The 72,089-nt window shown below is 38.5% G+C and overlaps 1 long non-coding RNA gene across 1 annotated transcript; it reads left to right on the forward strand.

The window, feature by feature from the left end:
* Positions 1 to 6,287: 6,287 nt before the first annotated feature.
* Positions 6,288 to 33,478, forward strand: LOC105860228 (uncharacterized). The gene is made up of 5 exons (XR_012920494.1): positions 6,288 to 6,395; positions 6,531 to 6,643; positions 12,313 to 12,401; positions 17,336 to 17,507; positions 33,005 to 33,478. It is a non-coding gene; the product is annotated as an uncharacterized LOC105860228 (long non-coding RNA).
* Positions 33,479 to 72,089: the final 38,611 nt, after the last annotated feature.

The following is a 72,089-nucleotide window of genomic DNA, read 5'->3' on the forward strand; positions in this document are numbered from 1 at the left end:
CCCTCACAATATTTTATCAGGAGCTTGATACTCATTTTACTAATTGCTAATTAACCAAGACCAATCCCTTAAGAATCCTTGACAATGTAAGTACAAAAAAAAAAAAAAACCCCAAAAAGCCCTCACTTCCTCTTCTTATATGAAGTATGGGACAAATGCCTCACTCCAATGTTGAGCTGAAGGTTATACATAAGAAAGTGTATATAACTCAGATGTCATGATGGCTCTCAAGCACTAAGGGAGCAATTAAGATTCCCTATTAAGAGTCCATGGTCTACTGAAAACTTTAGAACCTCTCTCTGGCATACAAAACTGCTAACAATAGCTGAATTAAAGGTTACATACCACCTAACCACAAGCTTTCAACAAATCATTGCAGAAGCAATGGCAGTTAAGATGTAAAACCTAAATAAATAAAGCAGATACTCAGTTTCTCTAGCAAGTGGGTCAGTGAACATTATGAAAATGTTACCATTTCTAGGAGATTTGTGGGGGCAGGGAATAAGATTTATGCAGTATACTCAAAATATCCAATTCACAGTAGAGCTCAGTTATTGGTAACATGCATGGTAATCAGCAGTTAGGAAATAAAAATTGAATTAAATTAAACAAACCCCTCTATCATGGCAGAAACATTTTGGGGCAGAGCGTGGCTGGTCTAGGAATGAGATAAACTGAACCACACAATTTCAGTGTTATTTAGGGCAGAAATCTGATTAAATTAGATTGTTTCGGGGGGGGGCGGCCAGGAGGAAACCAACATGGTAAACATTTTTTCCTAAAAGATACAATTCTAGACATTTTATATCATCATTTAAATATATCCCCTCAACGAAACCCCTGTATATGTGTGATTGTTTCTTTCTCTTATTATTAGCAGGTGAACATAGTAATGTGGAGAAAGCTACTTTATCCAAAATTATTTTGTTAATCAGGTTCCAGAAGGCCTCACTAGGTTATGGCCTCATCTTCTGGGCAGTCTCCTGGCATGGAACCAAGGGCCAATGTTTTGGCAAAGCTTTATCGTAATTTATAAGGTGAATATAAAACTTTATTTTCCAGATGATACAACAAAATTTTAAAGCTCAAGTCAGTATCAACCAAAGTATGCTTATGAGTATTTTATATTAGTATTACCCATTTTCAATTTTTTTTAAAAAAAGGAGGGATTGAATCTCATCAATATTAATAACCTTCCTAGGAAGAAGTAAAAAAAAAAAAAAGAAAGAAAGAAGGGCAGTTATCTGGATCCCCATTATGCCAAAAATAAGGACACAGAGAATGCAGTGTGTGTGTCTTCCAAAAGAATGCCAGTCATCTTTTTATTACAATCTCTAAAACTTTGAGATCAGGTAAATCAATGTGTACATAGTCTACCTATTCTGCCTACTAGCTCAAGACACAGAAACGTGTTATTGGAAATAACCCCAAAAGGAAAGACATCTTGCTCTCATGAAGCCTCCAGTAAATTGAGTTTGCCAGCAAAACTAACCCAGATTTTCCTTGTTTGTCTTTGGAATGAACCCCAAAGGCTAGGACTATTTATTTCACCGCATTATAAGGGAGTAAGTCTATGAATCGGGTAAGTCAGTTTCTTATAATACTTCAAACTTTCTTGAAATACTTTAACAACTGTGCTATGTTCTAAATCAAATCAAAATCTCTCACAGAGGAAAATATACTAGCCAAGACTTTAGTTGTTTTATATTAATGGCCTTCTATCTAACCAGTTCCTGAAAGAAAAAAAAAAAAAAAAGAAAAGAGAAGAGGAACCATTTCTATAATCATGGACTCTAGCAAGCAAACACCATGAACTTGCATGCCAGGGAGAAGACATGATGAACTCCAGCTCAGAATCATATTGAATCAGGTTCAATTCAGGACATAAAATGAAATGAAAAGCCCAAACTAATTAGATTGTAATGAGCAGTTCATATGCCTTATGTCGTTTTATCACGTGCAGTAGGTGCTGTATCCCTACAGTGAATGACTTCAAGCAAGTCATCAGTTTGTACTGTGTTCAAGAATGCTAATCAGAAGGAAAAGGGTCTTTTTATGACATGCTTGAAGAAAACAAGATTGATTGTAGCTTCTTGATCATAGCAGTGCCAGTGGAATGGCTTTATCTCTATTAAACTTCACTTGCATTTCTGGAAAGCATGGAGTGTCCTAATGAGACAGGCAGAAATAAAGGAGTTCATTAGTATGAAATTGCTAAAGTTGAAATGTCATGTATCAAGTTGGGAGCTGATATTCTGAAGAACACTCAGAGTCTGGGTCTGAGACTCCAATGTGAGCAACAGGTACCATGTTGGTTTCCTTGGCCTCTGCCTCCCCCTGCTGCCCTCCCCTCCCCCATCCAGCCACTACATAGTGTTCAGTGAATTTCCAATTCTGAGGTCCTCAGAGATTTTAATTGCATCATTAAATATCTCATAGCAAAGCCATAAAAAAAAAAAAGTCACACTTTTCATAAGGTTCCAAAGTGATTTTCAGTGTGCCACGGCCTTGAGGAAATAAGATCAAACTACATGAAGACAAACACTAACAAAAGCAGTTTCATGTTGTGTGTGCAAGTTATTTGCCAGTTTTGCTTTCTATTCATAACCCACCCTCTGCCTGTTCTGCTCTGTATCTTTGGAAACTACATTTCCCAGGATTCCCTGCTCACTGGATTTTGGTGGGTTGGTCAATGAAAGATACTGGCAGAATCCTGGAAGGATTAAAAAGGGATTATTCAGCCTATTTTTTTCTGCTCTTTCTGTATCCCTGGCAATGACTCTGTCTTCTCAGTGATTGTAGCTCCCATTGGAGAAACCCCTAGCTCAGTGGTCAGGGCACCAGCAGGGAAGTCTCCACGAGGACCCTAGTTCCCCAAGGGTGGTCATCTCACAAGCTCATTTCACAAGTTCCTCCTCGTGTCCCTGTTGGGGGAACGGGATAGCAGCTTCCTACTGTTTCTAATTTATGGGTTACCACACTGTCACCTTTCTGCCATTCTATCATGTATGTAAACAACTCCCTGTATTAAATTGTCTCTGTTTGAAAAACCTAGAGAGGTTTCTAGTTTCCTGCCTGGACCTTGGCCGATACAATGATCTTATATAATAACATTGTTCTCAGGAATAGCATTCCCTTTGAAAATATCCTCATAAGAAAATGACCATACGAAGAAGAAAGAGGAAAGAAAAGAACTCCTGAAAGAAAAAGCTTTACATAAAGCTCTCTATGTGACAATTCTCCCACGACACAGCTATTTATTTGTAAGCCTGCTGCAAGAGTCTCTTAAAATAATGACAATTAGGAGTCCTTGAACATTTTAATATCAGCACACTCCTAACCTTCTGGAGATTTTCTCTAAGTAATTTGTTTGCATTCCATTAAACTGCTCCTTAATTTGAAGCTAAAATTATATTTTTCATATTCATATTCAACTGCATCTCTTTGATATTTTTGATGCAACACATACTAAATTTCATTAGCAGTGTCTTGGCAAAATAAAATAATTGTGGAATAAATTTTAAGGTAAAAAATGAAAGGGGACTATATTTCATGACCCTATGAGTTATAAGATATATTTTGATTAGGAAAAAAAAAAAAAAAAACCATCAGCCTTCCCATTTTTTTCTAGCCCGTCTCTTATTAGAAAACTTGAACCAACCAGAGTTGTCTTATTTGTGATTTAAAAAGAAGAGAACTGGGTAAATATTTAGCCTATCCTTAATTATCCTTTCTAATACTGAATATTTACATTTCCACATAGTTGGAATTCTCTCGCAGCGACTTGGCAAGTATAAATTATCCTTGCCCTCAAGACTACCAGGTTCCACAGCGGCACATCAACAGTTGTGTTGAAAGACTCCAGCTTTGTTATTAACAATTAATACTGGTTTTAAACATGAATACCCGGACTTGCTGGTACTGCAGTTTCTTTTCATTTCCATTAAAAAATGCTAATGCAGGAGGCCCTTTGTTGCTTGCCGAGGCCAAAGTTTTCATAGCCCCCAAAGCCTATTTTGAAATTCTCTCACCAAAATTCATTTAATACGTCAGAAGTGCCCAACAGAGGGACATCATGGCAAATTGCCCATGGTTTTAAGTAGTGAAGACACAGGCACCTCATTTTTAACGTGGAGGGTTGGCCAACCAACCATGGCTTCCACCAAATAATGAGTCACTGACTTCATCTCAATAATAAGGCTGGTTAGCACCACTGTTAGTGTTTCCCGGCTTAATTTTTCTTACAAAATCAACCCGGAGTTGAAGGGCCTGATCCATAGGGATTTTCCCTGGCACTAGAAAGATCCAAGAAAGATTAGAATCACTTTAAATTAAAAAAAAAAACAAAAAACAAAGAAACCTCAGCTTCAAAGAAGCTGAGGGATCTAACTAGTAGTTTTGACATCTTCCCTCTTAAAAAAAATGGTGAGCGTTTTGGTTTGCTAGGGCTCCTGTAACAAAATACCACAGACTCAGTGGCTTAAACAACAGAAATGTATTTGTTCACAGTTTTGAAGGCTGGGAAATCCTGTCCAAGCACCAGCAGGGTTGGTTTCTCTCTCTCGGCCGCTCTACCTGGCGTACAGATAGGTGGCTGTCTTCTCCTCATGGCACGTGGTCACCCATCAATATGTGTTGTCTGTGTCCTAATCTTCTCATAAGAACATCAGTTAGGCCTACCCTAACGACCCTATTTTTACTTAATTCTCGCTTTAAGAACCCTTTCTCCAAAAATAGTCACATTCTGCGGTACTAAGAGTTAGAGCTTCAACATGAATTTTAAGGGGACACAACTCAGCCCGTAACAGTGAGGATGCAGAAATCTATCGTTGCTGGCCCCATGCTTTCCTGCCTGCCAAGTTTTCCTCCCTTACTGGTTCCCTCACGCAATGTCTTCTACTCTTCAGTGTCTTCTATTCTTCAATTCCAGAACTCCTCAAGATAAGATGTGAAAAGCTTATGTTACATTATGATTTAAATGACAACTGAATTTTATGTATCAACTTTTTCAAGTGCATTTGCTTTGAAATAGGAGGCTGAGTATTAATTCTTTTTTTTACAATGGCATTCGTGAAATTGCAGGCACCAGTAAAGCAAACCAAGCTTGTACTTTGTGCTCTTCCATTGCCTTTGAAATTACACCATATAGGAAACCATCTCAGACACCTACCTATAACATCAGCTTTGGTTTTTGTTCTCATATACTAACCTTCATCCTTATCATTCAAGCCTACCTGACATTTTCTTTATTATTGTGCATTTATTGAATGCCAGTAGGATGCTACATCCAAAGAAGCTTCTAAAAGTTGGTAAGTAATGCTCATACACAAATCTCCAACCTAGAGCTGCTAGTAATTATGTTTATGATTCAATAAATGGGTTTTTTTTTTTACTATTTGCCCAAACTGTGCCCCAGCATGACCCGGGTGGACTAATCCTGCTAGGGGTACTATTTTTGGATGCCATAAATCTAAGCTTCTGGCTATTTCTAGTCATTAAACATCCCATGGAACTTTTCATAACACTTAAGAGTTTTTAATCCCCAGCTTCTGGCCAAATTCCAACTGGAATAATTATGTTCTGCTTACTGTACCTAAATTCTCACATGGCAGCATGAGGGGTTCTTTTATTGTAGCATCTCCACTGCAACCTATAGAGTATGCCGTGTAGTTTTCAACATGGTAGAATGCAAGTTCATATAATTCTATAGGTTGCATTGCTGATCAAACTCAATTCAGCCATTACATTTCTTCAGGGTCTTTGAAATCATTTGTGTGCTAACACGCAGTCGTTAAGTGCTAAATGTTACGTCATCTTAAATCACATGGAGCAGAGCCCGGGAGTTCACCATAAGATGCTCTTTTCTGACAATAGGACAAGAGAGCCTTCTCTGCCTGAATTTCATTATTGCTCTCATGGATGCTTGGGAATTTGGTTTCAACTCAGAAACACACAAAATGTTACAGGCAACTTGAATTCATTACTCTCTTTTGATTATACGGGAAGTTAAGAAGAATGAAAGCCTGGTCTTCCAATACCCTGTACCCACATGAGTGAAGTTTACAGTTTATAGTTATAGGGAGGAAAGAATATCAATTTTTCAAAGGTCTGGTCACCTAACATTCAAAAGATAAGCAAAATGATCTCACTGAGAAGTTCCTAACGCCTAAAAGGCCTTGAAAAGGGCCAAAAGTAACAGCTGCTTTTGCCAGAGAAGGGATCTGGCAGGCATCTAGTGTCAGGGTCAAGGGCTGGGACGGGGAAACAGAAACACTGGCAGCAGACAAGGGAAGAATGGCGGGCACTGCTGGCTTCTGCCAGTCTCGGCTTCATAGATGAAAAGGATTCGACTCGTCCACATAAATCAGCCATGGAGGGGCAGTGGGCCCACACAGGTAGGCTTGTGCTCTCGTTACCCTCCTAGTGCCCTGACGTCTCTTGGGCGGTATGGATCCTTTTTCAGCTGAGGCACAGGGAATGTTCTTTACGAAACACCTAGACTTATTCTCCCGTTTCGGTTCCTATTTAAGTAATTTCAGAAGGTTCCTGTGGTCCACCCAGCTGCAGAGGTGAGGCCTGTATCCAAGTGATTTCACAAGGACAGAGCAGCCAGATCAGCAGAAATTCTCCTCCGGGACAAAAGGTAATGGTGTCTCTTTGTAACCCTTTTTTAACTCTTCCATCAAGAGTACAGAATTCACATATCCAACCTCCATCCCTCACCACGTTTGGAACCCTGTTTCTCTTGTTCCGTGGGGAACAGTAATTCTGCAGCTTTAACATTCAATTCATTTGCTAAGTTATTTTTCTCCTATTTAATTTAGTTTTGTTACTATCAAAAGAAACATTTTTACATGACTGATCAGAACTCCAAATGGAGTAGATCTTCAAGTATTAGATTTCTTTCCAGCCAATAGGACAGTGAATAGCACATCTCACCCAATTCACATGTAGGAGAGAGACTTGATCTAAACTAAGGTAGCTTAGAAAAATAGAGATAACAAACAAAACCTTAAAGAATCAGTATCTATTTGGTATTTTATTGTACAGGTAAATCCAAGAATTTTTACCCTGTTCTCAAGAAGATCTAACAAACTGGAAAACTACAAAAATGTATTTGGTGAAAGCCTAGGAGTTATAGGCTCATTTAAGCTGTTTCCACTTTTTTCCCTCTTCAAATTTTGAAGCACTGTCTTTAAAACTGTTACATACCCAGAAGGGTTGGCAGAATTGGGACTGGAATAAAATAGGATACGATTTGTAAAATCATCTTCATATATTTGAATAAGGTATGCTTCCCCCTCTCAAACTTACTCTGTAAAATGGCTCTTATAGCAGTTGTTAACACCATAGTGTGAATATGAGGCAATGTGCTATCTCTCTGAGTAATATTTGCATTTTGGATCTCATTTCTAATTGTGGAATGAAATAATCTGTTCCAGATAAAAGAATTTTAAGTTTAAGCCCAGAAATTATTTTTAAGCTCTACTTGATCACCTTTTTTTGGTAGCTTGAAGAGAAGACTCACAGAAAGTATTTTTTTTTTTCTTGAGAGAATATTCTCTTCCTGCCAATTTTGCTTTACAAAACTACATTGTTTTACATTATGTATGTTAATCGATGCACTTGGAGACTGCAGGGAGCTGGAAGGACTTAGAGCTGGAAGGACTTTAAAGTTTATTGAATCCAATACCCTCACCCAGCATTTTTAATATAATAAATCTACAGCTGTCTTTAAACTAACCTTTGAGCCAAACAGCTCGCTATTTCCTAACGGTCTTTCCCCAGGTGAATCTCTATCACTAATGTGATTAGTAACTGTCTCTGATGTGTGTGTTTTTACACCTAGATATTCCCATTTAGCCCAAGCCCATAGATGCAGTCCTTGAGGTGATGCTATAGAACAACCAACCCACCATGAATGTTGTGCTGTGAGTCATTTTCTTCAGTACGGTGATGCATTGGCTTTAAACAATGCATAGTCTCTAGTCACATCTCCTTACTGACCCATAGTAAACAAATGCAGTGGCAGGTTGGGGTCAGGGATGAAACCCATTGCTCATGAAAAAGAGATGTTGGTTGACAGGACCACATGAGGAAAAAGCACCTAATATGAGCGTCATTAGCACAGTGTTCTAACCGAGGAGCTAACCGACGGTAAATACATACAAATAGGTGCATACCCATTTTAGGATGAAATTTCTTAGCCATCTTCAGCCTACTTTTCAGCAAATGCATCTAATGCATTATCAATTTTCCAAGCAATTATTAAAATCATTAGAGTGTACTAGATTTCTCTTTTTTGATTACTAAAGGTTGTGTTGAGTTGCTGACTGATGATGTGAATGAATGGTGTAAGAAGTAGGGTAGAATTTATTCTTGTTATTAATAACAGGCATCACATGGGCCCTGGTGTGCTCTATAAGGCTTAACATTCCAAAACTGGATATCACGTGTTACCCATATTATGGTGGAATTTGTTTTTTTAATGAGTGTATTTCATTTTAACTCATGTTGTCATGTGAAACCATATCACCTAAATGTAATTAAGTCATAAAAGGTACCATATTAATACTAAGATATATCAGCATTTTACTAGACTCTTGTATCCTACATATGAAGCAAAGAAGGAATCTAAATATCTACATTTATTTTCTCTATGATAGAAGTGAACTGAGCATGTTTTCAAGAAAAGACTATCATTGTATGATTATATAATGAAGGCAATATTGTTCAGAATTTAGAATGAAGGAATTTAGAAGATAAAATGCAAACAATATATAAATAGCTGAATCTCCAAGAGTCTAAAATTAATCTAATTTGTGTGTAAATCACATGTATTGGGTAATAGTGTATCTTGAGGAAGTACATGTAAGGGCATCCCCAACTCTTAGCTAGGAACACTGATGTCTCAACCTTTTTATTGTTGTTTTCAATTGCAGCAATTTGCCTAAGGGGATATATTATGCAATATTGCACATAACACAGAAGGAAGATGCCAGTAGTTTGTCAGAGGTCCAGAAGCCCACAGCCATCTCATGAGGTCTGATCCCAAACAACCAGGAACAGAGCACGGTGTCATTGAGGGGGCTAGGATTGGTCTAAGACCTTCAGCAAGCTTCAAACTCACAGAAAAATGACCCAGATCTTCACTACGGCATATCTTTCCAGAGGGAATCTGATGTCAACTAACCATTCTGGAGGATAATTTCTGTGCTCCAGAAATTCCACTGTGCCCCAAGTCACCTGTGACAGCAGGCATCACGATGTAGGACTGCGTGTTTACCCCAGGGTCTAGGACATGACCTTAAATGTAGTAGGAGCTTGACAAAACTTGTTTATTTAAGACTATTGTGTGTTTGACAACTTTTTTGACATTATCACCATCTTCATTCACTTTTATTCCAAATGCAGCCAAGAGCTCAGCAGGAGCTGGAAGGGAGGGGGGACACTTTGCAACAAAGTGCTTAATTAGTTCCTTTGGTTAAGAAATGGAGTGAGTCATATAGCAACATTAGAGAAGAGAATGCAGATCTATTTGGGCCAGAAAGCTAAATCTAGCTAATGGTTAATTTAGTCCATTCTCAGTGTGAAATGGGGAAAAGAAATAAGTTGAACAGGATGACAATGATGGATCAGGGACACTCAACAGCTTTTGAGGTCTGTTGAATTCATTTCTACCAAGGCAGTTTTATTATTTATAACTATTTGATAGAAGATACTCTTCAGATCCAAAAGGAGCAATTTTTAGAGGAAAGAGAACAATACTAACACTCACTAATCCAAATAACTAAAATCTAACCACTATGAAAACTATGCTGATTAATTTATTCGCCTTGTCAAATTTTGTTAAAATTGTCCTGTCCATAGTACCCTGCACGGGAAATAGCACCAGGCTGGTTTGTGCATAAAGACGTCCCCTGATTCAACCCGTAACAAAGACCATTGGCCCACCAGGAACCAGGAATGTTCTTTCTGAGAGAGGCTTTCCGATGGCAGTAGTTGCTAGTCCTCGTGGGTTGTAAATAGAGTGAGGATCAGAGACCATATTGGGTCATGCTCAGAATAGCTAAGCTGAGACAGCCTCTCAAGTAAGAACCTGCCCTACTTTGAGTGGATGTTTTCATGACATCAAAATGCCTGGATGAGTAGAGCATGCTCCAAAGCTTCCAATTTGCGATCCTAGAAAGACCCAAACGTTTTTTAAAAAAAGAAAAATTTTCAGGCTCATGAAATGGTAGAAGGCCTTATGGAGTGATAAAGATGAATTGTGAAATTCAGAAACAAATCTAAAAAATCAAATTTATTTAGTGTTTCCCTAAATAAACACATGAATAAGTATAATCTGATGAACACAGTGCAAGTACTTCACAATAGCAATAGCACCAAAGAGAATTAACATCCAATTTTGTAAAAGTTATTTGGGGATTTAAGTAAACACCGTCTATTGGTACACTTCATCCTGAACTGTATAGTTTATTGGGCAACTAAAACTTTGGTACCAAGATACTAGCCAAGAGGATCTACAGTAGAAGTACTCGTGGACCCCTTTGGCTAAATTGGAGACAGTTGCAATGCCATTGAAATGATGTGAACATGATTTTGCAGAAGTAGCATCAGCACCAGGCATTTGCAAATGTGCTAAATTCTCCAAAACTTTGATGCAGGCAAAATGTTTAAGGATAGAAATAGAAAACTATGCTATAAACTAAAAGCAGCCTTGCAAGTAATTACATGCCCACTTCTCAGGGTGATAAATTACACTTGCTCATGCTTTTATACTTTTTCTGAGACTTATGAGAAGATTATAGGTAATCTTTTTCTTTCCATTGATACTTGTAAAGTTGCATCAAGGCCATACATGTCAGACTGGGATAAAACAATTTTGAGAATGATCTGAAGTCAAAACCAGGTGGTAAGAGAATGTAGCAGCTAAGATGTTAGACCGAAAAATAAGGGGCTGGTGGGTGGAGGAGAGAATCACTGAAGACCAGTTTATGCCACTGGTGGTGCAGCTGTGAGAAATAAACCTCACCTGTGATCAAAATCGCAATTGACAACCTGAAGACAAATGGAGGGCAGGAGACAGACAGCTGCTTGACATGACTTGGCACCCCCAGTTTAGCCAGAGCACAGTGCAAGGAAAATAGAATGCAGATGGGGAGAGAGGGAGCTGAGGCATGGTAAGGGAAAAGACTGCAGACAAGTCCATCAGGTGAACCTCAAGGCCAGGTGGTGAGCATGGGCCGTGTCTGTTGTACATGCTCAGAAATAGTCTCCTGGGAATTGAGTGAGGTTCCCACCATCCTCAGTATGGACATGACTTTCTCCTATAGCCACACAGTTCAAATGCCTGAGATCCTCTTTTAACTACCTTTCCAGGTGACTTGTGGTTTGCTCTAAAACAACTGTCTAAGCCAGTCATCCCAATCTATAGGATTTTTTGTGGTTATGTGCTCTTTCCTAGTGACCATGCCACTGTGAACCTTCCAAGCAAAGGATCATTGCTGACAAATCACCAAAATATGAATTCTATTGATATTTTTCACAGAATCACAATTTTGGAGGAGGCATGTCTTTCCATTGCTAGGACTGGTACCTTAGTCTGTATCTTGAGTTTGTCTAGCCCAGGATTGGCAAAGTCATATGCACCGTGTCTATTGTTTTAACGTAAAGTTATTCCAATGACTTCTCAAGAGCTTTTTTTAATTTTAGGATCTTAAATTGTAAAGACTTGTTTGTGGACACCTAGTCCAACCTCCCTTTCCTGTAGAAAACCTTTCTAAAGCAATCTTAATCACTCAGACTCAATCTGACTATCCTCTGTGGGAGAGGCCTTGCTAGAAAGTTCTTTTATAATATGGATTCACAAATATTTCTGTTTGCCCTACTTCTATGTATTGACTGAACACTCATAGCACCTCTTCTTTATGATAGGCTTATGTACATGTAAAGACTGGTTATTTCTCTAATTAATCTTCTCCCCAATAGGTTAAATTATCCTGGCTCCTTCTCTCATATGACTCCTAAGATAATTTCTGTACTTTCACCATTCTGGCCACCCTCTTCTGCACATACTCCACTCTGCCAATGCTCCTCTTCAAATGTGACACCAAGACACGATATCCTGAGATTGTTCAAGCAATACTGAGAACCAAGGCATAGTAATTTCCCACAAAATAGATAATTTTGATCTAGGCAGCCTAAGATCTTGCTAGATTTTTAATACCTACATTATACTTTTGGCTTATATTGAATATGTCATCAACAAAAAACGTCCTAACTCCTTTATCTTTTCTATATGATCAATAGTTTCATTTTCCATCTTCTGAAGATATTCATGTGGATGAAGGATTATGACAATGTTCTAGTATGATCTCCAAAAAAGCAATGCAAAACCAGTAAGTGGACCAGTGCTAAACTTAATAATTTAATTATTGACAGTTGTCCTTTACCAAAGAATTCTAGATATTGTTTGTTCACCTTACTTCCATCTCATTGGGTCAAAAAGAGTCCAGGGTAGAGAGGGGTAGAATATAGAATGGCATGAACATGAGTTCAGGTGACTGAAGAAATTGGATGTGTCCAAAAAATGGCAAGGCTTTTTGTTGGATAGAATGTAATCCACTGGGATTAGTAGAAAATAAATCAGGAAAGACAAATTTGGAAAATATTACAGAGGATCTTAAAAACCAGACAGTGACATTTGCCTTTATTCAGTAGGCACTGGGAGAATTTAAGGATATTTGACCAAATCAGTGACAGAATAAGACAAACAATATTAATATAGCAACCAGATATTATAAAATAATTCCTGCAGCTATTATCTCATAAATCAGAACCCAGCCTTAGAAATGCTGGTCCAATTGTGACATGAAGGATGGAATCAAAGTGAGTGCAGGAAGAGCCCAGACCCAGGAGGGGCCATGTTAGCAAACGCGGTTTTCAACTAAGAGATTGTGAAGGCTTTAACTAGAATGGTGGTGGCTGGAATAAAGGAATGGAAATCCAAGATACAATTCTGGATGTGGTAACTGACTGGATGGGGTAACTGATTGGATGTGGGAAGCAACAAAGTAAAAGAAATCAATCATGATCACAAAATTTTAATTTTAACCAGTAGAATGACAGTTCTCTTTATAATAGTACGAAAAAGTAGCAAAAGAAGCTGGTATTTTTTTTTATGGTTCTGGAAAACAAGGGATAGTGGTTGGATGAATTAATATACCTGTGTCTCTTGGACATCTATATAAAAAGGTTCTAGAACACAGAGTTGTAAATATTTGTGTCGCCATTGGGAATCATATTGACATTAGAGGTATTGAAGATATGAAATATCTAATTGATGTTATAAAAATAAACAAGTATCCCAAATGAGAGAGAGTAAAATGAGAAGATGTCAAGTAGAATAAGCAAAAGAACGATAGCCATCAGCAAGAAAGGAAGGGAACTCACACAGTTGTCACTAAAGGCTTGAAGGAGAGAAGGTAGGGGCAGAGTATGTGAGTAGGCTGGAAGATTCAATGCTACAGCATCTGCAAATGATACAGCTCATGATAGGCCCAGGCATGGACCAGTTAGCCACGTTGGCACAGCCCTTTAACTGGCATCTAGAATTTGACCTCTCCCTGGCACGAGGGGGACAGATGTATTCGTATTGGGAGGAAGTTCATTGGAGCAACAGAGCAGTGATGTAGTTCAGAGAGGCAATTGGCACTCTTCCAAATTAAGTGTCCTGCTAGAGCAAGCAATACTGAGAGATCAAAAAGGTGGAGATGTTGGAGCCACAAACTGGAGTTGTTAATCTCCCAGGGATTAACACAATCCAAGTCCTTAGGATGGAATGCAGAGATGGGATTCTACTCCCCAGTAGACAGTGGTGGCACTAAGGCAGAGTCCAAATACCAGAGGACGTGGGATTCCAGGAAGAACACAGATTCTTAGTACAGGAAGTAAAATGAGGAGACAGAAATTGGGCAGCTATTGGAATTTAGAAGAAAGTCAAGGCTAAAAGAGCAGCAAGGATGACTAAATGCATAGTCTCAGAGCACTGGGCTAGAGACCCCAAAATTTCTGTCTAAGGCCAGGGTGGTCTCTGGAATCCAAGACAAGTCTAAACCTGCAGGGCTTCCAGTGGCCATAGCTATGAAGACTTTGGGGACTGCTGAGACTGAATTTAACAACGAGAATATCTCTTTATGAAGAAGAGCCTCAAGCAGGATGTATGGGAGCTGGTTGAAAGTCAAATTGCAAGGCATAAAGGAATGAGTGAGTGAAAAAGAATGTGTGCATGGGAACATCTAACTCTGATGGAATGTTGCACAGACAGAGAGAAAAAGAGAGAGGAGGACAGAAGTTGAGGAAAAGTAGCAAGGTCCAGAGGAAGTTTTCTGTTTGTATCTCTTGGTAAAGGAAATAAAGAACCCGTAAACAGAGGGAAGGAGCCAATGGAAAGAGGAATCATTTATGAAATTATGGAATCCCAGGGTGGAAGGAAGGTAAAGGGTAAAGGAGTACGCAGGAGGTATCTCAGCCAGGAGCCCATTTGAAGCTGCAGCCTCTCAGAAAAGGCCCAGGGCAATAAGAATACTAGACCCAGAGAACAAGGGCATATGTTTTTGTCCCCATTCAGCTCCTAGTTCACGCAAGCATGGACAAGTGCGTCTTCTTTCTGGGCCTTCTATTTGCTCAGAAATAAGAAAGATGTTCTAGATCCTTCTAGCGTATAACTAATCAGAAACAGGTAGATCGCAGACATGTGGAAGGGAAGAAGAAGGATGATTGGAAAGGAAGATTTGGGCAGCTTTGATGTTCTCAGTAAAGTAGGAAGCAGCATAACCTGATGATGGTGGCGGGTGAGGGGTGTCGCATGGGGTACTGAAATCAAATGCCAATCAGCCCAAGAGATGCCCACATGTGGAGAGGCCAGGAGGGACTGCAGGGCACAGTGGCTGAAATCTTTGCAGTCAGGCCAGCTCTGAATTCTGACTCAGCCACTCACACAAGTTATAGGACCTTGGACAAACCACTTAAGCTCTCAAAACCTGTTTCCTCACCTGTAAAATGGGAGTAATGTTTCCCTTGTAGTTTTCATCAGAAAGTAAAGGATTAATAAAGAAATCCAATAGGATATTGCCAGGCCTATTAGTGTGCTCACACAAGCTCATAGTTGTAATAAAGAAGGACAAAGCTGAGGGTAAATAATAAAAATTCATAGTGACTTCCAACCATTAAGAGTTTCATGACTTTCACTTATCCTGTCATCAACTTGATGATGTTTAAAGTTAAAGCGTTTCTGGAGGGCAGAAGGACTGAGCAGCCAGGCAGAGAAGGAACATGGAAGGGGCTTTGCCTGGGAGACCAAAGGAGATAACAGCTCAAGGGCGAAGGCCCGGGGAGTATGAATCTCCAGGAATCTCCAGGTCAAAAGAGATTGAGCAAAGCAGAAGGTTTGGATGATGTGCTCAGAGTAAGGAAACATAGGTTTGAAAAATTGAAAGAAATCATAGAGAATCATCTAAAAGAAAAGGAAAAGGCAAGGTGCAAAGAAAATTTCTGGAATGATAGCCAAATGCTGTGTTTTCTGGCAAAGAAGGAATTGGGGTTAGGGACAGACTTGATGTCGTTGTCCCAAAAATCTCAATACAAAGGAAAAATTCTGTAATGAATATTTTGTAAATAAAGGTGCATTTGGCTACAAGTTCCCATTTTTCGCTATGTATGGTGACTTTTGGGACACTCTATGTAATATTTTATACATGTTTACTATTTTGCCACCTGTACCTCTTATTAGTTAAATCAAAACTTTAACTAAAGATGAAGTAGTAACAAAATGAACACGAACAGAGGCATTGGAAGGGATGTGGCTCTGAGCATGGCTTGGCCCTCAATTACCTCAATTGTCATAACTTACAGGGCACTTGCTCAAGTGCCAAGCACCATGCAACATGACCTCATTTAATCCTCACTGTAAGACACTATGACAAAAAGACTGTGATTTTTCCCATTCTACAGATGAACCAAAGCACAGAGATGTGATGTCACTTGCTCAAGGTCACTGAGGTGGGTAGTGTCACGGCCAGTATTTGACTTTTCAAGCACATGTGTTTAACTGTCACATAATAGATAAATTTCAAAGTGGAGGTAAATTGTCAAAAATTAGTTTTATATTCTTCATTCAAAAGAAGACACAGGAATCACAATTATTTTTCTCTTAATATTTCACTTGTGTTCAATTCTATAGCCCATTCTTCCTACATTAGCCTGAAGGTTGAGAATCTTCTCTGGAAGAAAATGTTCTCGTGTCCAAGGTGGAAAAATGAAAATAAGATGATAGCTTCAAAGTATGGCACAAAAGTTGTACAGAATCTCAGTTTTTTTTTTTTTAAGCATAACGAGTATTGAAAAACTTAGTGATAAAGTCCTAAAATATGTAATTGTAGCTTGGTAGCACTATTAAATAAGTATTCTGTGGTCTTTTTGACAATTGTATTAATCCCTTTACAAAGCCTTCAGAAGTTCTATCACAGAAGCATGGATGCTGTTTTGATCTATTTATTACTCTTAAGTGTTCAGAGAACTGTCCCTATTTTCTAATTAACACTTTTAGAGATAAAAAGCCATGTATTAAATCAATCTGAATGATGGTTGTTTGTGAATCCCACAAGATAAGGCAATTTGCATGTTCACTTTGTACTTCCAAACTAAATCTGCACATCTCCAAAGCAGCCCCTTATAATGTAAACCTTTTGTGAGTATTTGTAACTTAAAAGAAAGTTTGGCCTACTACAGAAGCAGTGCCAATTATCTAAAGGGCTTCGTTACCAAACATGATTAAGATACAAAGATATTGAGTTGTTATTTTATATTGTTTGCTGTGGAGTTTGAGGAAACGACTTTTAAAGTATCCAGGATTATAGATTATTACCTTTTTATAGGGGACTGACACAACTCATTTCCCCCAACAGTTAACAGCTTTCCAAAGTAGCCAGTTGCCACTCACTTGGGGTAAAACTCCTTTGATATGAATTAAATTGCTTGCTGATGAAATGCACCTTTCAGCGACCTGTTTGAGTTTCCGCTGATGCCGTGGCACGCTTCGTGATGTGGATTCCAGCATTAGTGCTAAATCACAGTGGTGATTTATTATTGGATTTCCAGTCCTGATGAGTCAGCACTGGAAGATGTTTACCAAATTAGACTTTCAAGAACAATGGCACTTCCCTCATTAAATGGAAGCCTTTGTTGCCGGCACTGGCTATTGTTTCCACATGGTCACCGTGTGATATGTTCACACTTGGGGCTCTCATCAGATAGGGTTTCTTTGCTTTTGCAGAATCTGTCTTCATCGGACTTTACGTGCTCAATCAACTTGGAAACCATGTGGAAAAGCCCCAGTCTTCAAAATCCAAGAAAGGATCCTTTATCTTTTCTAAACAGTTCAACCTGTACTTTCCCTTTGGCAAACAGTTCGAGAAACCGGAAATATCCTGTTGGCTAGTGAAAAGGTATCGGATTTTTCTTTTTCTCTAATGCAAATAAGCAATGCCTTACATAAATGATTTCCTGTGAATGGCTCTTTAAAAAGTATGTAAAAGCTATTGGGACAGTGAGTAAGACGGTGGGAATGTCATGCTGACTTTTCTTGGGGAAAAGCAGAGAGAGGTTTTCGTTTTTTTACTTTATTCAACAAATATTTATTGACCTTCTGATGAGTAACAAGTGCTGCTGTAGGTGCTGCTAATATGTATGTAGACATGAAATCCTTGTCTTCATGGGGCTTACATTCTAGAAAAGAGGATGGACATAAAACAAACTCAAAAAAAAAAAAAAAAGTCAGCCCATAATTTCTGTAAGTGTTAACTATGCCTACTACAATTGAAGTACTTTAAGCTTCAGCAAAAGCAAGCAAACTGAGACCTGCTTATCCCCAACCTGATTTTGAGCTTATTTTAATAAGAAGCAGCTTCCTTTGTAACAGAGCTTTCATACAGCAACTGCTTCTTAGGAGCCCGTGCACAGTTTTCATATTTTAGGTTCAGTTATAAATTCAACCTAATCATCACAGCGCTTTCTAGCACTTTATATTCTGAATCTAAACTGAAATGATCAGAGAGTGCATCATCGCTGGCTATTCTGGGCATGTTTGGCGTGATCCATAGAAAGAGCAACTAGACAATCTTTTTAAGGCCTCGCCTATCGCTGTTATTAGATAATTAACAAAATTGTAATTTTTTTCTTTATTGTATTTTGATTATAATGAGACTACGTATGGACAAATGAAACGTAGCAGCAACTCGAATCCTAACGCAATGGATTTCAGAAAATCTGGCTTTTGTTCCTGCTGCAAAACACATGGCGAATGACATTCACACGAGGGACAGAGTTCCATGGACCTTTAAGGGTTTGCACAGTCCCTGGGACATTAGCTATATGTTCACCCCCTTCTCATTCGCTCAAGAACGCAAATGGGAATATCAGTGATTCGGGATGAAATTATTATAGGAATAACCTTGAATCCTCTGCTCTAATTTAATTTTAAGTAAATCAGTTGAAAGCAATTATTAATCACAAATGACTTGTGAACCACCTCCCAAAGAATCAACAACTAACGTATACACCACAACAATGCATTGAGAACCACTGACCCAAATAGACTAAATTCCTCTAAAATTAGATAATCATATGTGCTCTGAATTTTTTGAAAATCATTATGTAGTTAAATACCAATAACCAAAGCCAACCAGTGCCATAATTTAAGCACTTAATTTGCTTTATGGCTACAGACTTCTCCTCTCTTGTTTCAATACTAAAGATTTGATGGCAGAAGGGGAAGAGAGCTGGTTAAGGCTTCCTAAGGCAGGTACTGCCTTCTCTCTCTGCCGCCTCTGAGTGCTTTCCGAGCTCCACTGACAAGGTGTTGATATGTGGAAGTAGTTCTCTCAGGTCGAATGCTCTTGCAGCCAGGCTGCGAGCAGTCACTTCAATGGAAAGCTCTGTGGTCCCTGCCAGCTCCTCTGGCCCACAGATGTCTCAGGGTGCAGCCCCACCCTTTTCTTAGTCACAGCAGTGAGATTTGCAAATGATCAGCACAACAGAGTTGTAACCAACCTTAAGGTGGACTTCAACAAAAGGTAGGTAACTCGTTGGTTTCAGAGAAGTACTTTCTAACGTTTGGTATACTTCAAAAACATTTTTTTTCCCCAAGAATTCCTTCATTTTCAATTCAGGTGGGACATTTTGTTCTTTCTGTGAATGAGTCCTTTGCTTATTTTTGGGTAAATGTGGTTTTACATATCCTAAGTTTAACCATAAATCCTTCTGAAAATGCAAACTGAAAGCACACTTTCCTTCTCATTAAATTCCATTATACCAAAAGAAAGATCTAAGTATAACTGTAACAGGATCTAAGCAGAGCTGTAAACCAGAAGTACAGGAATGCCTTGTAAACAGTACAACATAAGAAACTTGGGAAGGTCTGCCTCTCTGTTCCGACTCGCAGGCAATTGCTGTGTGAAGGCAGATTTATGCATTAGGCTGGTTGCTTAAACCCAAATGACATGTATGCATAGCCATATAGGAGTTTTTTTTATTGTTGTTAATATTGTGAAACAGTTAACATGTTTGATGGAAAATGAAATCATCAAATGCTGTTTCTGTCGAATAATGTGACTGCTCTTTAAAAGGCAGCATCCCTGGAGCTTTGCTTTTCTGCATTTTAGTAAGTGAAAACTTTGTCAGATGTGGGACTTCTATGGGCATTATGAAAAACTACGGCATCAAGGCGGATTTTAAAAATTCAACAAGGAGAAGGAAAGTATGAGAGAAAGAAGGAAAAATAATGGAAAAGGAGGGAGGATAAAGACATAGAACAGAAGAAACAAAAACAGAACAAGGAGAGAAAGAAGGAAGGAAGGAAAGAAAGCAAGAAATGAAAGAAGAAAGGAAGCAAGGGAGATGAAGAGAAGGATAAAATAAAATACAGAAGTTAAGTACACTAACAATACAGTTATTTAAACACGCTGCATTTTCAGAGTAGATCAGCAAAAAGTTAGAAAGCACAGGTGTCTCTGTAATTGTGATACATTGGGAAAATTCACACTGTTAAATGAGCCTCAAATTCTCACTTCTACCTGCATGATACAGAAATACACTGTGAGTACGCTGGGCTATGATCCAAAAGATGCCAAAATCAGAGCAGGGGATGGAAGACTTGCAAGATTCTTCTGTCTTGTGCTCCTCTAGTATCGAATTATAGAATTTGTGCATTTATATTTTATATGCTGTTAGTAGGGCACATTCGTTGCATGTTTGGATTGAATAATTTTAAGAACACACCACTATTTTTACAAGAAAAAATATTCTGAAAACATGATAAAGATTCAGTGTTAATTTTTTTCATAGAGAAATGGTTTAAAGATTAAATATTTAAATCCAGTCCACAATCCTAGGGATTGAAAGTCAGCAAAATGCTGAGAAAATGATGCAGAACTAGAAAAAGGGAATTGATTTGCATGAAGGCTAGGATACTGGTCTTGGAAAAACATCCTAGGATACTGAAGAAGAAGACCCGAAATTACGAAGGGTATTTGATCTTCCTTTTATAACATAGATGTAAAACAACAAACCTAATGCCCCAGACTTTAGATTAACTAGATTATAAGAGCATTTACTTTACAAAATTACTATTTACAAAAAGACATGCCATATCTGAATGTGCAAATCATCCTATTAATTACAAACCTATTTTGTACTGAAAATGTTTAATTCTACTGTAAATGTTTTTTTTGTTAATGGAGGCAACACTGGAGGAAACTTTTCCATCTTCAAAATATTAATTTATATTGACCACATGGTTAGAAATTAAGATTTCTAAGATCTTTATGTAATACATATAAAAATTTATATTTCTACAAGTATAAAGTCTTTATTCTTTTGGTTCTCCATTCATCAATCTCTAAATGAAGAAAATATAGAAAATGTATGTATTACGGCTTGGCTTGTCTGCACTTTATTATGGAGCAATCCTTGCCCACATTGAAAGATTTATTTAAAGGGAATTTAAATTTAAACAGATTCATATGCACACGTGCATACATAATGGAAGAAAGGCAATGCTATGGAATTTCCTTTCTATTTTTTTCTACAAAACACCACTTCTTACATGTATAGTTTGGGGGTTGTCCTTAAGTAGATACTCTTTCTTGCCTCTTGATCAGTATAGGGCACTGAGAGCAAATAATTGCTGTATTTATAATATTTGGGAATTTTTTTCTTAGTGTTTATTCCTACTTAGCCACAGATACTACTGTAGCAACCTGTTGCCTACCCACATTGTCCAAAGTAGTTGTCTAAGTTCCCAAAGGAAACATAAATTCAGGACACAAGTGGATGCTGTTGGGTGAGGGGCACCTAGTCTGGGCTTCTCGAGTGGTAGGGAGGACAAAAGGGAAATGATACTTTGCTTCTTTTAACCTGGTTTGTTAATGTTTCTTTGCACAATCAATTCATGTCTAATATTTAAATGTATTCGTAAATCCTTTGAGGATTAAGTAATGTCAGTACTGTTCTGTGGTACATTATTGTTATGCACATATACCAGTTTTGCCCCAAATTCCTCATTACACTCCCCTTTATTAAATAACAACAAACTATGAGGGTTAGTTGCATTAATACGTAGCACTCTAGTTCCATCATGAAACATTAGCCTTCTTTTCTTTTGCTCTGTGAGCTCCCATGCCAATATCACTCATGTCTTGTTATATAATAAATGGAAATGAAGGCAACTTTAGTGGTAATCTGGCTTCACTTGCTAACTCTGGATGCCACTTTGATCTATACAATGTAGACGATGGGCATTGTTTCCTTGTGTCCCTATAGACGGCACAACAAGGCAACTGAATATGCCACTCTCCTAGTTCTAGCTCTTTGCCAAATCCGCTCTGAGATTTAGCCAGATATCCTCACCAGTTTATAGAATGACATATTTTCTTGCTAAGAAAATTCTTACTGTTCCATTCTCTTTAAAACCTGTACACAAATCACAACCGACCAGTGGACATAGTTCAGAGTTTTTCTGTACGTGTCAAAGATTGCTGGGTTGCCGTTGCTTCTTTGAATGGCACCAGTGCACTGGCATCCCCAGGTACTTCCCTGGGGAGAGTTACAGAAGTCTGGCTACGCTCAGCACCGTGTCCTAATCCTGCATACGAGGGTCACATCTCTCGAACAGGTGCTGGAACCAAAGACCGAGACCGGCTGTAACTCTAGCAGCATTTTTCATGGGACAATAATAAGATTTTCGGCGGGTTTGATGAAAATGTTGAGACTCACTGAATTGATAAGTGTCAAATAAACGCGGAAAGTCACTGAGTGGTTTACGTGTTGATCTGTCATCGATAGAGCTGCAGATCAGATGGCGATGGGATCGTTTTTTAGCCAGCTCTTCCCATCCTCTGCTCAAATGCACCAAATGAAGCGCCCATTTGCTGACTAGAAATTCACAGTTGAGGTCGACTGGTGATGCAGTGCGAAGAAGCCTGTTCTGTTCCTCTGCTCATGAAAAAGCCATGCCAACCTTCACCTTTAAATAGCTACATATTTAATTATGCGATATTTAGAAATAAAGTTCAGTCACAGTTCACTAATAACTTGTACCCGCCTGAGAGAGAGAGAGAGAGAGAGAGATTGATTTACAAATCACCAACTGAAAAAAAAAAAAAAAGACAGCTCAGTGCCAGGTTGCAATATAAAAATAAAGCATTTATTTAAGGGCAAATTATAATAAATTAAACTAGACTATAACAAAAATACACTAACTATTTTAAAAGGGTGATATTATTTTTCTATTTCACCATAAAACCTTAGGAAGTTATGGATTAACTTAAGCAAACGGAACAAAAACTGAACCCAAAGAAGGTACAGTAGCTACTTTTCTTGAAAACAAAACAATCTTTTCGTTCCTGCCATTTGTCTGAATTCTTCCTCCGGGCAAGCTGGACAGCTGCACTAGTAGGTTTTTTAGTCATGGGTTGTAAGCCCCACCTGGCTAGATTTGTTTAGCAGACAGCTGGCAGAATTAAATAAAAAGAATGGGACACAAAATGCTTCCAAAAAAAAAAAAAAAAAAAAGCTGAGAGAATACTTTTTGGATGTTTTAGCCTTTTGGAGGTTTATGGTTTTCTCTCTACTTTTTCTTGCCTACATCCACATACTACTATATGTGAACATATCTTGTGGATATTTTCTCTCAATTATAATTCCGTAGCTGAGGTAAGAATGCAGCATAAATGAAAACATCAAGTAAGCATGTCTTAAATGACTTTTTTTTTTTAGTTAGAAATACCAATTTGCAGTTTATAAGTCCCCAAGAATGACATCAGTTTTAAATTACCATTTTTTATTTCTGCATTTTCTTTGCTATTTTTTAAAGCCAATAAAATAGATTTTCTTCATCTGGAATGTTCTTTCTAGCTTAAAGATAAGAAGGAGTCTAAATTGTGGGAATGGCATCCTTCTGCATCTGTTTCTCTCACAAACCTATCAAATATCTAATTTTTGGCATGACTGCTGACTCCGACAGGGGGATGACATAAACCAGCTTTGTGGTTACATGTTTCACTTTTAATCTCATGGAAATAAAAATCAGCACTGAAGTGTCCCTTTACATGTGACAATTTGGGACTCTTTTCCAAAAGCCCAGGCAGAGGGGCGTTAACCTGGTTAAATTTAACACACAGCATATGCAGAAGTGTCATGCATTTTTATGCTAAAGGCACAAGGCAAACCTGGCTTTGTAGAGCTTTGTTCCCTTCTAAAGCAGGAACTCCAAACAATGGAAACCATGTAACTCACTGGCAGCAAGATGGAATGGTCGAAAATGCATGCAAGAATGGGGAGATGAAGTAGCCCGCTTAATAGCCACACATTTTCTGTGTATTTTATCTCTTTCCATAAATGCGACAGGACTAGTGGAATATTTCCACCATCGTTGGTTCACTACTTAGCGCGGGGAGAATCCAGGCTTTTCATTAAACATAGTAAATATAGTACGGAAGGTTCAGAAAAACCAAAATGGTCTGGATATGATCCTGATTGGAGGAACTCCATGAAAATAGATTCTAACTGCTTGTAAACGAGCGAGGGGGAGGGGCATGCTTATTTTAAAGATAGCTTGGCAGAGAAACATTAATGCTGATAGCCCAGCTAGCATCTTTGCGATGACAATGAATGGACAGGACACTACAGCAAGTACAAAAACTACTGAAAAGTTCAAATCTAATTCCACAGCCCGTGGAAGTGTCTCCAAAAATTAAGGACCAGGCCGGGAAACTCAGTCTTCAATTCATTACCTAATACTTGCTTTCCAGAGCAAAAGCCCGACTTGGCCCTTCTCCACCATCCTATACATCTCTCGGTGCAATGTAGACTTCACGGAGCCAGGCATGATCTGTTTGCTGCAGAGGCCCGATTCCCTCTAAGCACTGATATCAATATCATACATTTCAAATACAAGGGAGGCCTGGGCAGCCTTAATCCCCCGAGCCCAAGTAAACTAAGCATGGTCCCCAGGGAGGCTGTTGGCATAGAGCAAAAGACAGTGTTCCTGTGTATGCTTTCACACGGTTAGCAAAATGGGTCCCCATCAAAGACTAAGAAAACAGACATGGTGAGAAGGCAGGAGTGAGGTCACTCTAGGTTTCTGTCTGACCCTTAAAGACAATCTAATCTTGGCTGTCATCTGACAGTGTTCTATTTAGTTTGATAGATACAATTACATCTATCCAGCCAGATAATTACAGTACTGTACATCTTCCATGTCTTGGTGGCTTAGCAGAATTAAAAGCTATAAAATCCTTTTGTGTATGCTGTGGGGCTGGTCCTTTTCTTCCCTGATACAGATTTCCTCTCCTTTACCCTGCCCAAGGAAAAGAAAAGGGAAAGAATTAACTATCAATGGCATATTCTGATTCTGAATTATTTTGTAAACGTTTCATATGAATCCATCAAGTCTATCCTAGATCAACTTGTGTCTCAGCCAACTTCTTTACTAAAGAAAATTGATTCTTGTTTACTTCTTTCAGGAAGAAGAATCATGATGAATTTTAATAGGATAACCCCCTACTGTTAAAAAATCTCCCTCTGTTGGCTACGGGAGCTTTGAAATTTGTAAATCAGAAGTAAGCCTGCATTTTTTAAAAAATAATTTTTAGACCAAAAAAAAAAAAAAACACCTCTACAAGTTTCAAGCTCAACCTTAATAATTGTTCAACAGCCATATTTTTTCTTGTTTTCATCACCCCAATGAGCAGCACGTTATTCTGATACTTTGTTAACAGACCCTTTAATTGCAAATTGACCTTCAATTTTTAACAGAATCGCCCACCACCAAGCAGTATTTTATTTCTGGATGAAAACTAATATCATTCCTTTCTATTTTAGCACACATAAGCATTTAATTGGGGATAGTGTAGACTACTTAGCAAAGTAAATATTCCTAGGAGGAAGAAAAAAAAAGAAGTTCTCTAAATGTTAGTTCTGTTCATTGAAATCTATGAGAGGAAGAGTTGATTATTTTGGATAGAGATAAACATATTGCTATAGGAATATTGTAGTATAAACCCCATAGGTGTCATTCAAGATATCATCATAGTATCTCATATTTAGCAATAGAAAACATACTATATTATTTGTTGGGTCAAAAGATATTACATATTCTTGGGAAGATATTTTTTTAACTTCTAGAGTTCAATATATAGCATAACAGAAAATTACTAACTTCTTTCACTACCTAGAGTTTCAAGCCACTAATTTTACTAATCCATTAAATGTATGTTTTCTAGCCTTAAGGAACCAAAGGAACCTGCAGACTCTGTATATTTACCCAGGGATCACTTTCCCGGTGATGAAATGTAACCAGTTCTTTTGTGGAATGGAGCAATCACTGGGTGCCAGTAACACTATGCTATGATGTGTAGAGAGGGAAATGAAGGCTAGCTCATCCGAAAGAAACTACAGGGGAATTTCAGATCGGCAGAATGCAATTATCCAAGTTGGAATTGTTCCAGGACACCAAAGCGAACTCTAAAGGTGGATAAATTGAATAGCATTTCTCCTCAATTGCAGGACAAGCAACCACATCTCTGACAAAACTGGTGCTTGTTCTACTTATTTGTCTGTATTTTGTGAATACTACCGGCCAAGTGCTGGCCACTGTCATAGGAAATGAACAGCACAGACCATTCGATCAGAACTGGGGGCGTTAGATCTACTAATAGGAGGTGTATACTTTTCAACTATCCAAAAAGTGAAAGAAGACACTTTCAGAATCTCTTATTTCAAGACACAATTCATTTGTTGACTGGGTACCCAGGGAAGCTCTATTTTCCAGTCCCTCTTGCATCTATGTATGAACATATCACTGAGTTCTGGCCAATGGAATCTGTGTGGAAATAAATACTTGTCTTCTAGGTTGGCCATAAAATACCCTACGTGATCTCTCTCTCCACCCCCCCATCTCAAATACACACACACACACACACACACACACACACACACACACACATTTACTCCTCTGGAAGTGAAGTACTCAGAGATGGTAGATGAAAAGAGTTCAAATCCCCGAGTCCCTGCTTAGAGGATTGCTGTCCAGAAGTCTCATTCAAGCTACTTCAGACCATGATGAGAACAAGAAAAAAAACTTCTGTTGTGTTAAGATTTAGAAGTTTCTGTTACAGCAGCTAAAGATGACTTGACTAATATTAATATAATATCCATGGTAGAATTGGAATCCCTTTGAATTCCAGAATTAAGAAAGTTGAAAAGTTACCCCATAAAGCAAGAATGTGGAAGACTTATAATTTCATTCATTGTATATGGGAGTGCAAAGCTTGTACTCGTGTTTTGAGGGAAAAAATACACATATATATCAAGTTATAAGGACTTTATATAATGCTTATTCTTTGACCCAGTAAATTCCACATCTAGAATCTATCCTTGAGGAGAAATCAAAACTAGTGACCAAGATTTTTATTCCTCAGAACATTGGTTATGATAATAAAAAATATTATGTCACATTACTGTCAAGAACAGAGAGACAGTTAACTAAACTTTGGTTATGCCTTAGGAAATATTAGGAAATATTATGCCATCATTAAAAATTATGTATCCAGACCAGCCTGAGCAAGAGTGAGACCCCATCTCTACTAAAAAAAATAGAAAGAAATTAGCTGGACAACTAAAAAAAAAAAAAAAATATATATATATATATATATATATATATATATAAAATTAGCCGAGCATTGTGGTACATGCCTGTAGTCCCAGCTACTCGGGAGGCTGAGGCAGAAGGATTGCTTGAGCCCAGGAGTTTGAGGTTGCTGTGAGCTAGGCTGATGCCATGGCACTCTAGCCCGGGCAAGAGAGTAAGACTCTGTCTCCAAAAAAAAATTATGTATCCAGTGAATATTTTAGTAATCCATTTATTCAATAAGCTTATGTTTACTGAGTACCTATTATGTGCCAGGACTTATTCTAGATGCTGGAGATATAAAAATGAACAACAAGATAAAGTCCCTGTTCTTGTGACCTGTATATTTTTGGTGGGTGAGACAAACAATGCATAAGAAACAAATCAATCAATCAACAAAATGATTGATACTAGTAACAAAGTGGGGAAAAATGCTCCATTGAGAATTTTTAAGTAAAGAATATGACATGCAGAAACTATATATACATTACACACACACATACACATACGAACTCCACATACAGAGTTAGGGAGAAAAAGGCTAGAAAGAAAAATAGTAAAATTCTAACAAATGCACATGTAATTTTTCTAATCCTGAGCAACTCCAAGTCCATGAAACATATGAATTAGTTTCACTGCTGATGTATGAATTTGAAATATTAAGTGTACAGCCCCAGTGTGGAGGGATCAATTTACATAGAGCACAAATGTAACTGGGCAGCCAACCAACAGCCACTTCGCAAAATGATCTTATTGTTACAAATCAAGTAACACTCTGCAAAGTCATCTAAATTATTTAAGAGAAAACACTATTACTTTTTCAAAAATTCTTAAAACAAACAACAACAAAAAAGAAGGTGATGGGTTTGGATAGAAACTAACAGCTAGTGCTGATAATGGAAGTGGAGAGACTTCACCAAGTGCAGAACAGCTATGGAGGGGATGGTCTTTATGGTAGCTGAGGGCCTGGTGCATGGGTTCATCATTTTCCTGCCCTACAAGTAACAAAAAGTAACGCCTTGAACATTTTCAGCCTATAGTCCAGAGAATGCAAAAATGATTCACAGAGTTAAAAATTAAAGAATTTTTGGTGCTTTGAAGTGCACCCTTAATTTTCCATTATAATTTATTTTCTGGGAGTAGTTATATGCTATTGTAGGATGGGTGACTATGTCTATTTTTCATGTGCTCAGAATGTCCACTCACAGTGTCAAGTGTTTACCATATGCCATAATGTTGACAGTGAATATGTTGGGGCTGAGGAATTAGGAATATTTTTGTTTTAATCTTCATACATGTCTACTTTCTTAAAAATTTTCTAGAGAGAATACAAATTGCTTTAAAAATCATATAGAAGCAGGCCAGGCGCAGTGGCTCATGCCTGTACTCCTAGCACTCTGGGAGGCTGAGGCAAGAGGATTGCTTGAGCTCAGTAGTTTGAGACCAGCCTGAGCAAGAGCAAGATCCCCGTCCCTACTAAAAATAGAAAAATTAGCCAGGCGTCATGGTGCGTGCCTGTAGTCCCAACTACTTGAGAGGCTGAGGCAAGGGGATCACTTGAGCTCAGGAGTTTGAGGTTACTGTGAGCTATGATGACACAACCGCACTCTACGCAGGGTGACAGAGCAAGACTCTGTCTAAAAAAAAAAAAAAAATTTAAATAGAAACAAAAATACATATATATATATATGTATATATAAAAAACAGAAGTGTACTGCTATCCCTTTGCTCACTAGGATTGCAAATGAGAACATTTTAGTCATGATGGGGCACCCACTGACATTATGACTTACGTTGCATCTGCACAGTGGAGGTACCATAGATAGCGTCAAGTTGTTCGCCCAAGTCCATAGTGATCCCACTAAGCCATCACCTGGCAGGCGAGCTTAGGTGACGCCTTTGGGTTCTGTGCTGCACCTCTTGAAGACACACAAATCATAAAGATGCTCAGCCCCTGTGACCCCCACCTCCACAAAATCCATTTGCATTCATCCATCCATCATTGCTGATTAGAACTCCATACCCTTGAGTGAAGTCCACAGATAGCATTTCAGAAACAGCCTATTTCCATAGAGATGGAAGCTCTTTAGAGCTTGTTCTTAACTAAGCTCAATGGAACGTCTTTGGGCATTCTGCACACACATAGAAGGGGCTGCAGTCCTGGCCATATCCCACCAGAACTAACTGTGTTGGCAACAGTGAAGATCTCCAAATCAGAGGGTTGGAAGGAATCTAAGTAAGACATCTATCTAGTCCATCACCTGCCTCCAGGCAATTTTCCAGGCAGATGGGTACTTATCCTATTCTTAAAGCTCAGCACTGATCTGAGGGAAAAGGACAAGGGTATTTATATCCATGATGTTTTCTAACCAAATGTGTAATATTTGCCACCTACACCATCTGCAACAGTTCAAAATGTAGTAAGATGGAAAGTTAAACTCATTGATCTAGGGAGAGATAATGAAATAAAAATATTTTGTATTATATACTACAATTTTCCCCAAAGCTTTTGATGAAGAAATTCAAAAAATGAAATCAGTACTTTCAGGCAAAGAATGACATTGTAAATCAGTGCAATTTCCAGAATTCAGGCAAGAAAAACTCAGTTGTTAGTCATTGCTCTTAGCATGTTTTACGCAAGTTAAGATCAAGGTCACAGGCTTACTCTCTGGGCAGGTCGTCGAGCTGCGCTTTGTTCCATGGCTTTTAAACAAAGTTCACCTGTCTCTTAAATTGACATCCTTAATCGCAAATTGCTTAAGAGAATATAGACAAATTATTGAAAAATTCATGTTTTCGAGTGGGAGGAGGACATCCTTTCTCTGCCTGTCCAGTTACAAGCACAATTATTTTTTACAGAAAATAAACTTAATTCTTTGTTTGGTGTTTGGATACAGAAATGAAATTTGAAGATCTCTTGACCAGATTTTATAAAGAACTGCCCAACCCCAATCCCTTAATCCTCTTATTCACAGACCCCATTTCTTCAGATTTGGGAAGTTGAGCTGTTTAAGATTCAGCAGGTCACTTTCTCTGATGCCTGATATACGGATGGTGCTTAGCAACCTCTAGTGACTTGATTGCTGCTTGGCCAACCTCAGGTTTATTCTTCCAGCATCCTTGTTTTTGAACTGGCCCCAGCACAAGCTATTAATAATATTCAGATACTTACTCTTGACATTTGCTGGTGGGGAATGATGCTCTCTGCACCCAGACAGGGCTCAGAGCTCCCAGGGACCACAGTTGGCCCTAGATTCTGTACAGGAGCATGGTCAGGCCAATGAACATGAGATAGATCTGTAAGAAACCTCACTCTGTAGACAAGCCTACAGGCAAACCAGAGGTAGCCCTGTTTCCAGCTTCCAGCCCTTAGTACCAGTGTCGTATAACTAGCCCCATTCTTAAACTTTCTCTGGCCTCCTTGCTATAAGCATTGGAGGCAGTAAAGTTTATTTCTTTAGGAAACCTCTTCTCAAAAGTTATTTCCTACTGGGAGTGAGTCTGGCATTCAGAGCTTACCCTAGAATGACTTCAGCCTACATCTATTGACAGAACCATGATTTCAGACATGAGTCACAAAAAATGAGAATTTATTCTCCCTAATACAGAAAGTTAGCAAAAAAGGCCAAATTTAGTATGCATAAAATGGCCAGAAAAAGCTATGGCAAAACTTCTCTGTGCTACTTGCTTTCCCAGTAAGCAGGAGGGAAATTATATAATTGTGAATCAAGTATAGCAACGTAATAGAAAGAGAATCACCCAGGTATTTTAGAGACTAGAGTTCTAGTCACATCCTGCCACTTGGCAATGATATAAAGTAGGTATACATTTACACTCACATATAAGACATAGTTCTAAAATATTTCCAAGAAAACCAATGTCCAGGAAGCCCTCACCATGTAGCAAACTGGGAGCCCCCAATTGGGAGCACAGGATGAGCCAAGACAGGTAAAGTAGGGGCTATGACCCAGTCCACTGAGATAGTAAATGCAAGACCAGACTAAGCTAGCAATGAGTATCTACAAGTTATGATCAAAAGGTGAGATATGATAAGCCCCTTTTTTGGGAGAAAGTAGTTCTCAACATCTAGCAGTGCCTGAGTTTTCACTCAGAGAAGTCAATGGACAAAGTAGTAGAAGGAAGACAAGCCCTGGTCCACGGGCTGCCAGGACTTATGGGAAGAGGAAGGAAAGAGCGTGGCCCAGTTGATGGTGACAGGAGGGAAGCTGGCCTTTAGTCCCAGAGAGGACTGACAAAGAGAACCAGAGCCAAAGAACGAACCCAAGTCACAGCCATATTAGAAGGCATGCCACAGTTGGAAGGCTGTAGGTAAAGCTGGAGCCTGCTTGACTTCTAGGGGTGGTTAGAGAATGACTCCCCGCGGTGCACGCACTGTGCTCGGCGGCTTCACCAACATACCTCATTCCCTTGTTACAATAATGCTCAGAGACAGCCGTGCCGCACACACTAGAGAAAAGAATCAGGCAGTTCAGCATTTCCCAAAGAAATGTTCCATGGACAAAGAGCTCTATGGCTAAATATATAGCTTGGGAAATGTTGTCTGCTATAACTCTTCCTTTTATTGCATTCTTGGAGAATCACAATGTACATTAAAAGCTCTGAGATGTCCTGTATTACAGAAACCATTTTCTTTTATTAACCCAGAATTTCCAATGAAACCACCTCCCTCCCACATCCCAACGAATATGCACATATACTTGTTCTTTCGGAAACGTTTACATCTTTCTGACCTGGTGTTCTAACAAATAGAATCTGAAAATTCATGAGAAATGCATATGCATGGTAGTATAAAGCATTAAACAAGTGTAAAATCTTAGTATTATGGTCAATTTATGCCGGTGGAAATGAGGAAAGTGGTGGTATTAGAAGCCATTAATGAAAAAGCAGCTTTTGAGAGCTTGATTCCATATACATCTACCAAGACAATCATCTTGTGTGCCTGAAGATCTAAATTTCTGGCACGATATAGACCACAGATGGGTGATATATTTGGGTTTATAAAAAAATATACAAAATGAATGAATGAATGGGAAAAAGTAGAAACAATATCATATTCCATTCCTGTAGAATAAATTTTCTTTTGGGGGGGACAATAAATTCCTCCCACACTATGCTCAAATAGTGGCACAGTTCTGCCAGAACGGGCCTCCCATCACAATTGTGTACTCACAGCGTATTTTCACTAGAAAGTATCTTTCTCTGCCAGCCCCTTCCAAGCTGAGAATGTCTCCTTACAGGGACTTGCAGATCTGTCACTGTTTCTCCACCTCCAAATCAGTCACCTGCACTGGGGCTATGTCCCCTGCAGGAGACCCAGCTTCTGGGCAGCTGGGGTTACATATGTACTGGGGGCGGGGAAGAGAGAAGGGGATTTCAGAGGAAATTCTGGATTTCAAAATAAATAAAAAAGGTTGCTTTGATAAGGAGCTTCCTAGACCCTTTAATGTGCTAAAGTGCACTGTGGTTTTCTGAGAACCAGTCAAGGAGGACTGGATATACTATATAGCCTTTTCTAAGCTGTAAATTTTTCCATAAAACTCTTTGTTTGTGCAGCATTGGGGGGGGGTTATGCTGCACTGACTTATTTAACTTTTCTTAGTGTGCTTAGCCATCGCTACCTTTAAGGGTTATTGCAAGGAATGAATGAGGCAATAGGAATGACAATAGGAATGACATTGCCTAGCACAGCCATGCATAGCTGAGTTTCAACAAATAGTGTTTCTTAATAACTTGCAGGAATCGAGGCAGCGTTATCATGCCCATTTTGTGAGTGGGGAAACTGAAGTTCACAAGAGTTGAGTGATGTATCTTCCTTCAAACAGCCACGCCTGTTTCTGCCTCCAAATCCACAAAGCTTTCCCCCGTGCCACTCCTTCTGGCCCCTGGGCAGCTTCTACCCCAGAACTACGTCTTTACCCATCATGATGCTCAGAAATGGACTTTGCATGAAGCTCGGAGCAAACCAAGTGGGAGCCTCCCGTCTGTGAATGCAATTCTTTTGAAGGCTTGCGATCAGGAGACATGTGCTGTCCAATTCTTCCCACACATGCCACTTCTTAGCTGGCCTATCACCGCGGGCCTGTGCAGTGTGGTCTGTTTGCGGCCAATAATCATATCACCATTGTAATGAGTGGCAAATCCTATGTAATTTACACATTAAAAGGAGGCTGAGATGCATGGAAAAACCCAGCCCCCATTTGTCTAATGAAATTAAAGCTCTTAGCCAAATACTGGTGCTGAAAAGAGATGTTTGGGAAGGGCTCTCCCGCCCCTGCCTCTGAAGAAGAGGGTGAGTGTTCTTTATTCATGATCCCGCCTCTACCTAAATCACTCCCACAATGGGACCTCTAAACCAAGGGGCCCTGTCTGGAAGCATGATTTACGCATAGCTGAGGCCAGGCAGGGCTTACAAAGGCATTATGACTAGTTATTTTCAATGACAATTGAAGGGAAAAATAAAGCAGCAAAGATGCTCTGCGATTTGGCAGGCAAAGCACTAAACTGCCCCCTGCCTACCCCATCAAATGACATGAAAGAAGGGTTTGAGCCATACCTGATAAAGCAATTGTTCCAAGATATTTTTCATATTCGGCGGTGAGTGGACATTATCATGAAACAAATGTGAATGACACAGCACTGGGAGCAACCACGCTGAGCTTAAGCTCTGGAATGAACCGTTGGTCCCGTGATAAGGCAAGAAGAGGTGACTGGCTCTTGCCTTCGATGTCTGTCCAAATCCTTACGAGCTCCCTTGGCTTCGAAACTGCCTTAAGTCATATTGAAGACAGATAAAACAAAACAAGCCAAATACAATTGGATTTAAGTCCGAAAGTCAAGAATCTATCACCATGAAGCTAGTTAGTATGTAAGATGCTCTTGTTTGACCCATGAATGGTAAATACATAGACATACTGTGAAGTAGTGGGGTCTAAGAGTGGAGGTGTGAAGGTAATAATTGGTGTAGAGGAACAGCCAGAGTATTTAAAATCAAAAACGACTAATAGGCTTTAGCCCTGGCTTAAACAACTACTCAAAGGCAAACGCATTGGAAAACAAGAATGAAGTACGTGCACGCACACGCACACCCACACCCCTGAACCAGAACAAAAGGGTGTGTTGAAAAGTATCTTTCTCCATTCTCCTAACCCTGTATACAACTTTACATAGTCCAGACCCTGTCTGATTCCAGCCTCATTTCCTACCACTCTCCGTCACTCACTATTTATTGTCTGGCCGCATCTTTCTTTCTCTTCCTCAATCACATCAAATCCATGTCTGTTTTGAGGCGTTCCCTGCCTGTAACATCCTCATCGTCCCCAAGATCCTCACACAGCTAGCTCTTTGTCATCCAGGAGATTCTTGTGGGTTCTAAGCACATCAGATCAAACATATTAAAAGATATTCACATTGCACACAGTAAGTAGAATTTATCCACAACGATAACAGTTGGGTTGCAGTCGATTAGTTACATCTGACATTTTGTATGCATTTAAATGAACATCGTTGGTTTTCATTTTGCAGTATTCTTTTCATAAGTTAATGTCAATAACATTTTTCCAGGCCTGAGACACTTTCACAGGCCCCTGAAAAGCTCCTTGCCACAGGTGTATCATGCCTATCGAATCTAATAAATGAAATAGTCTTGCTCCCACCATTCCAGTTCTGGCTAAATGCATTGCAAAGTAACCACTCACTCCATGCTCAGTCACTCTTAACCATCACTTTTTTTTTTTCTGTTTCCTGCTGCTAGTCATTCATTCATTCAGCTGTTACTTATTGAGTGCCTGCTGTATGCCAGGCACTGCTGTAGGCAATGGTGATGCAATGGTGAAAAAGACAGTCATTGGTGCCTCTGATCTTAAGTTTACATTCTGGCAGCAGGAGACAGATGGTAAACATTCAACACAGGATAGCTCCAGATCATGAAAAGTATAAAAAAGGAATGGTAGAGAATAACTGAGCATGGAGTCAGTAGTTATTTTGTAACGGGTAAGTACTAACGAAGTCCAGGTTTAGCACCAAAAGCTTTTAAGTATAAACTGGACATCTTGGTACAGACCATGGGACAAAATTCACCCATGACGCTCCAGATGAGAGAAATGTGTGACAGTATCACCAGCCCTGAGGAGGAAAAACAGGAGACTGACATGAAAGTCCACCATGGCGGTAATTTACATGCAACTCTCCTTATAGAAAGTGAGTTTAATCATCCTCAATAAATCATTCTGTCTTTATAAAATCCTCAGTTAAAGGACAGCTCCTGGAATTGTGATAGACAGATACACACCTGGGCCATATGAGTCTGAGGAGACTGTGAGTTGCAATTCTGGAACCCCTATTTAAATGCAAGGCAGCTGGGAAGTATAGCTGTCCATGTTCTCAAGAAAGAAGAATTTGGAATGAAATTTGTCTCTGCTACAGTGCCCAAGATCAAATAGCAAATAAAATGAACGTGTTAAGATTTGGCTTAAATTTGATACCAAGCCCAGTATTCATTCCATGATTCTCTGTAAGCTAGAAGGTAAGGTTTAAATTTTTTTTGTTCGTATTTTTGAGGCCCAGAATATACCTTACATATGGAACATGCTCAAACAGTTCTTATGGTAGAAGAAATGAAGGAAGGGGGGGAGAGGGAGGGAAAGAAAAGAGAAAGGAAGGAAGGAAGTGAGGGAGGAAAGAAGAAAGGGAGAAAGGGAGGAAGTACAGAAGATCTTTATTGCTTCAGGATTGATTGATTCTTTGATGGGCAGTAAAGAACAGATATAACACAGTCATTAAATTCCATCCTCATAGTGTTTTTTGCCAGCATTAAAATGAAAAAGTTAAAGTGTAGAGACCAGTGTAGTCATTTGCTAGTTTTTAACCCCATATACATTGCAGGTATCTTCATCTGTGATGGAGAGAGAAGATTAAGAAAAGAAAGAAAGGATTTCATGGATCTCATGAAGAGGAAATAGAAACAAAAAGAACCCATTTGGAATGTCAATTGGTGTATATGGTTTGCTTTTGAGTTCTTTGGCAGAGAGGTGATCTGTAAAGTAAATGCTACAGCGAAATTACTTAATAATAAGAGTACTGTATGTCTTCCTCTCCACACAATTTACAGTAGAATCAAAGGACTAGGCTTTCACACAGCCCTTACAGGAAAAGCAAGACACAGGCAAGCAGAAATAAATTAAGCATCTGTCATTGATTGTCATGGATAGCACCAGCTTATTGAGCTAATACTTTATTAGTGTGCTAGAGCTGGGTTGATGATGGTCTTTTTATTGTTTTTGTGGTAACTCTTTATTTTAAGTATCTTATCATTATGAATTCATTTAGTATTGATTGCAATAGCACTGATCATTAAGAATTAATTTGGCATTACCATGGATGTTATATGCACTTATATAAGAGTTCGACTGTAATTCAAAATTAATTAATATGGTTAAGTGTTATTGCTTTTGCAATTTTGTAATTTCTATAATATATCTAAGGTATTTTTTTTTCCAGTAGGTGAATCCTAGCAGAAAATCTACCGAAGGCATTCTTCTTTGGAGGGCAATTTCATTAAGCAATAAATGGGAAATCTGCTCATGTCTTTAAAAAAATTTTCTTCATGTCTTAAAATACTTGGGATTCCAGTCCCAGAATTCAGGGCTATGGACAAACAAAAGACTCGAGTCCTGGAAAAATGACTGTATGTGCTGGGTGTTCTCACTTGCTTGGCACGGTGTGGGGAGAACAGTATCATTGAGAGTTTATCCCTCCTCAGTGACTCTGTCTCTCACCAAGGATGATTTGTCCCTGTCAGAGTGAAGGGCCCCCAGCAAAGAAACTCTATTTACTTATAATGATGTTGAATTACCAGGAGGTACAATTCAGGACACACTCCTAGCAAGTTGAGATTATTGATGTAGGTATTAGTGGGAACAGCAAGGTTCAGGATCTAAGTCACATGTCACATGTCTGTGGCCTTTAGTTAAAAACCACCTTGCCACCTTTGCTGCTACTGCCATTCACCCTGCATGGTGGCATGCGTAAAAGTACTGGGATGTCATGCTGTGGTTGGCTGACATGATGCATATCTGGATTAGGGCATCCAGGGATTCATCTTTCAACAACCCAACACATAGAATTGCTCTGACTGGATAAAGTATTAGAATTTTAATGAAGAGGTTGATTCTGAGGGACAATCTGGAAGATGGGATTGCCCAAAAGCCAGATCCATATGAAACGACACTATGGTAGGTTCTAGAATACCAGGGACCATGGAAGTTACTGAGAAGAGGCAGAACACATGTAACTAACATAGAATCTCAAAAACAAAACAAAACAAAACAAAAACTTTTGACCAAGGACAGTGCAAGATCAGCCAAAGAAGCAGGGCAGGGACCAGGTAGGGGGTGTCAGCCCAGGTGGAGTCAGGTGGTGCCAGGAAATTCACAGGGCCCTGGCAACAGCAGACAGCTCCCTGTTCCCAATGGTGATTCTTACCAAAAACAGAATTAGAATACAAAGTAGAAGGCCAGAAGCAAAAATTGATAGGCCTGCGCCTTCTAATGACTTAGCTAGTATCTAGGCACCCGGGAAGGCCCCTACTCAGAGCCCAGAGCCAGGTCAGCATAAACAGACAAGGCAAAATGGTCAGAAAGTCATAGCTGGGCTGCTTGTAACACCCCCCAGAGGAAGGGAACCTGTTGTGAAGTGAGCGGAGGATGCTGGATCTAGAGAGAAGAGTCCCCAGAATGGTCATTTCTGGGCCATTACTATGAAATTTGTCTTGGGATTTCTAAATCTGCTTGACTGAAAGCATCTTTAGAAACACTAAAAATTGTTTTCCTCTTGTCAAATATATACCACTGGTAGCTTTTAAAGACACCCCTCAAGGAAACCCAGGCTCAGAGTGAAAGCCAATTTCAGACAGATAGACGGTGGCCATGCTAGCCACCATCCTCCCTGTAATGAGCCTCCCTGTGCAGACTGTCACTGTATAGGCTGTCACCGTGCAGACCCTCACTGCGGAAGACCCTCCCTTCTCCTAACTTCGGCTGTGCTTTCTCCTGGGAAGTCATAAAAACAGAAAGAAGCCTCACCTTTCACTGGCCAAACCCTTTTGTGACAGCTGCGTGGAAATGCTATTATCACCCCTGTCTTGAGTAGTAAATGCCAGAAGTTTTTCAGTTGGCTTAAACAATAAAGATCGTTCCACTCTTTCTGCCTGATACCAAAAAGGTATATAACAAGCCTATTCTTATCTTTCTAATTACTGATATTTTCTTTGTGACAGTTAATAACACACTGGAAATCAGATAACACAGCTGCAGAGCGGAAGCATCCGAAGTCCAGAATTCTCCTGTCCCACCAGATTGGTTAAAGGTTTCGGGAAAAGGGAAGACTGAAGCTAACTGAAGTAATGTGGATCTTAATACCGTAAATTAGCATGTCCCTTGATTATAGGTGTTTCAGGGTGTCTTCGGTGGCAACGAAGCTCTATTTGCTGATAAACACGAGTTCAACAACCCCGCAGCTCCCATTCGAGAATATGCCTTCAACCTTAGAAACAAGCACGGAGGTAAGAGCATATTCTTTATTTGTGCTATGGGAAGCAATAATGGAGATTTACAGTTCTCCGATACAGCGTAGGATTTCCCAGAATGCTGACTAACGGAACCACTTGGAGGTTTATTGATGTAGTGCCATATTGAAAACACGGGTTTATTAATAAATAGCTTCGTGAGAGTGGAAGAGGCGAAAGCAGGTAGCAAATGACAGGATGGCCCGAAAACCAGCAAGACCGTGTGAAAAAGCATGTGGCCTGAGAAATGAGACCCGGAGATTAACCGTAGGGATCAACTAAGAAACTTAAGCATTCAGGGAAAACATTCAAGTGGAATCTGGGCTGACAGAGCCTTTTCCTTCTGTTTGCAGGTTTTAATCACCACAAACGTCTCTCGGCCTTTCCCTCCCTTAGGAAGACAATATCAGAGTGCTGGCGCTGATCTCTTAAAATTATACTGGCAAAAGATAAACAAAGCTCAAGATATAGAAATATATTTTGCACCAAAAAAAAAAAAAGAGAGAGAGAGAGAAAGAAAGAAAAAAGAAAAACACACTAAAACCAAATCCTCATATTTCTTGGCTCACAGTAGCAGGCTGACTAGTTACCCAAAATGAGCTCACTGCAAAATCACTGTTCTCACCACAGGCACAATTTACCAACTGGGTGCAGCAGACACCGGGCTGGCTCCTGAACTTCTCTCCTCCAATTAAGCAGCACAACCTGTTACCATTTTGCCAATGGACTTTATTTACTTAGGTTCTGCGTAACTTGCCAAGTGCTCACTCCGTGGAATTCCCAGCAAAGAGAAAGGAACAACTGGGGGAAATTTTTGCTAACATCCTTTCTTTTAACTTTCCATAGCAGAGGGGAACACATCAACGTGGAGCAGATGCGCTGAGACCAAATGCTCTCTTCCTCGTGATGGCCGTTGGTTATACCTGTGGATAGGCAAGCTAATTCCGCCGCAAATGTGCAAGAGAGGGTAGTACTAACGTACAATGTGTGGTCCTGGAGGCTTTGTTCCCACCGTAATAGGGTGCTTCGTTTCACAAGACCTGGCACGCGGAGAAGAACACCGAAACAGACAGCCCCCATGCATTTTGGAACTGCGATCTCTCTCCGTACTGCTTAGAGAACGCCCTGGCTCTCAGCAATGTTGACATAAACATCCTGGAATTTCTTATTTGGTGTTGGAAAGTAATGATTCTTTCCACTTAATGTGCTCAGTGACTCTGCACCCTATTGTTTTCCGCCCATTTGAAAATGCCCGAGGATGTCATTATAACTACATGTATCAATATTAAACCTTTACAAACAGTTGACTAAATGAGCTGTTATTATCTTTGTTTCTGAAAATAGTGTACCTTTTTACTTCATTTATCAGTAACTAGGTGTAGTCGATTGCACTCCGGTATTGATCCCAATATCTATACCCGTCACAGACTACCTTTCCTCAAGGTCATTGCGAGGTCGGGTTATGATCAATATGAATTGACTGTCTGCAAATAAATTTATGTAGCTGACATAATTGCAAGTAATACCTTTTTCAAATTAAGGTGGACCATTTTACAAAGCATATGTGTTTGAAACAATAACGGTAACATCATCCAACTCTGCATAATGAACCAATCTCGCTAGAATTTACAAGTCCTCTTTGTGTAACTGAAAGCTGTGTAAGCTCCCCGATAACCATTTCTAAATAACACCTGCAGAGTTTCAAGCTTCGGGTTTAGTGTTGATGCTAATTATGTTTCCCAAGCAATAGTATGTTCCTATGTAGCCCCTACGTGCAATTTTATTTCCAATTTTCAAGTCTCACTTCTATCAATGCCATTTCAAAATTCAGGGTAGAACGTTCAGGCATCCTAATCAGAGGACCACGTTTGGGAAAAACCAACTTTCTTGAGGAGAAACAGCATTTTCAACACAGAGCGGATTCCAGTGCCATCCTTCTCCCTACCGTGGGCCCCTCACAACTGAGGGGAGATCCTCTTGTGATCAGCCTGCTAGCCACTGGATGTCACTGACGCTTACACAAATGGAGCTTAAGGGGCATTTATCTGACTGTAAAAATCATGACTTCAGTAGAAAGCAGTTTAGCTAGAAACATTCCACTCAGGCAATTTCTAATTTCAGAAAAATAGGCTCATAAAGCTCACAAAGGCGATACCCAACTTCAAGCGTGATTAGTTTCAGTTGTTTGTTTCAGCTTTAACTGGGATATGAATAAACAGCAAGTTTTGGGGGTGCATTCCATTTTGACAGCAGCTGCCAGTCTGCTTTTAAAGGGACACTACCCAGTCAGGTCTGTGACATCCTGGAATGCTTATCAGCAAGTCCAAATGAAAAAAACAGTCACTTAAGATATCTTTTTAATTCTACAATTTTGCTTGTTTGTTTAACACAGTGCCCCGCGTTTAACTGTTTTCTTAAAAACATACTCTTACAAAGAAAAATGAAAGGTTATATGAAGCACTTAAATTATACTTCTTTCAGTACCAATAATTTGGATTCCGATTTTAAACGAGAAGTAGGACTTTGCAAGCATAATTAATGATGACAAGTGTCAGAAAAACATCATCGAATGTATTGTAAAATGGCTTCCACCATAAAATTCATTCTCAAATCAGATTATGGCAGAGGAATATAATTTTCCTTGACAATTTCATGAGTTCTTTTTCTAGGACATATCAGGGAAACCAATCAGACCAATCAGTAGATGGTCTACAGTGTAAATATGAAAAGATGCAATAGATTGGAAAGTTCAAACAAAATGAGGATTTATCTTTTGTCTTGAATATAGACACAAAGCAAATGTAGTATGTGAGTGGCTTGGAGAAAAGGCACTATATAAGAGCAAAGAATTATGACAAATGACATTGCAACAGACATACTGCCATCCCAGAGCTTTAGCCATTTGAGAAGCTATTTTGAATTAATAACGCATGCCATCGTGATTACATTTGCTTAGCAGAAACATTTTAAGAAATAACAGCCTGCAAAAGGAAACTGAAACAATAGTTCTCTCTCCTTACATAATATACAATTGCCATTCTTCTTCAGAGAGAAAAACATTCAAAATCCATAGTAACTAAAGCCCAGGTTCTTGTTTTTATGTGACTATGTATTTGCATATGCAGCAAAATCAATTTAATATTCCCTCCCCAAAATAAAGTATTGTATTCTGGAAATAGAAATTCATGAGGACTAGCTCGCCCACTGGTAGCTCACATTGTTAGAACGGAAGTTGCTGTGGGGAAGATGAGATAATTAAATTCAACCAACTCTTTGCACAAGTAACCCAGTGAAGACTAAAGCAGCAATCTCACCCCATCCATCACCCTCCCTCCAAAAAAAAAAAAAAAAAAAAAGCCAGAATCAGAAAAATGCATTTTGTGCATTTGCACAATGTTATCTGTTGCTGACTTGATTAAAAAGCAAAACTCTCTATTCAAATAATGGAGGCCAAACAAATATGCCACAAATTCCTCATAGTTCAGGTAGCCAGGAGCACCTGGAATCCCACCTTTACACAATTTGCCTTTTGCTCTGCAAAAGGCAGAAAGGTAACACTGTAAGGAGTTCCCTCGCTCTCTCTTAGACTCTATTTCCACCTTAAATAAATTAAAGCATGCAGCAGCAGTAGGTAAGGTGGTCAATGCAATTAAATTCAAAACCTGAATGTATTGAACTTTCTGCAATTATACATGGGTCATCTCTGGACAATATGTTGGCCATCTGGTAGCATCTGTGCCGTTCCCTCTAATAGAGTTCCTGCTGTGGCTCGAGGCCATGGCAGGCAGTGCTAAGCAGGTCACATGTTGTGTCTTTCAGCCATATTTAGGTCACAATTTGGGGTGGGAGGAGGCAGGAATTATCTTTTTGCACAAAGGCAATAAAAATGAATAATCCCTTGTAGGTATCTTGTGTTTTGTTAAATAGATAGGGGGTAGATTTTACAGTTTCATTCCATGTTTCATCCCAAGTTGTACAAACAGTAAGACAAAATATCATATGCTGAATGCTAAATATTTGTCTGTAAGTTTCCTTTTCCCAAAAAAAAAGAAATGGGTCTTTTTAAATGATGGTATGTCTGTGTTTTGTTTTGTTTTGTTCCAAAGGAAAGGATGGAAAGAGGAATTGAAAATCTATTAATTAGTCTTTAGAGAATGGATACAATGTAGAAGAACCTGGAAGGCTGTGTATATTCTAGAAAAGTTTTTAGGGGGAGGGGAGATGACAAAAAATATATATGCCTTTTTTCAAATAGGAGTAGTTGCAAATTATACACTCTTATATTTTACCTTTCTCTAGACAGCTATTGAAAGTATATGTCCTTATATTAGTTGACTCACAGTATGTTAAAGCTGATATAGATAAGGTTTAAATGTGCACAAAAATTTCAGCAACCCTGAGACATAATGCTTTTTTTCCCCCAACGTAAAATCATTTTAGACATATGAATATAAAATAACTCCTATTAAGTACTATTTCTGACATCAGTATAAAATTCCAACCAGTTATATTTACTGATTTCCCCCCAATAAAAAAAACAATTATGACATGCACATTTTAAAAGTGTGAACCTAACATGTATTATCCAAGTTCACTTGATATAGATTTTAAAATGCAATATGGACAAGACTCGAGTCCGACATAAGCAATTCCAGTTTGACATCAATTAGTGAGTAGCTTTTACTCTTATAGACATATTTATAATGGAAAGGAGTGCATTTAGACTTTAAGGTCCTGCCAACTAATCAATTTGATGAACTAATTGATAATAAATGTTAATTGACAACTAACAGCAGTCAATTAATTGCATTTCAAATGCAGCTCCAGGAAGCTGAGTTGAACATTATTCTACCTCAAGCTACTCAAATAATAGCTCGGCAATGACTTTGCAACAGGCTGTAAAGGTCAAAGTGGGCTAGCCTTTTCCTTATTAGGGGATCAGGGGTCCCAGGGCATAGGTTTACAAAAATAGCAACAGCTCATGCCCAAAGCTCCCCTCACTGCACGGGCGCTGAGTCTCTTTCTATGAGACAGTTCACCGACTCCATGAAGGTCTCCCAGGGCATTCCCTTTGGGTTACAATGTGGGAAGTCAGGACTGAACTCCAAAGAAATGTTTGGTTCTGCCAGTCATATTAATATAATCTGTGTCTTTGACAGAGCCACTTAACCGAAACCTAAACGGAGATTCTTAGGATGATTCTTTTTCATTGTAAAATTTCCACATTCAAAAATTATTTTCTCTAGTGTGTCTTTGTAGCAAGAAGGATATGCCCCATTTCCTGGGTTTTTACAATTAAAGTCAAAGAACAAGTGAAAGGTACAACTAGTGAATCTGGTACAATTTAGTCCTAAAAGTGTTGTCTGTTAGAACTCAAGTGTTCTTGATTTTATTCAGTTGATACATTCTAAAAACTCCACGACTTAGTCCAAAAGCAATGCCTCTATACTCAAAATGAAATTCATTTATATTCTTGCCCACTTGGGGGTCTTTGCACTTTCTGTCCACTTTGCCAGAATGCTCTTTCCCCAGATGGTCTCCTGGGTCACTCCTTTACTTCTTCAGGCCTCTGAACAAATGTCAGCTCCTCAGAGAGGTCCACACTGGCCATTCTACCCCAAACCCACACACCTCATGATGCTTAATTTTAGGTGTCAACTCCACTGGATTCAGCAATGCATAGAGAGCGGATAAAGCATTATTCCCGGGTGTGTCTGCTAAGGTGTTTCTAGAGGAGATTGAGGTATGAGTTGGTGTGGGCAGGCACCATCCAATCAGGTAGGGGCCAGGGTAGAACAAAAAAAGCAGAGAAAGGGAGTTTTCTCTCTCTCTCTCTGCTGGAGCTGGGACACTCTTCTTCCTTTGCCTTTGGACATCAGAACTCCAAGCTCTCTGGTCTTTGGACTTTAAGACTCACACATCAATCTGGCTTCCCAGGTTGATGGGCTTTGGGCCTCGGACTAAGAGTTACACCATGGGCTTCTCTGGTTCCAAGACATTCAGACTGGCACTGAACCACACTACGGCAACCCAGAGTCTCCAGTCTATAGATAGCCTGTGATGGACATCTCAGCCACCATAACTGAGTAAGCCAATTCCCGTAATAAATTCCCTCTCATTTATGTATATCTATGTCTATGACTATCTTATTGGTCCTGTCTCTCTGGAGAACTCTGACTAATACATACCCCATTGTCCACTCTCTATTCCCTTATATTACTTCATTTTTCTCCCTAGCTCATACCACTCCCTGGCATTACATATTCCCTTGTTTTTTGTTTTTTTGTTTTTTTGTTTATCACTGATCTCGTTCGCTTTAACCTAAGCTCCATGAGGGAGGGACATGGAATTATCTATTGTGCATCCCTGTGCCCAAATAGTGCTCATAGGAGTGGATCCCCGTAATATCTATTAAATGAATAAAATCATTCTGGAAATCATTCCTCCAAGTGAATTGCTATGATTTCATCATTCCTGGCTCAAAGCAAAAGTCTAGGAAGGGCAGCAGGGTAGAAAGGAAAGAAAACTGGAAAGGGGAATGAGAGAACCCAACTCCAGTCTTGGCTGCACAAGACATGTCACTCTGAGAAAATAAGGCCAGCTCTCTGGGACTCAGTTTCCTCATTATAAAATTAGGATCTTTGACAAGATGATTCTTTGAAATTCCTTCTCGCTGTCAGATTTCCATGATTTTGTTACTAATTTGTCATATTTGGAAGAAAACAATTCTCCATTGTTCTCTTCTGGCTATGTTCTCCTTTGGGGGAAAAAATAATAAGACAATAGAATCATGTGTGTTTCATAAAGATTGTTACCTCAGAAGGCTTTATGGAGTTAGAAAATGTCACTGTAAAGTTAAATAAATGGCAGCCGGGGGAGAAATAAGTAAGGAAGACAGGGAGAGTCCAGAGATTTTAAATGAAGTTTCAAGTGAGACGTGAGATTAGAAGAGACAACTGGAGCTAAGGCGGCCCTCTGACAGGAATGAGGGGAATGTAGGGTCAAAGTATAGATGGGGGCAAAGCTAAAGGTAAAATGGGCAAAAAAAAATTGGGGAACTTTTTAAAAATTTTGAATTTCAAGCAACACAATGTCATGGACTGGTTCAATGTTAAGAAAAGGGAAAACAACCGTAATTCTGAAAGATATGGTCAAATGGTCCCCTGTGGGGGTGTGAGGGTGAATTGTGAGGTGACGTGAGTGGTGTGGACATTAACCCCAACTTTCAGACAACTGTACACTCTTTGGGCACATCAGAGAATAAACAAATATAGCTGGAATCAAAGCTTCTGGCTACGATGACATGGACTTTTACGTTCTTGTTGCTCTTTCTTGGATCAGATCCAAGCCAAACTCCCTAAACCCCTACTATTCTGACCAGAAAAGATGCAGTGCCTTTCAAAAATGACCATGAGGCATAAAATTCACATTTTAACCCCAAAAAAATGTTAATCAAAGGGCTTAAGTTTACTTGCTTTCGAAGGCAGTTGGTTGGGTTCTTCCTAATTTTTCATCAGTTCGGCTCACCTGCCTTGGTCTTTGTTTCTGTTTTTGAGAGAAAAACAAAATTGTGAGGGAAGCTGGCACAGGGACCTCAAGTTACGTTTTCATCTTCCTTCTGAATGTTGAAATGATTTGCAGATACCCTGGGGCAAGATGGGAAATCCTATTCCCCACAGGATAGAGCCATAAACTTATGGAATGTCATTGTCACGGGCGAATTCAGATATTATTTCAATAAACTCCTTTGAGCAACATAATCTATGAGTTTATTAAAAGACCCTCAGGTTTACTTGGTGGACTATAAATAATCTATATGCTCTTTCAAACAAAAAAAAATTCAAATGGCACTGCGAAGGCATTGTTTTCCCCTCCAGTTCCATTAGGAGTGGATCTGTTTGCTGCCAATACAGCCTCCTGGTGTACGTTAGCAGGGGCTGGATGGGTTCCTAATGCAGCTCTCTGAGAACAACAACTGCATCTGGGCTTCCTACAGCCTCTGGAACAGTGGTGGGTGAACTAAGCTTCAGAAAAGCACTAAACTGGGGCTATTTCTTTCCACCTCGTCAAAGGGAGCAAGCGAATTTCATCTGCATCTCCTTCCTGCCCCTGCACAGAATTCATCATGACCTTCTCCAATTCCCTTAGTTGTTGACCAGGCTGGGGGGCCCTCCAGTCAACACCACAGTTTGACACCCCCTCACTCTCTCCCTGGCTTAACCTTCGCCCTCTCACTCTCTCTCATTCTCTCTGCATCTTCCCTCTCTCTTTCCTCATTCACCTATACCTTTAGAATCAAGCAAATTGAATAATGATCAATAGAACCTTCTAATTTCCTTTTCTACTCAAATGCACGACAATTTTTTTTTATCCCGTTTGGGTATGTTTTATGTATTCTAGGGCAGAATTCAGGCCACCCAAAATCTGAGATTTCATTCAAAAGCCAGTCCAGATTCAGAGAAGAGGTTACCTCAAAAATGTTCTCTGACGGAATACATTTTTGAAAAACAGGAATCTGATCTCTGTCTTTCTCTTCGCATTTCCCACCTAGCGTTGCCTGTTTCACATCGGCGCAGATTGAAGCAAGCGAATTAATAAACAGAATGGGTGTCTTCTTTGGGGATAATTTGAGTGTAATGGCAGAACATAAATACATTAGTAAGTAATGTGGGGGTAATATAAGTGTATATAAATAAGTTAATAAAAACTAAAAGCAATACATTCAAAAATAGTTCATTATAAGCAATAAAGAAAATACTTAGGACTAAAAGTCTAGAAGTCTTTGGGGAAGAAGGGTGACATATGGCAAAAACTTACCCAACTCAACTCTATTAGAGAAGATGATGCAGCAGAGAAGATGGTTGAAGCAGATGTCCAGAGTATTAAATAAAAGGAGATGGAGAAGGCGGAGGGCCCTCATAAAAATATTAACTTTGAAAATAACATAATTGCATAACAAAGGAAAGATTTAGACCTACTTTTTCCCAAAGCAGTTTGTCCTTTTCTAATTAGCATCCAATGCAGTTACTGCTAATGCATCCTAATTCATTAGCAGTAAATGGGCCTGATTTTAAAGTAACTCTTCCCAATAGCGTTAGAATAGAATTCTTGAGGCAGAATAGGATATTCTAAAGCAGCAAGCTGACTAACAGTCCACTTCTGAAAAATTAGAGAGTTAAATGTTAGGGAATATAAACTCACCAGAATTGATACATACATGTATCTGCATGTATTGGGTACATGCCCAACTACAGAATGCTTCCACTGTACTCTGGCTTTCGGTGTTTTCTATTATCACTTATCCCAAGTATAATTTATGGAAGCTCTTGTTGCCATTGTCAATCTATTTTTTCTCACACTACTTAATTAAAGAAAAGGTTCTGTCATCAACTTATTTTATAAACCTACTAAATGACATCAGACTAATACCTGCTGAAGACAATCACAAACATCAGTTTGTTTCAAAGAAATTGCTCAATTATAGGACAGATTTTAGGTGGTATTGATCTGACTCCTTCAAATGATAAGAAAAGGGGACCCGCAAAAAGAATACCAAAACAAAGCATTTGCATGGTCTCAATGTATTATTGATTAAAATGGGAAAACAGTAAATTTACAATGGAAAAGCCCACAAAAATATGACTCTAACCAAGCAATCAAGGTTGGCATCACCAGTAATGAGTCATATCAATATTTTAATACCCCCCAACACAATGCACTGAGGATACACCATCATTTCTGTGATATTCTAGCCAAAAATGCATAACCTCAATCTAATCATTATAAAACATCAGTCAATCCAAATTGAGAGACATTCTACAATATAACTGCTCCTCAAAATATTATAAAAAATGTCAACATCATAGAACACTCAAACAGAATGAGAAACTGTCACAGATTGGGGAAAAAGAACTAAGACAACACAGCAATTAAATACAATGTAACATCCTGGACTGGATTGTGAAACAGAAAAAGAACTTTTAGTGGAAAAACTATTTATATTCCAATATGGGCTATAGTTTAGAAAAATGTACTATACCAAAGTTAACTTCTTTGTTTTGATCACTGTACTTTGATTACATTAATTTGATAACATTAGGGGAAGGTAAGTGAAAGGTAAACTCTCTCTTCTATTTTTGCAATTTTTCTGTAAGCCTAAAATTATATCAAAATACAAAGTTTTTTTTTTAAAAGTATAGAGTCTAATGCAGGAAATCATGCATAAAGTTTTTAAAAGCAGTGATTGGGAAGGCATGCAAAATATGGTGCATATGAGCAAGAATTTTAAAACCTATTGAATTTGTTATTAAAGAAAACTTAGATTTGGGTTATAGAACAATATTAATAAGTATTTGTTGTCAAGCTCCAACTCTACTGAGACAAAAATAAAAAAGGAGGTTTTAATTAAAGAGACTAGCAATGTAGACGCTGTGAGGGAGGTTTTGAAAAGAAGTTGCCGAATTTCCTTCTTTTCCGAGCTTTAATGGGAAATCCTTCTTGCTTAGCAGTTTGAGAAGCTAATTTTTCTGTCAATTTTATTTCCTGTGCTCAGAGCAGAGACTGGCAAACAGTGGGTGCTCTGTGAATCTCTGTTGAGTAAAGAAGGAAATTAATATTTTCAAAATGAATTCTGAAATTTTTGTCTGACATACCTGTGAACTCATTGGGCCATATCCGTATACCAGTCCAATCTTCGATACTCCCTAGCCCTAAGTAAATAACATTTCCTTTATTATTTACATGTTATGAGCTGTTCCCCCACACACTAATGTGCCAGAAATCTGGAAGTCTTTTTGGTAATATTAAAAATTATTCCAATAACCTCAGTCAATTCATTTAAAAAACATCAAACAAATCCCCCTTGAGGGACGTTCTACAAAATCCTCAACCAGTACTTCTGAAAACTGCCAAGGTCATCAAAACCAAGGAAGTCTGAGAAACTGTAACATCCAAGAGGAACCCAAGGACACATGACGTCTAAATGTAATGGGGTGCCCCAGATGGGATCCTCAGAAAAAGGACATTAGGAAAAAACTGGAGAAATATGAATAAACTATGACTTTAATTAATAATAATGTATCAATATCATTTCATTAAATGTAACAAATGTAGCATACTAGTGTAAGATGTTCATAATAGGGGAAACTGGCTATGGGGTATATGGGGATTTTCTGTACTATCTTTGCAATTTTTTTGTAGATGTACAACTGTTCTAAAAAATAAAGTTTCCTTTAAAAATTCAGTCAATAAAATTTTTAAAAAATAATTGTTTTATAGAAACCTTCAAAAGATACATAATATCTCTGCTTTTAAGTCTTAAACAATACTTTCATGCATAAATTTATATTTTTAAAAAAAACTGGAGTATATTATGAATATCAGCTTTCATTCCTTGTGATAATACAATTATTTTTTCTTCCTCTCTGACAATCTGAAGCACATGTTCATGTCTACCACAGATGCCTACTTTTAGCAAAGTCTTCGCTGTTAATGTACACAAAGCATTTAGAAAAGTGTCTGGTACATAGAAAGTTTACAGTAACATTATTATTATTATATGAAGATAACTGTCTTCTCTCTCACCCACTGTAAGCAGATTATAAGCATGGGATATTTCTAGTAGCAATGATGGACTAGTTATAATCCATCCCCACTTGCTCACCTGCTGCTGTTATGACCAAATATGAACATTATTAACTGGTCAGTCAAGGTAAGGAATTAGGTCTTTGACCATTGATGAGTAAAGCTAGATGACCCAGCATTGGACTACATCTGTTTCAGACCCCATTGGCTCAATTGCCCAAGCATGAGGGCTCATCCACACCCCTTCCCCACTCCATCACATATATAACCATCTTTTCTCTCTGCTCTCTATTGGCTTGCCTCCATCCTCCAGATCAAAACTGAACAAGGATACTAAAGAAAACACACACCAAGTGAAAAGTACCAAGGTGAACTACTGATAGGTTGCTTAGGAAGGTGACTGTACACTTCCTGCCTTCCTAAAGTCTCTTTCCAGCTTTAACATGTTTCATGGCCTGAAGCCCTTGAGCATGGAGCAAGGAGGAGGCCATGGGTGACTGGCTCTGGCCACTCTCAGGCAACATTGCCCTGGGAAAATTCTTGCAGGGCACTTACAGTAACTCCCTGCCTGGCTCACTCCTGCCAATCAAAAATGAGGCAGACATCCCCTTTTGGCAAGTGGCCAGAGGAGGGTGCTCTGTTGTTAGGGGAAGACCCTCCCGGAAGAGCTACAGAGAAGCAAATAGGGCTCCTCTTCACTTTCCATCTCCCTTCAAACCTGCAAGGGGAGCCATTGGGGTGTTTCTCCTTTTTTGTCTCATCCTGTCACTCTCTAGTCTTTGAACAATACAGGCAACAATGGTCTTGTCTAAATGATTTCACAGGCTATTATTCAGACACTCAACTTTTAACATTTCAATTTTGTCATTCTGTTTCCACACAAAAGGTGCACTTCTACAGTATAATGTTCTCAGAATTATGTCAATGAGCAGTAATGGCTTTTAACATTAAGTTGATCATTAACAACTACATTATCTGAGGCATAATCACTACTTCAACCTTTTGTGTGATTATGACACTACAGAATTTGAAACTAATAGAAGGATGCACTCATAACAACATATAAAAATATTTGTACGGTAATAAAAGATTAGTGAAAAGCAAACAGTCTTAAACAGCAAAACGAACAAAAATATTCACATTTTATTTATAAAAGGTGAGCTTCTAAAGGGGAAAAATAGGTAAACAATGTGACTATGATCACATTTCTTTGTCCATAAAGATTTTCATATCGTATCAAAACATTCAATATAGAAGTCATAAGCTTTATAAGGACATATTCCAAAAACTATATATTTTAAGAACAGCAAATAAAATAGAGGATTCTGTGTCTTAAATGTTTTTGTATCTCCTCAAATTTTCAAGTTCTTTGGCAAAGAATGTTGGTTGACAATCTTGGAAATTGTTTTTTTTTTTTTTTTTTTTTTTGAGACAGAGTCTCACTTTGTTGCCCAGGCTAGAGTGAGTGCCGTGGCGTCAGCCTAGCTCACAGCAACCTCAAACTCCTGGGCTCGAGCGATCCTTCTGCCTCAGCCTCCCGAGTAGCTGGGACTACAGGCATGCACCACCACGCCCGGCTAATTTTTTTGTATATATATTAGTTGGCCAATTAATTTGTTTCTATTTATAGTAGAGACGGGGTCTCGCTCTTGCTCAGGTTGGTTTCGAACTCCTGAACTCAAAGGATCCGCCCGCCTCAGCCTCCCAGAGTGCTAGGATTACAGGCGTGAGCCACTGCGCCCGGCCGGAAATTGTTTTTTAAAGTTGTTTTACTACCCCCCTCCCACCCCTTCTGTGAGAAACCATTTAGGAAAGAATTATGTTTTTTACCCACAATTCAGTGGTTGTGAACAGCACTGTTCACAGTGGCATTCAGGACACAGAACAGTGATGACCGGGGACTCCAGGTTCAGAAGTCTGCAGAAAAGCCCAAGTCTTTATGGACCATGTTTCCTACATGATTTTATAAATCGATTAGTACTTACAAATTGTAAAGAGGAAATATACTTTATCAAAGAATTAAGTCAATGCTTGTATAATCATGAAGTATAAAATACAAATGTATTATTTGTATCCTTTGATGAAATAATCAAATTTCCAGAAGTTTACGCTTTAAGAAAATCCTAAATTCAGAAATAACTTGGTACATAGAGAAGTTAGTCATGTAATTTATAACAGTGAATATCAAATCATTGTACATGTCCAAAGAAAGATAGATAGTTGAATAAACAAGGTCTACATTTTCACACACAATGAGAGATAGCATAGCCATTTCTTGTGGTGTTTACCAAAATATATATATATATATATAATTAAAGAAAATACTTGTAATAAGTGAAAAAAGAAAGATTCAAAATTACTTTATGTATTTGTGCTCTGTGTGTATGTGTGTGTATGTTGTGTAAAGCACTATGCACAGAAAAAAAGGAGTAAGAGGTGCTAGAAGAAGAAAATACATCAATAATGTGGTTTTGCTGGATAGTGGTTTTTCTCTTCTTTCTTTTTTTCTTCACTGTATTTTTCTGTATTTCTGTATATCTTCAAAGAGGATATATTATTTTTACTATTTAAAAAAGGATTCATATTTAACTCTGTTGTTAAGTTGTCTTTACTGGAAGGTACTGAACCAGATATACACCTAACAAAAACCATGTGCCACCAACCATGGTCTTCACCCTTCAAACATCGAAAGGTAGTCTTTTGATTTGAAGTTACAGAGACTCTGTGTAGAATATATGGGCCATTTGTGTGACCTCATCCTGACCCCAGATTTTTCTTCCTCCGGTCAGCCTCACCCACCTGATAAAGCACTATGGTTTCCAGGTGCGCCCCACCGCACCCAGACGGTTTTGCCTCAGCCCACTCGGGAGTTAACTCATTTCCTTTCGCAATTATTATTCCACCCCCCAACATCAATACAGGAGGTTTTGCGTAGGAGGGGTGAGTGGAAGGTTTTCTTGCCTCATTCCAGAAAGCAGGAAAACACATAGGAGAAGGTGTGTGTTCTGATTGGATGGAGGGAACTTGAGATGACAAGCTGAGGTGCAGATGGGTAAGTGGGGCTTGTTGAGGACACATCCTTTGCTCCAGCCAAAGAAATCTACTTGCTGACTGTCTCCTGTGTGTCTCTTCTGTCTTCCCCACTTTGCAAACACCTCATATATTACTTATCTCTCCTGGAATACTCTCTCTAATCCTGTCTCTTCTGACTCAAGCTATGCCTCTCTTCCTTTCAAACTTAGCCCATCTAAAAACAATACATATGAACTTAAAGGCACGTATCTTACAATACTGCTTTTGATCACAAAGCATTCGTCCAAAATGTTCCAACTATTATAAAAACCACTTCAACACTGTCATTTTTCTTATTATTTTCCATTCCACAATTATATATTGGAAAATGCTGATATATAGAAGCATTATGCCAAAATTGTATTAATAAAATATGGTTAGGGCTCATTCTCTCGGATATATTTTTTAAAACTTCAAAGATACAGGGAATTGTTGTGAACTATAAAATACAGGGATAGCCGTTTCAGTTTATGACTATTTCTGAAGTTATAAGAGTTTGTTATGTGAGTGCTCTTGTCTGATTTTTCCACTGGTATGTCTTTAAAATACTTAGAAGAAAAATGTAGCTCTATCTTTGATATGAAGAAAGAATAAATGTATTGAGAAGCTAGAAGAACAAATCAACCAGGAATCTATGAGTAGCTATCCTAGCAGAACACAATTCACTGAACAGAGACCAGTAGTTTCTTTGAAGAAAAGTAGTTTCTTTTCCGTACACCAGTTTAATCACTTTCTATGATACAAGAAAGAAACATGTGCACAAACAGGAAGTCTTTGATATAACCTTTATAGTTTTCAGGAAGCTTTTGGTTTCTGACTTCTACAATACTGGTCAGGGTTGCCAACAATCCTGTCACGCCTGTCAAAAGAAGACCATCTACATTCTCCTGAGTGGTCTATCTCTGTAGGAAGATCCTGCTGCTTCTGCGCCTGGCATCCCACCCCCACCGTATATACTTCACGTCACTGGGGTGTTCATTCTACTTCCATTTCGAGAAGCCACGCAATGGGAAGGCTATTCGGTGACTGTGATACCATGAGCTGCTTTCCTCTGTGATGTCATTGACCTGTGAGTCCAGGTATCACACTGCATGAGAGTCATTAGCAAAACAGACATAAACACTGCCCTCAGGTTACCTCCAAAATGGCCTCCATATTGTTTATCTGTTGCTACATAACAAATCACCCCAAAGCTCAACAGCTTCAAATGATAATAAACATTCATTGTATCACATATTTCCTACAGGGCAGGATTCAGGAGCAACTTAGATGAGTGGTTTAAGCTTTGGGTCCCTCATGAGGCTGTGGTTATCTGAATGTGAGCCACTCCCACAGTGGCACTCACGTGGCTGGCAAGTTGGCACCAGGTTCCTCTCAGCAGTGGCCTCTGCAAAAGGTTGCTCAACATGGCAGCTAACTCTACCCATAGGAGGTGGTCTGAGAGAACAAGGTAGAAGCCACAATGACTTTTATGACCTAGCCTGGGAAGTCACAGACCCTTTTACTGGTTACACAGGTCACACCTGTGAGTGGGCACCCCACAAGGGCATGCGAACAGAAGGCAAAGCTCACTGGGGGTCATCTCCATCATCTTGCCATTGCTCGTGACACCCTCCATCAAGACACAGAGTCCACTCTGTGACCCATGTGAGTCTGGACTGATCTGTGACTGCTTTGGCCAATTGAATACAGCAGAAATGATGCGATGCTAGTTCCAACTTGAGTCCTTCAAGAGGACCGGAAGTTTTGCTTTCCTGCCTCTTGGAGCCCCGGGCCACCATGGAAGATGTTCAGGCTGCCCTGCTGAAAGGAAAGGCCACATGGAGGTGTGTTGACATGTCAGGCACGTGCGTAAAACAGGCCATGCTGGTGGATGGTTCAGGTGACTCCAGCACCTGCTGCTGCCCAACTGCGACCACGAGAGACTCTAAGTGGGAATCACCAGGTGAGCCCAGCCAAGTCATAGAACCAGGAGATGTAATAAACTGTAATTAGCCACTACATTTTTTTTTTTTTTTTTTTTTTGAGACAGAGTCTTGCTTTGTTGCCCAGGCTAGAGTGAGTGCCGTGGCGTCAGCCTAGCTCACAGCAACCTCAAACTCCTGGGCTCAAGCGATTCTTCTGTCTCAGCCTCCCGAGTAGCTGGGACTACAGGCATGCGCCACCATGCCCGGCTAATTTTTTTATATATATATATATCAGTTGGCCAATTAGTTTCTTTCTATTTATAGTAGAGACGGGGTCTCGCTCTTTCTCAGGCTGGTTTTGAACTCCTGACCTTGAGCAATCTGCCCGCCTCGGCCTCCCAGAGAGCTAGGATTACAGGTGTGAGCCACCGCGCCCGGCCAGCCACTACATTTTGAGATGGTTTGTTATGCCATGACAGAAAACTAGGATATAAGTTCTGCAAATTATTGTTGTTAATTCCTGGTACCTTATTAATTATATATAATTATATATATATATATGATATATAGTATAATATATATATAACTTTTACATTATAATGTAAGTTCCACAGGGGCAGGGATTTTTTATACCAAAGGCCTAGAACAGAACCCGGATTATTACAATGGCCTCCTGACTGGTTTTTCACATTCCTTTTACCTCCTACCTTCCATTGCCCAAATAGCAGTTAGAGGGACCATCATCAAAACTTACATCAAAGTCTTTCCTGACCCAGACGAGGCTCTGTGTCGTGTATTATCACGGCAGTATGCACATCTCTTTCACAGCACTTACTGACCAGTATGTTTAATCATAATTTGTATAAATTACCCTTTAATGTTTGTCTCCCTCACAAGACCCTAATCTCCAATAGGCAAAGCACACAGATATCTATTCATTGGTCTATCCCCGGTTTCAACTATAGTACCTAGTACATACTAGGTGTTCAATAAATATTTGGTGAAGAATAACTTCTCAAAAGATCTTTTGCACCGCACTTCATTTCTTACTGCTTTTGGTCTGCCTCTTTGGTTTATTTCCAGTTGCAAAGGGAAAAAATAAAATCAATGAATGTTTTAGCTAATTTTTTACAAGCTTCTCGGAAGTGGTCGTGAAAACAGTCACCCAAAATGTGACATAACGTTTATCTCTTTCAGCCTTCAGGTTAACTTTGGATTGTCTTACAAAAAGCAGAGACCTAGTAAGTCTTTATCGAGAATAGATTTTCAATTTTATCTTGTTCATCCACACACAAAAAAAAGAAATAATTTTCCCACTCCCCATCCCAAGTTTTCATTTGACTTCCTGAACTTACTATCATACTGTGTTTTTATCAAAAACATTGATTTTATACATTCTCTGTCATATATTTATATTTTTTTAACTTATTTATGCTACAAATACAAGTTTCTCCAATTCCCTCCTTCAGAGACCTTGGGAAGAATAAAGCTATGGTTAATATAATTATATCAATCCTTGAAAATCAAAATCAGCACCAAAACTCTTCTGCTCTAATAAAACATGGAGCCAGACAGGCTGTTAGGTAAAGCATATGCTGACAAAGCACAGAAGTGGTTAAACACAAGGACATTTTCCTATATAGGAGACCAAAGGCCCAAATATTCAATAACAAAAATTTTAGCCATATGTGCACTTATGTAGAATAGATTATTAACTGTTCTCCTCCATAAATATAAGAACTCAATTACAATAAATCTGAATAATTTTAAATTATTTTTCTGAAATCACAGGCATTAAGCAGTGATGATCATTCAGTGGAAATATTCATCAAGATACATGTATGACAGAAATACCAAGTTCATTTTACAGTGTCAAATGGAGACAAATTCTGCAAATGCTTATATTCAAAAACACTTTTAGAGTAATTACTTTTTTTTTTTGGACAACACTTTCAGTATTCTTTTTCTTTTTTTTCTTACATATGCTTCTAAATCTGTGTTTGGAATCCAAATTTTAAATTTAATTACAAGGAGAGGAATATGTCTACTTAACATCCATGTAGGCCTAAATTACTCTAACTTTCACAGGCACTCATGGAAGTTTCCAGTTGGAAGTTTTCTAAAGTTTATTAATGTTCATTAGAATCACCTAGAGGGTTTATTATAAAACAGATTACTGGGTTCCACTTTCAGAGTTGTTGATTCAGTGGGTCTATGGTAAAGTCTAATAAGTTGTTTTTTTAAAAAATTATTTCAAATTTTAATTGCCATATAATAATCATACATATTTATGGGATACATAGTGATGTTTTGATACATACAATGTATAGTGATCAGATCAGGGTAATTAGCATAGCCATCATCTCAGATATTTATCATTTCCTTGTATTGGGAACATTCAATATCCCGCTTCCAGCTATTTGAAACTATATAGTATTGTTAACTATAGTCATCCTACAGTGGTATAGAACACTTAAACTTATTCCTCCTACCTAGAGTTTGCTTCGTAACTAGTTCTCAGATCATGTTACTGTTACTGGTCCAGCAATCCACTTTGAGGATCACTGATCTAACCTACCACTTACTGAACTTTTACAGGAAGAGAAATGAAGGCCCCCAAAACTTGAAAGATTGATCCAATGTTTCTGCCACAGTCAGTGGCAAAAATGACATGACAAGACAGGGCTAGAATCCAGCTTTTCTAATTGCACGGAGCGTGTTCTTTGACTTGACTTTCCCTGTCTGAGGTGTATTCAGTTCCATATGAGGTGTTGATGAATACATTACAGAAAAAATAAGTCACAGCCAACGGAAAGGGAAGGCAACATAAACATCCTCTCTTCCAGTTGACAAAATTAAAGACATGCAGAACCACACCAAAATTGTATGATTCAGGTATTTCTTTGTGGCCACCACTCCCCTTTTGAAGTTTATTTCCCTCTAAACATCTAAAGACTTACTTTGCATTCTTACATTGCAACGTCTTTGTTGATAACTTTTCAGTAATTCCATTACAGCAAATCACAGGGTTGTCAAGTCTTCAAGGATCAGAAGATCATGAGTTGACAAGTAGCAGATGCACCGAAAGAAGTTTTAAATAAAGTGCATTCATTTCCCCATGTGGAGCGAAATAGATTACCTATTACTCGATGATAGTAAAACCAGCCGGGAAGTAACAAAGAATGTAGTTGTGCCATGATATTTACCGTTCCTACCACTTTTATTCAGTAAAGAATCAAAGAATTCAGAAGAAAGAAACCTCTTAGCTTTTCAAACAAGCTGTTTCTGTTTAAGGACAGAAGTTTCTGTTAAAATTTAGTATAATTTTGATGTCACTGAGCACAGTGAAAGCTGCAGGCAAACAGAACATTCTCGTTGTAATACCACTACTGTAGGCATATTTGAAACACTATAGCTTCTTCAGACTATAATTATATCTCTTTGTTGTTTCTGTGGTTTCAAAGATAATAGAAGTTGTTCACAAAATTTACACAACACTGATGTGTTGCATATAAAATATAGACAGTCACGTGCAAAATATCCCATTATACATTTTCTCATAGAGAGAAACAGCTGAGAAACCTACAGACCATCAAATTATGACTCCAGTGTTTCATTACAAGCAATTAGACTCCGGAACCCAAAGGTACAACCAAAATGCTTGGTGTAATTTGATTAATACCATTTAAGAGGTGGCCCACAGGTGCTAGAATCTTCAGAAAAGGAAAATCCTAGTGACAATATAGGGCATTATTACTCTATTGGTAATTGCTTCTATAAGCCAGAACATCAAAGGGGGGATTCAGGAGAAAATACGTGGTGAGGGAAAAGATTCAAAATCACACTCATTCATTCCATAAGCACTGACTGTAGAATGGCTACTCTGTGTTAGGCACACTCCTCGCTCTCAAGGAACTCAAAATCCAACAAGGAAGGTGGGTATAAATTCATTCCTTCGGCAAACATTGAACAGTGCCATACAGAAAGAAATATCAGTGTGACCTTTTCATAATGTTACGGAGCAGAGTGCTCCGTAGTTCAAGGGACTGGGAACTTAGGAAGTTGTCACCAATTAATGACATCGATTTGTGTCTAGAAGAATTTTAAAATGTTTCCATACGGACAAGGGCATCACCTGGCAGGAAATACAGCCAGGAAAGGCAGGTTGAGGTGAGAGCCCTTAGAAAATTATGGAATCTGGACACAGTTTCTAGACAATAAGAGCAAAGGAGAGTGTTTGAGGGCCACCGGGCAGAGTAGTTTGTGAGAAACCCCTTCTGGAAGGCACACCTAAAAATGGTCAACAAAATATAAAAGATGCTTTCTTTTATAATGCCTGGATGAGCTGTTCTAGAAATAAAGGAGTCCCCAGGAACCAATGACAAAAAATTCGAGGGGTTAAAGAGATTTGGAATGAACTTTTGCCCGGTAGTATCTGCTAATTCCTGATGGCCTAGAGCCTGAATTTCAATGAATCTCGCTTTAGTGACAGGACACAACCTGAAGCCAAAGCAGAAATGGGATCAGTACCACAAGGTAAATGGAAGGAATCAAAAATATAAGAAGAGAAAATAACTAAATGAAAAATAATGATATAATATAGAGCATCAGTACAGCTATAAGTTGGTTCTATGATGAAACTAATAACATCTCAGACAAGAATAGCCGAGAAAAGAGAAAGAATGCAAAATGCACGATGTGAAGAAGAAAAGGAGTACTTAATCAGCGATGCAGCATATACTAAAAAAGAAAGTAGAAGAATGTCATATTAACCTTATAAATAATGTAAATTTCAATGAGTCCGTGAAATGGACAGATTTCTAGAGAAATTTGTAATCAAAACATACTCACAAAAACCCGGAAAACCTGAAAGGCCTTAGAACTTCCTCAAGAAAGTAAAAAAGCAGTTTAGAATTTCCTGTGGAAAAACACACCTTGTCGAAATATTTCTTTTGATGTATTTCACCAAGCAATCCGAGGATCAGATTATTTCATTCTTTTAGAAAAGACAAAAAGAGGAAACGTTGACATACTTGATGAGACTAGCATATCCTTTATACCAAAACCACACAGAGTCAGTTTGAAACAGAAAATTATGAGCCAATTTCACAAGATAAATGAAAAATACTTAACTATGTTAACAAAGTAAACCCAGGGATATGTGAAAAAGATAATACATTATTGCCAAATGGCAATTATTCCAGAAATACAAAGTTGATTCAACATTACAAAATTACTTCATTATACTAAAAGATTAAAGGAGAAAATCAAAATCATCCCCATAGATGCAGTAAAAGCATTCAAGAATAAAATTCAAGACCCATTTAGGATAAAACTTTTTGCCAAGTAGGAATAGAAGAAACTTTCTTTAACACGATAAAGAATATCTACAAAAGCACTCACAGCAACCATCATAAGATTATCTTTAAAGTCAAGAATGTGACAAAATTGCTTTCTATCACTACTTCTATTCAGCTCTGTAGTGGAGAGTCTTATATAAGACAAGGGACAGTAATAAAACAGTAATAAAAGTTATAAGAAAGGAAATGAAAGGAAGAAATATAGCTATCATAATTTACAAAGAATATAACTGTTTATATTTTAAAAGTCTAAAGACAAACATATAAGAACATATATAAGAAAACATAGAAAATTTAGAACATATAAGAAAATTTAATAAAGTTAATATGTATTAATGGAACATGAAGTGAACTGCAATCTCTATATCTCAACACAAGACAAGGATGTGCAATTTTTAAAATACTATTTATAATAACAGCTGAAAATATAAAGCACCTAATAAATCCAATAAAATACATTACACAATTGATAGAAAATTATAAAATTTTATTGAAAGAAATATAAAAAAGGTTGAAATGCAAAGATATACTATGTTCATGACTAGCCATAAGGATTTTGCTTCTTGCCAGATATATTTTTAGATCAATGCAATTCACATCAAAACCCCAACCAAGATAGACTTTTGCTTCTGGCAAAATAGAGTAGATATACTTTTTGCTCTAAGGACAACTAAAAATGCTAAAATATGTATGTAAATAAATATAAGAGTATTCTTGGAGATGGAAAGAAGCAGGCAGACTGGCCAAGGAGCACAGGACCTGAGGGATGAAGTGGTGGTGGGTTCTCTAGGTTTTCTTTTTGCTGGTTATGCCAAACTTGGAACTGAAAAAGGCAGCAAAACAATAATGCCAATGGTCACAGACCAAAATATGCTTCTAAGTCCCTCTAGTCCAAGGACAAACATAGGGGCAGCCTAGCAAGACAGGAAAAGTGTAGACAGTAACAGCATAGAAAAACCTGTATCTCCATTCCTACCCCACCAGCAAAGGCCAAGCTGGAAACATGGACTTGCAACTTTTGCCAAGCTGGGTTGACATCAAAGAACAAGTAGGCCTTCAGAGACAGCCATGACTGCTGTCCCACTAGCTAGACTAGATTTCCCACTGCGCTGACAGTGGAGACCAAGGGGAAAGCCTGAACTTCCATCCCCACCTGGCAGTAACTTGGCACCCCACCCTCTCCTCACTAGAGTGGTATCTGAAGAGGTCTAGTGGAAATTCAGAACTTTCACCATTGCCTACTCTGGGAAATAGCATGGCAATTTCTTAAGAAACTAACTGGTTGTGTGCAATTGCTCAGCAATATCCATGCTGAGCATTTATACCAGATAAATGAAGATTTATGTTCACACAAAAACCTGCACACAAGTGTTTATAACCATGTTATTTGGAGCAGCCCCAAACTGGAAATAACCCACATGTCCTTCCACGGGTGAATGTGAAACCGTGATACATCCATACCAAGAATTATGCTGAGTAAAAAAACCAATCCCAAAAGGTTATGTACTGGGTGATTCCACCTATATAATACTCTTGAAATGACAAAATTATAGAAATGGAGAACAGACTAGTGATTGCTAAGGGCTAAGGAGGGGGTGGGGGTGTGAAGGCATGAGGTATGACTGTGAAAGGGCAATATGGGTGACCCTGCTGGTCAGGGAATGTTTTGTGCCTTGATTATATCAATGTCCATCTCCTCGTTGTGATATTGACTACACTTTTACAAGATATTACCACTGGGAAAAACAGGGTAAATGGTACATGGGATCTCTGTATTATTTCTGCATATAAATCTACAATTATATCAAAATAAAAAGTTTAATTAAAAAAAAAAAGAACCCAGGGCCAGCTGTGGTGGCTCACACCTATAATCCTAGCACTCTGAGAGGCCGAGGTGGGAGGATCGTTTGAGCCTAAGGAGTTCAAGACCAGCCTGAGCAAGAGCGAGACCCTGTCTCTACTAAAAATAGAAAGAAATTAATTGGTCAACTAAAAATATATAGAAAAAAGTAGCCGGGCATGGTGGCACATGCCTGTAGTCCCAGCTACTCCAGAGGCTGAGGCAGAAGGATTGCTTGAGCCCAGGAGTTTGAGGTTGCTGTGAGCTAGGCTGACACCACAGCACTCTAGCCCAGGAAACAGAATGACCCTGTCTCAAAAAGAAAAAAAAAAAAAAAAAAGACCCAGGTTTTTTAATAGAATTTGACAAACTCATTCTAAATGAATATAGAAAAGCAAAGGGCCAAGAATAGTATAAAGGAGTAGTGACAGGGAAATGTCATAATAGGGAATACAGGACTCCATTCTTTCCTAAAAGCAATTAATCAGCTAGCAAAACTGTCAGAATCATCTTTTGGACTCCAATTACAAACTTAAAACATCCAGGGGATGATTGGTGAAGAAATAAGGTGTTGCTGCATGGCAGGAAAGTGGTAAGAGAGACAGCTATGGCATTATAAAGTACCTGTCCACCATCCCCTCCACTCCAGATCTGTAGCAGCCATGACAACAGCAGCCTGCACTTCTGGTAGAGACGGCTGGTGCCAGAGGGAGTAAGTAATACCGATTTTAATCTCAAAGAATTTTGGTCGTGGGTCCCACCCTGTCTGGCAGTTTCCTGAAGGACCAGCACAAAGATTTCCCTATGTTCTGCCAAACTCAGAGAGTTCCCAGGGCAAGGGTGGCTTCTGTGATGTATTTAAAGGCACAAGTATTCACTGAGGTGGCCTGGGGCAAGAGACAATACTTGGGACGAGCAATAGACAGACTGAAAAACCTAGGAAGAAGGAGACAGACTGAAAAACCTGAAAGGAGACACATATGGGAATAGTGGCTTTTAACAGTTTCTGTGTATACCAGGAAGTCAAGAAAGCCATGTGTATCCCCAGAGTGTGACTCATTCTAGAAAAGGCTTCAGAAGGCCTAAGCTTTCACCCCTGGCTACTCTTCAATCTCCTTAGAAAACACTAAGGAAGAGTTTTAAACAGCTAAGTATTGAAAAAGTAGCCAACACAAAACATATCTACAGAGTCTGGGAGTGTATTTTTTCTCCTTTTTTCTTTTGTCAGCTCCAGGTGTTTAAGATACAAGCTGACCACTAAGCTAATAGAACACAGACTTTAGTAGCTACACATGACAAAAAATGCAAACTTTACAAAAATAGTTTAGAAAAGTCATAAAACAAGCAAACAAGCACAATCCACAACAGGCAAGAATAATAAACCCTGAGGAGCAAGGGAGAATCTGATTTGCAATGCTGCCAGATTAATATTCCAAACATCTAGTATTCAACAAAAAGTTATGAAGCATGAAAAGAAATAAGAAAGTTTGTCTATTTACAGGGGAAAAATAATTAATAAAAATTGTTTATAAAGAAGCCCAGCCAAAAAAGACTTTAAATAAATTATATTACATAAGCTTAAAGAGGTGAAAAATATATGTACAAATAACTAAAGGAAATGAGAAAAATGATGTCTCAACAAATAGAGAATATCAATGAAGAGATAAAAATTGTAAAAGGGAACCAAATAAAAATTCTAGAGTTGAAAAGCATAGTAATGGAAATGAAAAATTCACCAGAGGTGTTCAACAGCAGATTTCAGTAGGCAGAAGAATCCGCGAATGTAAAGATAAATCAATTGAGATTATCCAATCTGAGAAGCAGAGAAAATGAAGAAAAATGAACATAGGCTAACAAACTATGGAACACCAGCAAGGTACTAACTACACATGATGATAATCTCTGCTGGAGGTGAGAGAGAGAAAGAGGGAGAGAGAATTCTTGGGTAAATTGTTGACAATTGTTGTTGTCAAATACATTCCAAATTTGATGAAAGGCATGAATTTACACATCCAAGAAGCTCAGTGAACTCCATGTGGATAAATGCAAGGGGATCTGCACAGAGACACATTATAGCCAAATTTTCAAAACACAAAGACGGAATCTTGAAAACAGCAAAAGAGAAACAATTCACCTTTATTTTTTCATATGGCTTCAAGTTATTGTCTAGTGTCTTTTCATTTCAGCTTAGTGGACTCCCTTTAGCATTTCTTACAGGCCAGGTCTACTACTGACAAACTCCCTCAGGTTTGTTTATCTGATATCTTAATTTCCCCTTCATTTTTGAAGGATAGTTTTACCAAATACAAAATTCTTGGCTGACAGGTTTCTTTTTTTCTTTCAGCACTTTAAATATGCTAATATGTCAGACCACTGCCTTCTGGCCTCCATGATTTTTGAAGAGAAATCAATGTATAATTTTATTAAATATATGTTAAATATTAAATTAATTAATTTAAATAATTAAATATTTAAATATTAAATATTTTATTTATTTAATAAAATTATACATTGATTTCTCTTCAAAAATCTGTCAACCAAGAATTTTGTATTTGAAAAACTAAAGAACAATATATAAGGAAATCTTTCAATTCAAATAATATTTTAAAATATTATAAATAATTTAATTAGCAAAATTATAGGGCCTTGATTTATGATATTAAAATAATAATAAAGTAAGTAGTTCTTCCATCTTTGTGTACCATATGTCCCCTGAATTTATCTTTCTGGGAATTTTCTAGCTATAAAGAGATAAAATTGTGAAACCTGCATAATATGTATACTTGATATAAACTCGATAGCCAGACAGCTACATGTAACTTTTAAGTTTCATTCTCTTTGTTAAGCTCATAATATCCTCAAACTCATGCAGTGTTCAGCAAAAAATAAGTGAGAATAGAAAGAGAAAAAATGTTGCTTTTTTCTCTTTTAAATACCCTCTTGCTCACTTTAGTAGTTACATACATGTGTTCATCTTGATTGAGAAAAATATTAAATATACTTTTGATAGACCAAACATTTGGAAAATGCTTACTTTATCCATCATATATATTTTTACAAATTACTAAAGCAATACACACAAATGTTAGAAAAATTTTAAAATATAGCTAAGCAACTTGATGTTTTTACAAAATGTTTTTGTGTAATACATACAATTTTATAATCTGTTTCACTTAACATATTATGAATATCTTTATATATCATTATATATAATCTTTTATATACAAAGAATAAATAATTTAAATGGCTTTTAAAGATAAACAACAATAAAGAAAGCTACATAGTAAACTTAAAGGCAGTAGTAATGCATATTTGATGTGTAATTCTTGTTTTTATCTCTTTTTTTCTATATGATTTAGAAAATAAATGCATAAAATAATAATTATAAAACTGTGTTAATGGACACACATGTGTAAAGATGTCATTTGTGACAATAACAATATAAAGAGTAGAGGATGGACTATAAACAAGCAGAGTTTTTTTTACATAATTAAAGAATAGTCTGAAGAAATTTTTATTTAAAGAGTAATAAACAGTGGAGGGACTTGGTGGTTCATATAGCAAGACTTATTATAAATATATAGTAATTAAGACAGTGTGGAGTGTGGTATTAGTGTGGAGATAAACTCGTAGACTAGTGGAACAGGACAGAGATCCCAGAATCAGATCTATATACCTAGAAGGAAACTTGATAAATTAAAGAACTAGCTTTGCAAATCAATGACTAAAGGATGAATTTATCATTAAATTATGCTGGAACAATTGATTACACATATGAAAAAGAAACATGGTAGTATCTTCTACCCTATAAACAATCAATTCCAGATGAATCAAGAACATAAATGTGAAAAGCAAGACTTTAAAACTTTAAGATAGAATATAGGAAAATAGATTTATCACTTCAAGGTAATAAACATTTTTTAAAGAAAATGAAAAGCATACATGAAAAAGGAAAAGATTGATACGGAATTACTATCCAAAATGAATTTTAAAATCCTATAATTAAAATTAAAAAGTCAAACAACTCAATAAAAACGGAAAGAAGATATAATGACTAGTTTTTCACAGAAGATGAACAGACAATAAACACATGGAAAATTTCTCAGTGTCAATGTCAATGTTAAGGAAATGTATATTCAATCTACCATGAAACACAATGTCACATCCAAATAGACCACAAAATTTCAAAAGTCTGAAAATGCCAGGTGTCGGTAATATGTGGACCAAAGAAACCTCTCATAAGCTGCTAATGGAGAGTAAATTGATAAAACTACTTCAGAAAACAAGCAAAGTCTGAGGAGGAAAAACTGATCAAGTCTATGTTTTAGAAAGATTATTCTGATGGACCTAAAAAAGAAAGACACTGAAGGCTGCTACTATCTTGGAGGGAGAAAATGAGGTTCTAACCCGGGCAATGTCAAGCACAGACCTCAAAGGGAAACCTTGTGAACATGTACTGAGCAGAATTCCTGCTAGAACGGATGCAATAACCCTGATGTAATTTGTGCCTGGTTTATTAGCAGGAGGATGGTGATGGTAACCGAAGAGAACTGTAGGGAAGCTTCTCTTTGAGGAGTGGGAGGGAGGAATAGGAGTGATCAGTGGAAAGACAGATCCACAAGACAACAGCCAAGGGAGATCCAAAAGCCAAGTGAGGATGAGGAGTTGGCGTTTGGACTGGATAGCTTCGATCGCTGAAAAGATGTTTTGAGGTCATCCACTGATGTGAAATGTGGAGAAATAGCTTTCTGGACTTGTGGAGGTTGGAAAGGGTTTGCAATAGCTGCTGCGGGAAATTCAGTAGATGAAAAAGCATAGACAAAAGGACGGCTGAATAGCAAGAGGGGTCTATCTGTGCGTGGATGGCAGGATTTTGCAGGAGGGTGGCTGGCAAGATGCATGCCTCACTCCAGCAACCCCGGTTATCAACGAGCAGTTGTCAAGGTTGCAAACATTAACACATCGAAGATGTACAGATACACACGCAAACACAAACACACCCACGTCCACACACACTCACACTCCAGGTTTAATCTAAATAATTAGTCAGAGGTCTAGCAAAAACCTTAAAGCACAGTATAAAGGAGATTTTGGAAAATCCTTTATACCAGGCAATATAATTTGTATGGATGACTAAATCTTTCCATCCACACATAGCTGCTTTAGGATTCTGGTTGGTCAGAATTTCCTGGAAAACTTACAATACGAAGGTTGGTGGGTCAAACTCCAGCCCCTGCTGCACAGTTGACCCCAAGGCGGAAACAATACTTGTCCTCTCGTTCCTTTGCTACCCCTGGTAGCGTCTCCCTTCAGCTAGCACTTTTTACTGGTCCGGGTGGCTTGCCCGGGCAACTGAGCCAGGCCCACGTCTCTGGGATCTGTTTCCTTGTCTTTTTGGGGCCACAGTTACTGCACTTGCTCTTTTATAGTAACAACGGGTCTGAGAAGCAACATGTTCCCCATTAGGTAGCAGCAGCCCTACCTCTCTAAGGTCATCCTGGGCAATGCCACCTCCACAGACCCGCCTCAGGACCAACTGCAGCAGCAGGGGCTGCTGTCTCTCGGGCCTGTCATTATGACCTTGTTATCCGGCATGGTAACTGTGTCGCCTTGTCACCTTCTGACACTTAAGTGCGTGCCACCTGGCTTCTGCTCTTCAAGGGATCCTATCATCCCTACTGCTACTAGGGAGCTCAGTTCTCTTACAGAATCTCCTCCCGTTAGCCCCAGTCTTCAAACGACATTCCCCCCACTGAGCTTCTTGCAAACCCTGGTGTCTTAAAACCAATGCATTCCTGTTTTGTTTTTTTTTTAAACTTTTCATTTCAGCATATGGGGGTACCATTCCTGTTATTTTGACAAGGAATTTTTTTAAAACATGACCAGAATTCTTCTGGCCCTGGAGAAATAAACAGCATTTCTTGCTTCCAATTCTTGACCCCATCATCTCTTCAGTGCTAGAACAGGAGTTCCCCCGAAAGAAGCGTTTCGAAACCGAGGCAGCTGCCGTCACGTGTGGTGCATGCATCTTTTCATCTCCGTTCCAGAAAACTTTTTGACTTCAGCGCCCTCATCCTTTTGGACGTTTGGTGGTTTGCCTTTTCAAGACTCTCATGTTTCAAATCTTTTCTGTTCCTCATTTTCTTTCTCTCACGTCTTTTTTCTATAACCTGCTCTCCGTCTATCCCGGGAACTTCACTTCATTTTTCATCCCAGCTGTACTTGTTCTCTCCTCTTACTACTATTTCTGGCAGTTTAGTCCATTATGGTCAAACTGCCGCTGGTCTCCAGCACCATAAACATGACTGACTTTAGAAACCAGGGTACTCTGAGGGAAGGAGAGAAATTAAGAGAAGGCTCTCCATTGCCACAGCAAAAGGTACAGTCACAGTGACAGGGACGGTCATAATACTGGCAAATGCACCAGTCTGAGCACCTTACTGGTTCTCTGAGAAACCAATTTATGTGCACATGTCAGCATTCACATATGTACACATGTGTACACACACGGCATATAATTATACTACATATCCTTTTCCTAACTGAACAAAGAAAAGGCAACAATATCTTTCAACGGGCTGTTCTTTCTGGGTAAAATTTTGTAAGATCGTTATCAAGGAAGGTTGTATATGAGTGACAAAGACAAAAAAAAAAATCACTTGCTCCAAGAGTTTGCCGAAGGATCTCATATCGTCGAATTCCACCCATTAACACATGTATTTATGTCGATCCTGACAATGACTGACAGACATTTGGAAAGCCAAAATAAAAGTTGACCTGCAGACAGTTCAGATTTGCCATATGCTTGCTGTCACCGTTAACAGTTTGTGGACCATCCTAATTTATTCTTCAGCTGACTAACCTGATGGATTTTAAAGAAAACGGATACCTGTTTCTTTTTCAAATATGACGTTTTGTTTTTTCCTTATTACGCATAAGTATGGACAGAAGAATAAATGATTAATGGCCAATGTAAGATAGTTTTAAGTGGACAGAACGGGTTTCCCCCCAGGCCCGATCACAAATGTTTTCCACTTAAATCTTTGCCTCACTGAGGCAATGCACAAACAACATTATCAGGTACAATTTCAGAAATAAAAGTTATTTCCCCCAAAATAACGTAACTGAATTTGTAAAGAGAACTTCTTAGTGCTCAGAAATCACTAAAGTTTAAGGCGTGTGTGTGTGTGTAAATATGGCTAAAAATACTTTTGTAATCTCTCAACCTTTGCCTTTTTAAAAAGAATTTTACTATTTTTTCTATCAAATGTGTTTAAGAAACCAAATATCCAGTTAATTAGTGGCCCTCTCCTTTCCTTTCTTGGAATTTCATTTCTTACGCAGTGTTGTAGAGGAAGGAAGCTTTGATGGAAGGGAAGAGAGGACAAAGTTAGAATTAGATGTTTTAAAATTTGACACTCAGTACAAACCTACTTGCCTTTTTCTCTTCAGTTATTTAAAGGTGTCCCTTCAACTTTTCCAGTTTCCGATAGCTCAAATAGTCAAGCTTGTTTATAGTAAAAAATGTTATCAAAATCTTAGTAAATAATTAAGAGATTTACTAGTTAATTTTTAAATATTCTAGATTATGAGCAAGGGCTTTCGACTGTGTTATATAATCTTTGTCCCTCCTGCTCTTAACATAGTGGTTGCCCTGTGTAGTACTCAGTAGAAGATTTTTAATTGGTCAGTTAGTCACTAATTGTTATTTATAAGTTATAATGTGTATTCTGCTTTTAAGGGTGCCATATTTATGTCAAAATGTTCCCGAACAATTAAACCAAGCATCTAAGACATTTATAACCATTAATTATTTTATCATAAAATATTTTATTGCTTGTATTTTAGCAAACTTCACTTTTCTTCAAATATCTCTTCTGAGGACTTTAAAGCCATGAATCATGGTCCTAATAAACAACTTGCAGTAGGTCCTAGGAATTAACCATGAAAATAGAATAAAAACGGTTTGATTGCAGGCATATGCTGGTTTTCATACCGATGGACAAAGCCCTTGGGAATATTAGAAAAAGGATCTACAACTGGCCTGACAACATCTAACCGGGTTTTCAACTGCAGATCCTCCTTGTCCTTTAAATTCTCGGGCAGAGGAGGGTGGGAGGCAGCACCGCTGAAGCGCCCACAAGACTCCCCGTTCATCTGTAGAAGCGAAGCCCTGGGCAGCTGGCACCTTTCCATAGGGAGCTACAAACACCACTTTGCCACATTGCAAGCTTCCTCAAGCAGCAGATGTCTGGTAGCTGCCGTACAGGTCTGCAACTCCACCAAGCCACCTGTACAACATATTTAATGTACCGACAATGATTTTGTTGCTACTTAAGGAAAGATTCTTTTTCAATTGAATTTTTTTTTCTCTGAACTCCTGTATGGCCAGCAGGATTATTATATGAAATCAGGCCTAATACTGCAAAGTTTTTATTCACATATTGAAGGGAAAAAAAATAATCAAATCCTGTACACTTTTCTCCTTGCCCCGACTTCCCCCAAATGGTTTGGAAAAATGCATTCACCTTCTATATCGTTAGGATTCAATCTTGTTCCCTTAAAAAATTGGACGTTTCCAAAAAGCTGTTTTGCTGAACCACTCTACGGAAAAGTCAGACGACTCACTGTTAAATTGCTCACCCTTCTCTATTACCCTGATACTACCAAACTTTAACGTGCCTCGACCCAAACTTTAAAACTGTGGATGTAATCCTCTTAGAACATTATCAGGAAAACATTCTGACTTTTTCGGCTGCTAAAGTGATACTTACAGTACCATTGTGTCTGTTTGGTTTAAAAATGAGGTTGATAATGATAATGTTTTTCCATAACATGATCTTCTACTTTTTAATGATACCCGTAGTTTTCCCTACATAAATGACTAAATCCTTACAGAATCTCTGTCTTGATTAGCACTCCTGCTAGTAAAATTTCACATACTAAATCAGCACCAGCTGTAGCAAGAAAGAAAGAAAAAGGCAAGTGTAAATGTTCCATATGCCCCACCAAATTGGCATCTGTGTCAGTAACCCTTTTTTTCAAAACTATTGTATACATACATTCTCTTAAGTGTTTTGTTCACAGAATACTGCTAACAAAATTCTCTCTGTTGGCATATCAAGGAAAGAGCCTGTCCTTGGTATTATTCAGCTACGCACAATACAATTTCTCCTTCTCCTCTCTCGTGGTCACAGACATACCTGAAGGTTCTATTTATATACGTTGCTTCAAATTAGTGAACCTTTATTTTGACATCTGTTATCTGTAATGTGACACCGCAGTGTTCTTACAAAGCTGCTTTACAGTTGGAGTTTAATTGGTAGCAACACCAAACAATGTCAGAGAGACAAGAGAATTATTTTGGTCACCTGGAAGGTATCTCAGAGACCAGGCTGAAAGCAAATAGTTTGGAATGCGGTCGTGGTGGAAAGCATTTGCGATCACCCTCGTCACCTATATTTTCTTCAAATGGTGAGGAGCCTCTCTGTAGAGACAG

The sequence above is a fragment of the Microcebus murinus genome, chromosome 8 (assembly GCF_040939455.1).
Source record: "Microcebus murinus isolate Inina chromosome 8, M.murinus_Inina_mat1.0, whole genome shotgun sequence".
Taxonomy (NCBI): Eukaryota; Metazoa; Chordata; class Mammalia; order Primates; family Cheirogaleidae; genus Microcebus; species Microcebus murinus.